The 72,089-nt window shown below is 45.3% G+C and overlaps 1 protein-coding gene across 2 annotated transcripts; it reads left to right on the forward strand.

Annotated features, from left to right (window-relative positions):
* Positions 1–31,180: 31,180 nt before the first annotated feature.
* LOC123102887 (oxysterol-binding protein-related protein 1D) lies at positions 31,181–53,235 on the forward strand. 2 transcript variants are annotated; one of them, XM_044524348.1, is made up of 8 exons: positions 31,181–31,737; positions 32,059–32,415; positions 33,149–33,233; positions 33,581–34,029; positions 48,243–48,266; positions 50,311–50,619; positions 51,879–52,223; positions 52,800–53,235. In XM_044524348.1, exons 1-8 carry the CDS (start codon positions 31,360–31,362, stop codon positions 52,956–52,958), a joined length of 2,106 nt encoding a protein of 701 aa, XP_044380283.1. In that variant the 5' UTR covers positions 31,181–31,359; the 3' UTR covers positions 52,959–53,235. The 2 variants fall into 2 exon arrangements, with proteins under 2 accessions (XP_044380283.1, XP_044380282.1); XM_044524347.1 differs by having other exon boundaries at positions 31,182–31,737; positions 48,200–48,355.
* The last annotated feature ends 18,854 nt before the right edge of the window (positions 53,236–72,089 follow it).

Genomic DNA, 72,089 nt, shown 5'->3' on the forward strand with positions numbered 1-72,089 from the left:
TTCCTTGAATATCCATGATGCTAATGATATGCAAAGTCACAAGCTTGGGGAAGCTATGTTTGATGAAGATGATATTTTTTGTCCCCCAAGTTTTGATGAGCAAATTTATTATGATGAAAGCATGCCTCCTATTTATGATGATTATATTGATGAAAGTGGATTTGGAGAGGTCATGACTTTATTTTGTGATGAATCCACTATTTCGGAAGAGGTTCCAATTGATTATGAGAACAAAGTTGCTATCTATGATGATTATTGTGATGACTTGTATGCTATAAAGAATAATGATATCCATGAAACTTGTCATAATGATTTTAGTTTTCAATTGGATTATGCTTCACATGGTAATTATTTTGTTGAGTTTGCTCCCACTACTATTCATGAGAAGAAATTTGCTTATGTGGAGAGTAATAAAAATTCTATGCTGGTAGATCATGAAAAGAATGCTTTAGGTGATGGTTATATTGTTGAATTCATTCATGATGCTACTGAAAATTATTATGAGGGAGGAATATATGCTTGTAGGAATTGCAATAATATCAAGTTTCCTCTCTATGTGCTTAAAGTTTTGAAGTTATGCTTGTTTTGCCTTCCTATGCTAGTTGATTATTGTTCCCATAAGTTGTTTGCTCACAAAATCCCTATGCATTATACTTAAATGTGCTAGTCATATTCTTGATGATGCTCTCTTTATGTTTCAATTCTTATCTTTTATGTGAGCATCATTGAAATCATCATGCCTAGCTAGGGGCGTTAAACGATAGCGCTTGTTGGGAGGCAACCCAATTTTATTTTTATTCCATGCTTTTTGCTCCTGTTTATTGATAAATAAATTATCTAGCCTCTTTTTATATGTGGTTTTATGTTTTAATTAGTGTTTGTGCCAAGTAGAACCGTTGGGAAGACTTGGGGAAAGTCTTGTTGATCTTGCTGTAAAAAAACAGAAACTTTAGCGCTCACGAGAATTGCTGCCATTTTTATTTGGAAAGTGCTATTTAGTTAATTATTTTTTCAGATTATTAATATATAAATTCCTCACGTCCAGAAATTTATTTGAGAATTTTATGAGTTCCAGAAATTTGCGTTAGCTACAGATTACTACAGACTGTTCTGTTTTTGACAGATTCTGTTTTTCGTGTGTTGTTTGCTTATTTTGATGAATCTATGGCTAGTAAAATAGTTTATAAACCATATAGAAGTTGGAATACAGTAGGTTTAACACCAATATAAATAAAGAATGAGTTCATTACAGTACCTTGAAGTGGTGTTTTGCTTTCTTTCGCTAACGGAGCTCACGAGTTTTCTGTTAAGTTTTGTGTTGTGAAGTTTTCAAGTTTTGGGTAAAGATTCGATGGCCTATGGAACAAGGAGTAGAAAGAGCCTAAGCTTGGGGATTACCAAGGCACCCCAAGGTAATATTCAAGTACAACCAAGAGCCTAAGCTTGGGGATGCCCCGGAAGGCATCCCCTCTTTCGTCTTTGTTCATCGGTAACTTTACTTGGAGCTATATTTTTATTCACCACACGATATGTGTTTTGCTTGGAGCGTCAATTTATTTTGTTATAATTTGCTTGCTGTTATTTAGAACAATGTTTTTCATCTTTTATTTCAATAAAAGTGGCATTGATATCCTTTACTATACCTATTTTAGAAGTCCACATGTTGCTGTTTGAAAACAGAAAGTTTACCGCTGTTGAAATAATTCCCTAGAAAAGTCAGAATGTGATAAAATGTTGAAACCTTTTGCATATTAAGCTCTGATAAATTTACTACAGTGGGAATTTTCTTTCATAATTTTTGTAGCTAGGGAAGTATGGATGTTGCTGCATTCTTTACAGACTGTCCTGTTTAGGCAGATTGCTGTTATGTTTGCATTGTTTGCATATGTTTGCTTCTTTAATGATTCTATTTGAGGATAGGACTATTAAATATGGAGAGGCATTTAGTATGCAATTTTGAATAATAATTTTAGTGATTTGCTACAGTAGAGTATGATAAGGTTTTTGCAATGGTTTATACTAACTTATCTCACGAGTCCTTGTTGAGTTTTGTGTGGATCAAGCTTTTGAGATTTAGGGAGACCGTGATATGAGAGGAATTAAGGAGACACAGAAGCTCAAGCTTGGGGATGCGCAAGGCACCCCAAGATAATATTTCAAGAAGTCTCAAGCGTCTAAGCTTGGGGATGCCCCGGTTGGCATCTCACCTTTCTTCTTCAACAACTATCGCTTAGTAACGGTTGATCCTAAGTTTTTGCTTCTTCACATGACGTTTGCTATTCTTAGATGTCATTTTATTTTATTTTTCTTGCTGTTTGAATAAAATACCAAGATCTGAAATTATTAAATGTTATAGAGTCTTCACATAGTTGCATAATCATTCGACTACTCATTGATCTTCACTTATATCTTTCGGAGTAGTTTGTCATTTGCTCTAGTGCTTCACTTATATCTTTTTAGAGCACGGTGGTGGTTTTATTTTGAAGAAATAGATGAATTCTCGTGCTTCACTTATGTTATTTTGAGAGTCTTAAATAGCATGGTAATTTGCTTAAATAATCCTAATATGCTAGGCATCCAAGAATAGTAAAAACTTTCATATAGAGTATTGAATACTAAGAGAAGTTTGATGCTTGATGATTGTTTTGAGATATGAAGATAATAATATCAAAGTCGTGCTAGTTGAGTAGTTGTGAATTTGAGAAATGCTTGTGTTGAAGTATGCAAGTCCCGTAGCATGCACGTATGGTAAAAGTTGTGTAACAAATTTGAAACATGAGGTGTTATTTGATTGTCCTCCTTATGAGTGGCGGTCGGGGAGGAGCGATGGTCTTTTCCTACAAATCTATCCCCCTAGGAGCATGCGCGTAGTGCCGAGGTTTTTGATGACTTGTAGATTTTTGCAATAAGTATGTGAGTTCTTTATGACTAATGTTGAGTCCATGTATTATACGCACTCTCACCCTTCCATCATTGCTAGACTCATCGGTACCATGCATTGCCCTTTCTCACATTGAGAGTTGGTGCAAACTTCGCCGGTGCATCCAAACTCCGTGATATGATACGCTCTTTCACACATAAACCTCCTTATATCTACCTATTATGGCATTTCCATAGCCATTCCGAGATATACTGCCATGCAACTTTCCACCATTTTGTTTATCATGACACATTCATCATTCTCATATTGCTTAGCATGATCATGCAGTTGACATAGTATTTGTGGCAAAGCCACCGTTCATAATTCTTTCATACATGTCACTCTTGGTTCATTGCATATCCCGGTACACCGCTGGAGGCATTCATATAGAGTCATCTTTTGTTCTAGCATCGAGTTGTAATCATTGAGTTGTAAATAAATAGAAGTGTGATGATTATCATTTTCTAGAGCATTGTCCCAAGTGAGGAAAAAAAGAGAAAGGCCATAAAAAAGTGAAGGCCCAAAAAAATAAGGGAGATAAAGGCCATAAAAAAGAGAAGGCCCAAAAAAATGAGAGAAAAAGAGAGAAGGGACAATGCTACTATCCTTTGCCACACTTGTGCTTCAAAGTAGCACCATAATCCTCATGATAGAAAGTCTCTTGTTTTGTCACTTTCATATACTAGTGGGAATTTTTCATTATAGAACTTGGCTTGTATATTCCAACAATGGGCCTCCTCAAGTGCCCTGGGTCTTCGTGAGCAAGCAAGTTGGATGCACACCCACTTAGTTTCTTTTGTTGAGCTTTCATACATTTATAGCTCTAGTGCATCCGTTGCATGGCAATCCCTACTCCTTGCATTAACATCAATCGGTGGGCATCTCCATAGCCCATTGATTATCCTCGTTGATGTGAGACTTTCTCCCTTTTTGTCTTCTCCACATAACCCCCATCATCATATTCTATTACACCCATAGTGCTATGTCCATGGCTCGTGCTCATATATTGCGTGAAATTTATAGGTTTGAGATTACTAAAGTATGAAACAATTGCTTGGCTTGTCATCGGGGTTGTGCATGATGAGAGCATTCTTGTGTGACGAAAATGGAGCATGACTAAACTATATGATTTTGTAGGGATGAACTTTCTTTGGCCATGTCATTTTGAGAAGACATAATTGCTTTGTTAGTATGCTTGAAGTATTATTATTTTTATGTCAATATGAACTTTTATCTTGAATCTTTTAGATCTGAATATTCATACTACAATTAAGAAGAATTACATTGAAATTATGCCAAGTAGCACTCCGCATCAAAAATTCTATTTTTATCATTTACCTACTCGAGGACGAGCAGGAATTAAGCTTGGGGATGCTTGATACGTCTCCAACGTATCTATAATTTTTGAGTGCTCCATGCTATATTATCTTCTGTTTTGGATGTTTATGGGCTTTATTATACAATTTTATATTATTTTTGGGACTAACCTATTAACCCAGAGCCTAGTGCCAGTTTCTGTTTTTTCCTTGTTTTAGAGTATCGCAGAAAAGGAAAATCAAACGGAGTCTAATTGACCCGAAACTTCACGGAACTTATTTTTGGAAGGAAAGTAGCTCGGGAGAATTGGAGTCCACGTAAGGGAAGCAACGAGGAAGCCACGAGGCAGGGGGCGCTCCCACCCCCCTTGGGCGTGCCCTCCACCCTCGTGGGCCCCTCGTGGCTCCCCTGGCGTACCTCTTCCGCCTTTATATCTCCATATACCCTAAAACGATTGGGGAGCACAATAGATCGAGAGTTCCGCCGCCAGAAGCCTCTGTAGCCACCGAAAGGCAATCTAGACCCGTTTCGGCGCCCTGCCGGAGGGGGAAATCCCTCTCCGGTGGCCATCTTCATCATCCTGGTGCTCTCCATGACGAGGAGGGAGTAGTTCTCCCTCGAGGCTGAGGGTATGTACCAGTAGCTATGTGTTTGATCTCTCTCCCTCTCTCTTTCGTGTTCTTGAGGTGATACGATCTTGATGTATCGCGAGCTTTGCTATTATAGTTGGATATTATGATGTTTTCTCCCCCCTCTACTCTCTTATAATGGATTGAGTTTTCCCTTTGGAGTTATCTTATCGGATTGAGTCTTTAAGGATTTGAGAACACTTGATGTATGTCTTGCGTGGGATACCTATGGTGACAATGGGGTATTCTATTGATCCACTTGATGTATGTTTTGGTGATCAACTTGTGGGTTCCGCCCATGAACCTATGCATAGGGGCTGGCACATGTTTTCGTCGTGATTCTCCGGTAGGAACTTTGGGGCACTCTTTGAGGTTCTATGTGTTAGTTGAATAGATGAATCTGAGATTTTGTGATGCATATCATATAATCATACCCACGGATACTTGAGGTGACATTGGAGTATCTAGGTGACATTAGGGTTTTGGTTGATTTGTGTCTTAAGGTGTTATTCTAGTACGAACTCTAGGGTTGTTTGTGACACTTATAGGAATAGCCCAACGGATTGATTGGAAAGAATAACTTTGAGGTGGTTTCGTACCCTACCATAATCTCTTCGTTTGTTCTCTGCTATTAGTGAATTTGGAGTGACTCTTTGTTTCATGTTGTGGGATAGTTATGTGATCCAATTATGTTATTATTGTTGAGAGGACTTGCACTAGTGAAAGTATGAACCCTAGGCCTTGTTTCCTAGCATTGCAATACCGTTTACGCTCACTTTTATCATTAGTTACCTTGCTGTTTTTATAATTTCAGATTACAAAAACCTTGATCTACCATCCATATACCACTCATATCACCATCTCTTCGCCAAACTAGTGCACCTATACAATTTACCATTGTATTGGGTGTGTTGGGGACACAAGAGACTCTTTGTTATTTGGTTGCAGGGTTGCTTGAGAGAGACCATCTTCATCCTATGCCTCCTACGGATTGATAAACCTTAGGTCATCCACTTGAGGGAAATTTGCTACTGTCCTACAAACCTATACATTTGGAGGCCCAACAACGTCTACAAGAAGAAGGTTGTGTAGTAGACATCATGCTCCAAGGACTCACATTTGCCTATGGCATCTCGGAGCTCTTGCTGGACTTCCTGCACCCGTGATTCATGCTTTTGGCAGGCGGCTCATTCCCCCTCCGCCTCCTTCTTGGCCTCGGCCAGCGCGTTCATGAGGGTCTAGACCTCAGAAGCATCAACTGTAAGCATAATTACAAAACTCAGCAAGATAATAACCAGCAATTCATATCATTTCATATATGAATAAGTATCACATACCTTGCTTCTCCTCCAGTTGTTTGTTGGTGAGGATGAGCTCTTCATTGGCCCACTCCAGCCTCCGCTTTAGTTCGGATACTTTGGCGATATGAGCGGTTGCCGCTAACTTTGAAGCCTGTTTGTTCAAATAGACATGTATGGTCATCTCCTGCGAAATATTCGATCCTCTGTTTGGCTACTCCTCACGAATGCCGAACAGAGTCTCAGGGGCTACTAACTATACACATGCATCCTTCTATATAGATAAAAAGTACTACATCCCATACCTCAAAGCCTGTTAAAAAGGCTGGTACAGGCTTCATTCAATCTGCTTTTAGCAGACCGAACCTTTTCAACCACCGTACCCATAAGGGTACGATGTTCCTCAACAATGGAGGCGCTTTGAAGCGCTTCCACCAGAGTGTCCCGCGCCTCCTGATTGACAGAGGTCGCCGGCGGAGTCGGCACACCCCCTTCTTTCGAAGGAGGATGCTTTCCTGATTCCGGAGCCATACGGGTCTCCGGAATGATATTCGGTTGGGGGCCGAATTGGGCATGGCCCCCGTCGCCAGTCTCCATGGGGGTCGGTTCCCCCATGTTTTCGGTAGCAGAGGTATTACCCTCTGGCACCACCTTGATGGCTTCCCGCACCTCTCCATGGCCTGGAGGGGTCCTTCGGGACAACACTTCAGTGTTGTCCATAGCAGTGGGTGGGGACGCCGGCGGAGGAGACCCGCTCTCCATCATGTGTGAGCCCAGCGAATTCCCAGAAGATGATGACTGTCGGGGGAGATCGCGGGCTGGACTACAATACGCGATTCTGTGTGTTAGGATCGCAAGGCATAAAACCGGATACATACATTATCCTTAAATACTTACGATTTGGCCGAAGGCTTTGGCCTGGGGTTCCATTCGAGGACGGCTTCGGCATCTGATTCTGAATCATCTGCAAGGGAGAGTTTCCCCTTCTTGGACGCTTCCGCCTTTAGATCTGCGGAAGCTCCCCTTTTATTCTTCCCCCCTTAAGGGGAGAATTGCTCTCATCCACTTCCTCCTCGTCTTCATCATGGGAGGAGAGAGCCTCGGTAGCTTCGGATGATATGTCTGAAGTACCTTTGCGGCGAAGGCCACTTCGGACCTCCTTGCTCTTCTTCTTGGCCTTCTTTTCCGGCGCCTGGTACGGCTCCGGAACCAACATCTTCGTCAGAAGAGGAATAGTTGGGTATTCGGGCAAGGGAGCCGGACACTTGATCCGCTTTGCCTTCTTTGTCCAGCCCTGGGGGACAAGGGGAAGGTTTAAACTTACTCTTTGGATCCACAAATTGAAGATATGATTAGAAATCTGAAAAACTCACTGGAGTGGCTGGATGAGCGCTGTCGTGGCCGAGGTCTTCGATCATTGGCGGCCACGTCTTTTGGGTCTTAAAAAGCAGCTTCCATATATCTTCGTGCTCCATGCCAAAGAACCACTGCAAGGTCCGGGGACTTGCCGAATCAAACTCCCACTTATGGAGAGTTCAGCGTTGGCAGGGGAGAATCCGGCGAAACAGCATCACATGGATTACGCTGGCAAGGTTGATGTCCTTCTCCACCATGCTCTTAATGCGCTTTTGCAGCGTCATCACCTTGTCGGATGACGCCCAATCTAGGCCCTTCTTGAGCCATGATGTGAGCCGCATTGGCAGACCAGTTTTGAACTCAGGAGTGGCGGCCCATGTGGCATCACGAGGTTCCGTAACGTAGAACCACTCATGTTACCACCCCTTCATAGTCTCTATGAAGGTCCCCTTGGGCCAGGTGACGTTTGGGTGCTTGCTCACCATGGCGCTGCCGCACTCCGCGTGTTGACCCTCGACCACCTTCGGCTTCACATTGAAGACCTTGAGCCATAGGCCAAAGTGGGGGGATGCGGAGGAACGCCTCGCACGCGATGATGAACGCCGAGATGTTGAGGAATGAATTTGGGGCTAGATCAAGTAAATCTAGCCCGTAATAGTACACGAGTCCGCGGACGAAAGGGTGGAGAGGAAACCCTAGCCCGCAAAGGAAGTGGGGGATGAATACTACCCTCTCATTGGGCTCTGGTGTGGGAATGATCTGCTTTTTGGCGGGGAGCCGATGGGCGATTTCCTTGGCTAAATACCCCGCTTGACGGAGTTCTTTGATGTGCTCCTCCGTGACAGAGGAGGCCATCCACTTGCCCTGCACTCCAGATCCGGACATGGTTGGAGCGTTTGCTGGGGATGGAAAGGGTTGAAGCTTGGGCGCTGGATCTCGAGAGCAGATGGGCTAAGGAGGAAGAAGGCGTGGGGGTAAAAAGGTGGATCCTTGTCTCCTTATAAAGGTAGTGAATATCAAGCGCCCCCCCCCCACGAGCCTTAAAACTCGCCTGTTTGACAGGAGTCGTGCGAGTGGCATGGTTAGATTACCCAAATCTGTATTGATGAGAGTCCCGCAATAAGGGGACACGATCTCTGCTTTGACAAGACATGTCAATGAGTACCACGTCTCAAAACATGAAGCGGGAGGCTGGAAAACGGTTCGAAATAATAATAAGGCCGGAACATAATACCTCGCTGGAAAAGTTGTCAGAAGACATAGCCTATTTTTGTTTAAAGTATTTTTCCCTCGTGGTCCAGGGTTGTAACTACTGTACAAAGCTAGATATAGTTCTTTTGATCAACTACTTTGGAGTATTCATAGGAGGAACCCACCTTGCAATGCCGAAGACAATCTGCGCATCGGACACATCGTCATTGAAGCCTGGTTCAGGGGCTACTGAGGGAGTCCTGGATTAGGGGGTCCCGGGCGTCCGGGCTATGTAACATGGGCCGGACTGGTGGGCCGTGAAGATACGAGATAGAAGGCTTCGCCCTGTGTCCGGATGGGACTCTCCTTGGCGTGGAAGGCAAGCTTGGCATTCGGATATGAAGATTCCTTTCTTTGTAAAAACGACCCTATACAACCCTAGCCCCCTCCAGTATCTATATAAACCGGAGGGTTTAGTCTGTAGAGGCAATCATAATCATACAAGCTAGACATCTAGGGTTTAGCCATTACGATCTCGAGGTAGATCAACTCTTGTAACCCCTATACTCATCAAAGTCAATCAAGCAGGACGTAGGGTTTTACCTCCATCAAGAGGGCCCGAACCTGGGTAAACATCATGTCCCCTGCCTCCTGTTACCTTCGATCCTTAGACGCACAGTTCGGGACCCCCTACCCGAGATCTGCCGGTTTTGACACCGACACCCATGGATTCGGACCAGCCGTGGAGTGTGTTTGTTGGTGGAGGGGGAGTAAACCTTTACTTTTATCGCTTGGGAACCGCCACTAATGTGTTTAGCATGGAAGATACCGATAACTAATGGTCGCAAAGTAAAAAAGAAGGGTGCATTTCTCAAAATTTTCATTTACCTCTATTATAAAAACTTGAGCACTGGCACCATTGTAAACCACTGCTTCCCTTTGCAAAGGGACTATCTGTTTACTTTTATGTTATGTCATCACCTTATCAAATAAGCACCAGATCCTGAGAGCACTATTGTCATCCTCATGCATTGTGTGTAGCTAATGTTGGGTGCATCATGACTGGATCTTTTATACCATGAATTACAATGTTTAGTCATTGCTTGAACTTTGGAGGTGCTCCGCATTTATGTTTTGCAGTCTTAGAAAGGGCTAGCGAGATACCACTATTGTCATATTATATCATGGTTGTTTTGATAAAGTGTTGTCATTTGAGATATCTTATTATTGCTCTCTAGCTGATTATGCCATTGATATGAGTTAAATTAATTCTAAGAATTATTGTCATCTTGGTTGAAAACCTGGGTGCTACTTAAGCTTATTTATGTAAACAAGAGCAAAAGAGTTTGTAAAATGTTTTCTTCTCCACTTTCAGTTTATGAACTGAAATGCTTGAGGACAAGCAAAGGTTTAAGATTGGGGGAGTTGATACGTCTCTGTCGTGTCTACTTTTCCTAACGCTTTTCCTCTTGTTTTGGACTCTAATTTGCATGATTTGAATGAAACTAACCTGGACTGACGCTATTTTCAGCAGAACTACCATGGTGTTGTTTTTGTGCATAAATAAAAGTTCTCAGATTGGATCGAAACTTTGCGAGGAATTTTTATACCATAAAAGAGAATTACTGGAGCGAAGAACCACCGGAGGGGGCACCTAGGTGGGCATAACCCACCAGGGCGCGCCCCCCTCCTAGCGCGCCCAGGTGGGTTGTCCCCACCCGGTGGCTCCGCAGACCTCAACCCTGATACTATAAAATCACATTTTCGAAGAAAAAAATCAGGGAGAAAGAATTATCATGTTTCACAAGATGGAGCCGCCACGACCTCTTGTTCTTCATCGGGAGGCCAGATCTCGAGTCCGTTTGGGGCTCTGGAGAGGGGGATCTTCGATCTTCGTCATCACCAACCCTTCTCCATCACCAATTCCATGATGCTCCCCACCGGGAGTGAGTAATTCCTTCGTAGGCTCGTTGGTCGGTGAGGAGTTGGATGAGATTCATCATGTAATCGAGTTAGTTTTGTTAGGGATTGATCCCTAGTATCCATTATGTTTTGAGATTGATGTTGCTATGACTTTACCATGCTTAACGCTTGTCACTTTGGGCCCGGGTGCCATGATTTCTGATCTTAACTGTTCATGTAATCACCATTATATCTATGTTCTAGATCCGATCTTGCAAGTTATAGTCACCTACTACGTGTTATGATTCGACAACCCCGGAGTGACAGAAGTCGGGACACTTCCCGGTGATGACCGTAGTTTGAGGAGTTCATGTATTCACTGTTTGTTAATGCTTTGTTCCAGTTCTCTATTAAAAGGAGGCCTTAATATACCTTAGTTTCCTTATGGACCCCGCTGCCACGGGAGGGTAGGACAAAAGATGCCATGCAAGTTCTTTCCATAAGCACGTATGACTATTTACGGAATACAAGCCTACATTATATTTATGAACTGGAGCTAGTGTCGTATCGCCCTAGGTTATGACTGTTATATGATGAATATCATCCAACGAATTCACCAATCCAATGCCAACGAATTTCTCTCATATTGTTCCTGCTAAGTTACTACTGGTATTGTTACTATTACACTTGCTACAAAACCATTGCTATCACTGTTACTATTACTATTGTTGTTCTACTACTATCAAATCTATCATACTACTTTGTTGTTGATCACTTTGTTGCAGATAAATAATCTCTAGGTGTGGTTGAATTGACAACTCAGCTAGTAATACTTGTAATTATTCTTTGGCTCCCCTTGTGTCGAATCAATAAATTTGGGTTGAATACTCTACCCTCGGGAACTGTTGTGATCCCCTATACTTGTGGGTTATCAATCTTCACGAAGTAGGCGACCTCCTTGCCCTTACAAACTTCTTGGTTCAACTCCACATCATGTCAGAGGCTCCCAAGCGACACCTAACCAATCTAGGGGACACCACTCTCCAAAAGGTAATAGACGGTGTGTTGATGGTGAACTCCTTGCTCTTGTGCTTCAAATGATAGTCTCCCCAACACTCAACTCCCTCGCACAAATTTGGCTATGGTGGAAGAAGGATTTGAGTGGAAAGCAGCTTGGGGAAGGCTAGAAATCAAGGTCCAAATGATGGGAATGGAAACTTTTGATCTCAACACATGAGTAGGTGGTTCTCTTTCAGAAAATGAATGGTGGAAGTGTGGGCACGTTATGATGGCTCTCTTTCCTGAGGAAGAAGGGGTGGAGGGGTATATATATAGCCTCCACACAAATCCAACCGTTACACACTTTTGACCCATATCGGTGGCACCGATCAGAAAACTCGGTGGCACCGATCTATGTAAAAATATGAACGTTAGGAATCTCGGTGGGACCGACAGGAACAACTCGATGAGACCGATGTGCAAGGGCTTAGGGCAAACCTCATCTCGGTGGCGCCAATTGCATCATCTTGGTGGGACCAAAGTGAAGCAACAAGGCAACAGAGAATAAGTCAAGCCATCTCGGTGAGAACGATTGCAAAATCTCGGTGGAACCAAACTAATTGCAACAAGCAACACAGAGATGGAAAGGCCATCTCGGTGGGACCGACATCCATATCAGTGGGACTGAATTGTTAGGGTTTTGGCAGTGGCTAAGTCCAGATGAACTCGGTAGCTCCGGGTAGGAAATATCGGTGTGGCCGAGTTGGAAATTAGGGTTTGGACATATTTGGGTAGAGAAAGTGGCTGAGGGTTTTGGGGCACACTACTGGAATCAGAAGATTTGTCGTCCGCCCCATCTTTGTCGTCAGCTAATGGACGACAAAGAATGGCTTTGCCATCAGCCAGCGGAAAGCAGACGGCTAACAGGCAGCGGACGACAAAGGAAGGCTTTGCCATCAGCCAATATTTTGCCGTCCGCTAGCTGACGGCAAAGCTTCTTTGTCGTCTGCTAGCTGATGGCAAAGAGGGTGTTTGGCCCACTGGATGTTAAGCCCTGACGGGTCCCCTCTTTGTCGTCCGCCGTCCCTTGCCCTCAGCTTGCGGACGGCGAAGGTGACACGGACGACAACGCTTCAAAATAAGTTAACGGCCAGCGCCCCCGCCGTCACCCTATCTCTTTCTCCTCTCCTCTGCTCTCCGCCCGACGAGCACTGTCGTCGCCCCATGGCCCCGCCACCCACCGGCCCACCGCCTCTCCGTCGCCGCCACCCCCCTCCCGCCCGGTCGCCACCCCTCCCTGCCTCCCCACCCCCTCCCGAGCCTCCCCGCCGTAACCGGCGGTGGACCGCCCCCGAGGAGTGTCGCCCATCGCCGCGCCCTCCCCGCCCCGTTGCCGCCCCCTCCCCGACCCGTCGCCGCCGCCCCCTCCCCCACGGTGAGCCCCTGTCATCCCATCTCCCGTTTTTTTGTTTTTTTGTTTAGGTTTAGGCTTAATTTGTTTAGGTTATTTTGTTTAATTAATTTATGTTTAATTTGTTTAGGTTATTTAGTTTAGTTAGTTTAGGTTTAATTAGTTTAGGTTTAGGTTTAATTTGTTTAGGTTATTTAGTTTAATTAGTTTAGGTTGCTTAGTTTAGTTAGTTTAGGTTTAATTGTTTTAGGTTTTCTAGTTTAGTTAGTTTAGGTTTAATTAGTCTATGTTATTTAGTTTAATTAGTTTAGTTAGTTTAGGTTTAATTAGTTTAGATTATTTAGTTTAATTAGATTAGGTAGTTTTTTAGGAATAAACAAGAAAGATGAAAAAAAGAAGTAAAAGAAGAAGAAGAGGAAGAAGAAGAAGAGGTGTCGGGGTGTCGTGTCAGGGTGTCGGGGTGTCATGTCAAGGGTCAAGGGGTCGAAGGTCGCCGAGGGGTCAAGGGGTCAAGGATTTGCCATCCCAACCACGACACCCCGACCCCCTGACCCCACCACTCCGACCCCTCGACCCTCGACACGACACCCTGACTCCTCGACCCTCGACACGACACCACCGACACCCTGACCCCCGAGGGTTGCCGAGAGGCACCCCGATCCCGACACAGCACCCCGACACGACACCACCGACACCCCGACCCCTGGCACCCCGATATCCCGACACGGCACCCCCGACACCGACACCCCGATTTTAATTAGTTAATGTTATTAGGTATTTAATTTCTTATTATGTTCATGATGATGATACACACTAATTTTTTATTATGTTTATGTTGTACTAATTTCGTTTACTCTTTGTCATTGCAGGTGTTGACAGATGGTGGGCTTGGGTCAAGAGCGCTCCGAGCCTCCTACCTCGGCGCGTGGGAGGGGTGTTGTTATTGCACCACAGAACCTTCGGAGAGCGCTGGTAGACAGCATGCATACACCCCAGCACCTTCTGCGGGCGCTTCTTCTTCGACCGGGAGAGGAGGTCGGGGGAAGAAGAGGGGTGTAGGTAGAGGTGGACGGGGCGCTGGGAGAGGTAGGAAGGTTGTTCTGCCTTCCTCGCCGCCACCCCCCGCCGAGTCTCCGGACCACCGAAGTGCTCCGTCTTAGGTGGATCCATCTGACCTGGACCCATGTCGGACTCCGGTTCACGAGCCTCGGGTCGACGAGCCTCGGGTCGCCGAGCCTCGGGTCCCGGTGTCTTCCTCCCAGGAGACTCGGGTCCCACAGTCTTCCTCCCAGGAGACCCGGTCCGAAAGTCTTTGTCACACGTGACTCCAGAGACTAGCGACCATGGTGATGGTGTCAAGGAGACCTTATCTGAGGATAGCTACAGCGAGGGCGAGCTAGTTGAGGAGGGCAAGAAGGTCTACCAGCGTGGTGGTACTAAGCTACCGTCCGTGCCGGTGACCCGTGATAGAGGTGGTTGATTCAGCCTAACGGGGAAGAAGTAAGTGCATTTAGTCTTTTTTAACCTTTTGCCTTCATGTTTGTTCAAATTAATATCTTGGCCTTGTCATGCTGCAGGGGTTGGATACACGCAGATGGTGTCCGCAGGCCCAACCAGGTCCTTGGTACTCTAGTCCGGCACCACTTCCCGGGGTGGGTCACGTTGCCCGGTGAGGGTGAGCTTCCACAACTAGCACTGACCTGGGAGCTGTACGAGGCTGCCCCGGCCCCGCCGGGGGAGATGGTCGACGGTGTCGTGTGCAAGATGGTGGCCGACATTGTGAGACATCGGTTTTGGGTAATTTCTCCTTTACAAAATTAAAAATCAACAGTACCTAGTGATTGTACTAATCAGTGTTGTCTTGTTTGATTGCAGACCTTCTACAAGTGTCTTGAGGAACACGAGGCGGATGCGGCTATGGTTCTCGAAGCTGAGTGCAAGCGCCTACTTCATAACCTACGGCACGAGGCTCGGGTGCAGTCTGTTCGAGACTACTACACCTCGACTAACATCAGGAGGGAGAAGAAGAAGTGTCGCGCCAAGTATCTTAGTAAGGACAAGTACATGAAGGTAATTACCTATTCTTAAGGACTTGTACTAGTTTCCTTGATTGATTCATAGGCGTAGCGCTGAAATTTCTCATTGTCTAACTTAGGCGCCCCCGAGATGGTGTGCGGATAAGATGGACTGTTGGGAGAGGTTGGTGGACGAGTGGTGCTCTCCCCAATGGCTAGCCGTCCACAACAAGAACAGGGACAAGCGTGCCCAGATGCCAGGTGTGCTGCACCATCAAGGGAGCTCCAACCTGTTTGAGTACGGGGATCACTGGGTATGTGGTTCGAGCCCTTAACGATTCATGCAATTTCATTCTTCATGCTTGCTTTAATTACTAATTTACACTGTTCCTCTCTTTCAGGCGCGACACAACAAGAAGGAGGTGCTGCCGCTGTAAGACCTCTATGCCATGGCCCATAGTGCCCCGTACAAGAAGGCCAAGCCATTCTCGGAGGATGACCTCGATCATCTAGAGAGCTTCACCAACATCTCCTCCCACGACAAGCTTGTGAGGTACAGAGACTGGGGGAAGAAGATGAAAGGTGAGGAGTTCAGCCTGAGCCAGAGTCGAGCTCGTGATGCTATCTGGTGATGGGAGTAAACATGGCTTAGTAGCCATTGGGGATGGACTCATATGTTGTCCTAGAAGTCTCTCGGAGATCAAGAAGCACCAGACGAAGTCTCTTCCCGAGATGAGGCCTCGACCACGGCCAATGGAGCTCGCTATCAAGGCTAGGGCGAAGGAGCTTGTGGCAGAGGCAAGCAGGCAGGCGGAGGAGAAGGTGAGGGAGATGGAAGAGAGGATGGCTATTTTGTTGGAGGCGGAGAGGAACCGGAACAACGCGGGTCACCGGGCCCTATACGAGCTCCTCGTGGTAAGTTTCTCCCGCATACTAGCCAAATCATGCACGCAATGTTTGTTTCATTACTAACTAATATGACTGACTCGTGAAAACAAAATGTGCAGTCCGTGTGCGAGAAAACCAGCCAGATCTTTTGTGCAGCATGCCTCCCACAAAGGATCGACCGATCCTTCTCCGTCTCGCGGTGGCGCAACCCCGACCGGTCCTTCACCTCCCGGATTATGGTAAGTTTTCCCAAGTGTTTTGCTTAACAAATGCTTTTTTAGCTAGAAAATGGCATAACCTAGGATAGCTCAATAATGATCTATAACTATCTTAGCTAGTTCATTTATGACATAATTAGCTCACTTAGGTAAAAATGGCACAACAACCCAGGATAGCTCAATAATGATCTATAATTAGCTTAGCTACTTCATTTATGACATAATTAGCGCACTTAGGTAAAAAATGGCATAACAACCTAGGATATCTCAATAATGATCTATAATTAGCTTAGCTACTTCATTTATGACATAATTGGCGCACTTAGGTAAAAATGGCATAATAACCTTGGTTTAGCTCCAAACTATCATATAATTAGTTTATTTTCCTCCAAAATGACAAAATAACCTTACCTACCTCCAAAATGACTGATTTTAACTAGGATAGCTCTAAAATGACCTACACTTACCATTTTGTCCTACAAAATGAATCAATATGCTTAGTTAGCTAAAAAATGGCATAACTACGTAGGTTCGCTCCAAAATGACCTATTTACCTAGCTTGGCTCTAAAATGACCTACACACTTAGCATTTTTTACCTACCTTAGCTATAAAATGGCATTTTTACCTACCTTAGTTAGAAGCATTGTTCAAAAAATCTTCCGATTCAACGATTAATCTTCCGATTTATTGCTAATCGGGGGGTGACCGATAAGATTATGCCTTATCTTCACCGTTTATCTTTTGGACCGATTTATCGCTCTGACAAGCGATTTATGGGGAATCTACTCATAAATCTGACCTATTCATATCACTATGTTTGCAAAAACTATGCTTATTTACGTTTTGTGGAGCTTGTTACGCAATATGTAGTGTTGTCCTATTTTGTTTGTCATTATACGAGGATTCAAAGGATAGGAATCAAGGTAACACTTATGTCAAATATTGTTATGGTGTTGAACATAGCGTATTTTGGTGTTGGAAACCTGAGATTTGCAAAAAAAATATTTGATTAATAGTCGACCAATAAAATTGAATAATTAGCCGATTTCCGATTAATCTCCAATCCCTAGCTGACCGAGACGATTACGATAAGAGATATCGTCAACATTGGTTAGAAGAAGAAGAAGAAGAAGAAGAAGAAGAATTTGCAGATTTGCAAATTTTCTTCTTCTTCTTCTAGCTAGTCTTCTTCTAACTTTCATCTTTCCTAATTTGTAGATTTGCTTGAGATGAGGAAGCAGCTAGCATTGAAGGAAACTTGTTGCAAACTTTTACTTGTGATTCCTTTTTATTTATGGAAACTTGTTGCAAACTTGTTGGAAATGTTGTTGGAAACTTGTATATATATGTTCATGTTGTTGGAAATGTGTATATGTTGTTGGAAACTTATTGTTGGTATGATTGTTGAAATTATGATGAAATATGTGTATATATATGTGTGAAATTCTGTCAAATTGAATGAATTTAGGGAAAAAACAGGAAAAACAGGGGCTATATAGCCACTTTGCCGTCCGCTGGGCCGTCCGCCAACAGACGGCAAAGATTCCACGTGGCAGCTACCTGTACAACCTGGGGTGTAGGGGGCTGGCCTATTTGGCAGATTTGCCGTCCGCCAGCTGACGGCAAAGGCCCTTGCATCGTTGTCGTCTGGCAGACGACAAAGCACGCCGTTAACCACTTAACAGACCTGAACTGCCACGTGTGCCGTCCAGGCTCTTTGTCATCTGTCAGCGGGCGACAATGCCCTTTGCATTTTGCCGTTCGCTAGCGGACGGCAAAGAGGCCTTTGCCGTAACCTATTCGGTCCGACCCGTTGCCGTCTGCTGGCTGACGGCAAAGGTCTTTGCCGTCAGCCATCCATGCCTTTGTCGTGGCTGACGACAAAGTGCCTGATTCCTGTAGTGGCAATATCACGAAGCACTTGAGCAAATAGATCATTTAGAACACCTCATCCCCTTTTAATAGTATTGGCTTTCCTATGGACTCAGTGTGACCTTGGATCATTTAAAAAAATATAGAGTCTTGAGCTTTTGCCGATCCTTATTCTTAGCATTTTGAGGGGTCCACATCTCTAGTCCATGCCATGCCAATCATTGAACATCCTGAAATATTTATCTTAAATGGACATTAGTTCAATGAGATATATGTTGTTATGAACTACCAAAACCACCCGGGGATTAGTTGCACTTTCAGCTGTAAAAATGCCCTGGGAACCACTTTCTGGAGAATCTACCGAGAGATCTTTTTCTCTTCCCCCTCCCTATGCGGAAGGACGAGGGAGGGAGGCCCGGGAGAGGGAAGCCATGATGAAAGTAGTCAAGGTGATCCATGCCAAAGGACAAGACAAGGGACCGAAAGGACATGGTTTGAGTTGGGAGAAGATGTTGGCATCCCTGTGTCAAATGGATCATCTATAGTGTTGGAGGAGGACCCATGTGAGCGTGCTACGGGAGCACCCTGTGGCGCCATGCCTAGGATGGTCAAAAGGGGCGCCCTCTTTTAACCATCAGGATAAGAAAGGACGATCCACTTGGCCCGTTGGATTCTTTCCCCCCCTTGTCTGCTCCCTAGTTATGAGCAGAGTGGGGAGGTTGGCAAGGACGAGGGGAGGAGGGAGAGGCAAGAGTAGTATAAATATGGGCAAGCTAGGACCGGAGAAGGGGTCAGATTCATTCACAACACAAGTTACACATTGTAGCCAGATTCCATATGAAATAAAGAGCAAATGCAGGAGTAGGGTATTACACCAACAAGGTGGCCGGAACCTGTGTGTACTTTATGTGTGTTCTACCTTCTCTTCTTCCTTCCTTGATCGATCATGACCTAGGAAGCTAGATGCGTTCAGTCCCTAGCTAAACTCTCAAAGTGTTGTAGCTAACAACACAATGTCCGGTTCTTAGACACCCACAAATAGATCACCATCCGGAAAATACTTCGTTGTCAAAGTACATGCACACATGGAGTCTGGGTTCTCAGTAAGCCTCCGAGCCTGTTTAGCCAAAAGACCAAGATTGAAACAATGGATATCTCTAAAACTCACACCTCCTTGTTGTTTTAGTACACACATTTTCCACCGTGCAAACCAACGAGTTCTCCTCTAAACATCACCATCTCCCCACCAATAATGCGACATCACATCAATTATACCCTTGCAAGTTTGTTTGGGAATTTTAAAGACTAACATTGCATATGATGGTATATACTGAGAAACTTCTTTAAGGAGCACTTCTTTTCCACCTGTTGAGAGTTGTCTCTCTTTCCAGCCATTAACTCTTTGCCATACGCGATCAATCAAATGCTGAAAAGTATAAGTTTTATCCAAACCCACGTGTGCTGGTAGGCTAAGATACTTATCATTAAGAGCTTCAGTCATGGTATGTAGGATGTTACAAACTTGCACCCTCACCTCAACATCCGTGCATCGGCTGAGAAAAATACAAGATTTGTCAGCACTCATCATGTAACCCAAGGATTCAAAGTTTTGTGCCCATATATTTATCAAAGTATTAACATTATTTGAATTTTCCTTCATGAGAATCAGAGAGTCATCTACGCATAGCAAGTTTGTAATAGTGGGCGCCTCTCTACAAACTCTGACTCCTTCCAACAAACTTGATTCTTCAGCATGATTCAATAGAGCCGTGAGACCTTCAGTGCATAAAAAGAAACAAGCCCGGTGATAGTGGATCACCCTGTCAAAGCCCTCTGTTTGGTTTAAAGCTCCCCGTTACTCCAGAATTTAGGCAGATGCGATATTGCACATAAGTCACACATTGCATGACCATGTCCAGCCAACTGGCATGAAAGCCCAACTTTAACAAAATATTTTCCAAAAATACCCATTCCACACCATCATAGGCTTTATGCATATCCAACTTAACTACACAGAAGCCCTCTTTACCCACACATTTAATTTTCATAGTATGGAAGCTTACATATGCAACTAACACATTATCTGTAATAAGCCACACGGCAAAAAGGCACTCTATGTAGGACTAATTAACATCCGGTAGAATAAGCTTAAGACATGCATCAAGCATTTGAGATTACCTTGTAGACCACATTAATAAGCTAATTGGCCTGAACTATGCAACCTTCTCAGGAGCTTTAACCTTAGAGATCATAACAATAGTGGTGTCATTCCATCCTCCGGGAATCCTTCTCGAGTTAAGAGCAACAAGAATTTCTGCAGTCAAATCATCACCTAACATTGGCCAAAACCGTTTATAGAAGCTAGAGTGTAACCCATGAGTATTTGGTGCCTTGAGGTCCCCAATATCAAAAGTGCCTTCTGGACCTCATCGGCCTAGTAGGGTTTTCATAGAGCTTCAGTCATCTCACAAGTTACACATTTTTGAATGCGAGATAGAACCACTGGATCTAAAACCCTCACATGTGAAAAGATTAGAAAATATAACCAGTCACATGAGATTCAAGCTGATCCGTAACTTTGTGCCAAACACATGTATCATCCAACAATTTCTTTATCTGATTTCTCTTCTTTCTGGTTGTTGTGGCATTGTGAAAATAAGAGGTATTATGGTCTTCGTGTAGTAACGAGTTAGCTCTATCTCTTTGGATCCAATATATTTCTTCTTGGTCCAGTAAGTTGTAACGCCCCGAGACCGTTGCGCCAGTTGTCTTCCAGTTATTTGCTGTTGTTGCCTTGTCATTTGTTTGCGTGTCATGCATTTCATATCATGTCATCATGTGCATCTCATTTGCATACGTGTTCGTCTCATGCATCCGAACATTTTCCCCGTTGTCCGTTTCTCAATCTGACACTCCTATGTCCTTCGGCGTCCCCTTTCGCCTCTTTTCATGTGCGGGTGTTAAACATTCTCGAATTGGACCGAGATTTGCCAAGCGGCCTTGGTATACTACCGGTAGACCGCCTGTCAAGTCTCGTGCCATTTGGAGTTCGTTTGATACTCCAACGGTTAACCGAGGAGCCGTAAAGGCCTCACGTGTGTTGAAGCCCAACACCCCTCCAAAGTGGCCCAAAACCCATCCAAACCCCCTCCATCCTCTCGGTCGTTCGATCACGATCGCGTGGCCGAAAACTGAACCTCATTTGGACTCTCCTAGCTCCCTCTACCTATATATATGTGTGCCTCCCCGAAATTTCACGCAGATGAAACCCTAGATCTTCCTCCTCTGCGCGTCGGACATGTCCACTCCGCCACCAGACATGTCCGCCGGCCACCTCGCTCCGGCCAATACGAAGCCGCCATGTCAGCCGGCCGCCGCCCTTGCCCACCGGGCGTCGCCACGCGTCCCGGCACCCCGCGCCTCTCCACCGCGGGCCCGCGAGCCCGAGTCAGGCCCTCCCCGGCCCGGCTCCCGAGCGCCGCGCGCCGCCCGCTCCTCCATGCCCCGCCGCCCGCGCCCGCCTGCGCCGCGCCTCGCTCCGCCGCTCCGGCCGCCGCCACCTCACCGGAGCTCCGCCACCATCGCCGCGCCGCCGACTCCATCGCCGCCCGCGCGCCCGCGCAGAACATCGCCGCCATGCGCCGCCACGACGTGCGCTGCCCGTCGCCGGCCTCCTCCGCCCGTCCCGCGCCGTCCCCGGCAACTCCGCCAGCCGCGCCAGCCACCCTTCGTCGGAATTCCTTGCCGGAGCCCGTCCCGGCCAGATCCACCCCGGGTGGATGAGATCCACCCGGATCCGAACCAAATGCTCCGTCCCGCGAACCGGATCCAACCCGTCCCGGGATATCCCCATCCCGCGTTGACTTCTTCCAGAGGTTGATTTTTCCTCTAAGTCATTTTTCTGCGATGATTTTATGCCATGTTCATCGCATCATAACTTCCTGTGTGATGCTCCGTTTTGGGCGTGCCATATATCAAAATGTTCATCATGATGCCCTCTTCATTTCATTCCATTGTGCCATGCTTGTTTGAGTCCATCCTGATGCCCTAATGACTGTTGCAAGAGTGCTTCATAATGTTAGGTGCTGATTCTTATTAGATCTTGAGCATTTGTCATTTTTGTCATGATTATTGTGTGCTGCATATAGTAATGAGCTCTACATGTGTTTTGTTATATGCCATGCCATCTTTGCAGGGGTGTATGCCATGTATTTTTGTGATCAATGTGGTGACTAGCACAAGCATGCAAAGTAGCTCTCGTGATGTTGCTGATTTCAGAGACCTAGAATTTCACCATCTTTGTCTGCTGTTATTTTTATGCCATGTATTCATGTTGCTACAGAGTGATCCATGCCTCTTTTGAGCATGTTCAGTAAGGATTATTTTGACATATTGTTATGCTCTATCCATCCATGTATTTGTTTGCAATTATGGAGTGCCCTAGCATGACTCAATCTTACTCTACTTTTGCTATAAAATGTTCCTGGCAGATTGTTTACGTGTTAATCAATTTTGCCAAGGTTGTTGTAGTTGATCCATGCATGCTATGCGATTGTTCTTGCCATTGTTAGCTTCATAATCATGTCTTATTGCTGGGTCTATGCTTAGTTTTTCATGCAATGCCTTGTGTTGTGTGCATCGAGCTCGCAAACATGCCTTCATAATTCTGTTTATGCCATGTCCAGTTTTCTGCTAAGTCTGAATCTGTTAACGAAACTTGCTATGTTTACATGGGTGCCATCATATCTTATGATCCTTTTTGGCTTATGGTCAGTAAGGGGCTCTTGTTATATGCTTTGAGTAGTTTCATGCCATGCCTTGCTTTGCCATGATATGTTCCTGTAGCACGTTGGTAACTTGCTCTAAACATTGCTTCCTGATGTTAATTCCTGACATGTTATTTTCACTAAGTCTGTGATGCTGATATCTTTTGCCCTTTTTCCATGCTTGTTTGAACCTGCTCTTGTGTGAATTAGCCGTAGCTCAGTGTTCATCTTTCGTCAAGCATCTTGAGTAGATCACTGCCATGTGCTTTGTCGCTATGATGGAGTGCAGTAGCTTAGTTTCTTGTTGCATTCTAGATGGCATCGTGCTGTTAAACGCAGAATGGTGCCATTCTTGTTTTGCTTGCCATTTGCAAACCGTGCATCCGATTCCGGTGATCTTTATATCGATTTCGACCGAAATCAACTCATCTTTCCAGCGACACACTTGGTTTGCCAAGTTGAGGCCTGGTTCAATCTTTTCCTTCCGGAGCACGCATATGCATTGCATTTTACATCCCGCATATCATGCCATGTTTTGCATCATGTTGCTTGCGCATTGCATCGTGGTTGATTGTGTTTTCCCTTGCTTGTGTTCTTGCCTTGGGTAGAGCCGAGAGACGAGTTCGTGTCCGAGGAACCCGTTGAGTACGATTACGAGGATCAAGCTTTCGTCAACCTCTGAGAACTTTGCAGGCAAGATGACCATACCCTCGAAATCACTTCTATCTTTGCTTGCTAGTTGCTCGCTCTTTTGCTATGCTGCGATACCTACCACTTGCTATATCATGCCTCCCATATTGTCATGCCAAGCCTCTAACCCACCTTGTCCTAGCAAACCATTGTTTGGCTATATTACCGCTTTGCTCAGCCCCTCTTATAGCGTTGTTAGTTGCAGGTGAAGATGGAGTTTGTTCCATGTTGGAACATGGATATATCACAATATATCTTATTTACTTAATGCATCTATATACTTGGTAAAGGGTGGAAGGCTCGGCCTTATGCCTGGTGTTTTGTTCCACTCTTGCCGCCCTAGTTTCCGTCATACCGGTGTTATGTTCCTTGATTTTGCGTTCCTTACACGGTTGGGTGTTATGGGAACCCCTTGACAGTTCGCCTTGAATAAAACTCCTCCAGCAAGGCCCAACCTTGGTTTTACATTTGCACTAACAACCTAGCCTTTTCCCTTGGGTTTTCGGAGTCCGAGGGTCATCTTTATTTTAACCCCCCCGGGCCAGTGCTTCTCTAAGTGTTGGTCCGACCTGAGTGATGTCCGGCGCCCCCTGGGCAACCAGGTTCTATGCCAACCCGACGTCTTGCTCATTCGATGTGCCCTGAGAACGAGATATGTGCAGCTCCTATCGGGATATGTCGGCACATTCGGGCGGCTTTGCTGGTCTTGTTTTACCATTGTCGAAATGTCTTGTAACCGGGATTCCGAGTCTGGTCGGGTCTTCCTGGGAGAAGGAATATCCTTCGTTGACCATGAGAGCTTGTGATGGGCTAAGTTGGGACACCCCTGCAGGGTTTTGAACTTTCGAAAGCCGTGCCCGCGGTTATGAGCAGATGGGAATTTGTTAATGTCCGGTTGTAGAAAACTTGGCACTTAACTTAATTAAAATGCATCAACCGCGTGTGTAGCCATGATGGTCTCTTCTCGGCGGAGTCCGAGAAGTCAACACGGTTTTGGAGTTATGTTTGTGCGTAAATAGTTTCAGGATCACTTCTAGTTCACGACCGTGCTTTGCTTCTCTTCTCGCTCTCATTTGCGTAAGTTAGCCACCATATATGCTAGTGCTTGCTGCAGCTCCACCTCACTACCTTTTCCTACCCATAAGCTTAAATAGTCTTGATCGCGAGGGTGTGAGATTGCTGAGTCCCCGTGACTCACAAATTACTTCCAAAATCAGTTGCAGGTGCTGATGATACCGTGCAGGTGACGCAACACAACTCAAGGAGGAGCTCGATGAAGCTTGTGTTTGTTGTGTTGTTTCGTTTCCAGTTGATCAGTAGTGGAGCCCAGTTGGGTCGATCGGGAACCTAGCAATAGGGGTGGTCTTTCTTTATTTGGTTCCGTAGTCGGACCTTGATTGTATCCTGGTTGATGTAATGTTATATTTATGTATTGTGTGAAGTGGCGATTGTAAGCCAACTCTTTATCTCTTTCTTATTCAGTACATGGGATGTGTAAAGATTACCCCTCTTGCGACATGCCTACAATGCGGTTATGCCTCTAAGTCGTGCTCCGACACGTGGGAGATATAGCCGCATCGTGGGTGTTACATAAGTTCTCCAATAACAACTAAACCTCTCTGTCTTTCCCGAGCTTCTTCCGAGTTTGGTCCAACCCAAATCCTCTCAAATTATTTCTTCAACTTTTTAATACGCCGGGCTTTTGGGTATATCATGATCCCATTCATGAAGATCTTCATGAACTACCTTGGTCCGATCGGCGAGTGAAGGACCAATCCCCGTCGCTTTTGCTTAATCCCAAGCAGATTTAACCACTTCATTAATAATTTCCTCCTCTAACCAACGTGCCTAGAAGTGGCGAACACCAATTAAGAACAGTATAACCGCACCCAATCCTTGCCCTCACAGCGATTTGCGTTTTCGACTGTTCGTTTTCGGGATCTGGGCGTTTCTGGTCGTTCGATCTGATGTCTACTGCCATCTCTCGCGCATCTGTTAAATAGTGGCCCAGCTGTCCTAATGGGCTGCTGCTCCGGAGGCCGAAACCGCGCCCTCTGGTTAAATGGGCCTGTTTTCTCAGCCCACAGACAGTCCAAAACGACCGCTGAGGGGATCCAGCCGAGGCATCGATCCAATATCCCTGGCCTCTCCGCTTCTCTCCATTCCACCCCGACCTCCGCGACACCGGTTGCGCCGCTCTCGTCTCCGGCCGGCCGCCGCCGACTTCTTTACCCTTAAGATTCCAACAGGGAGGGAATCCACTCTTAGATCGGTTGAGGCTCTACACCACTAGGAACCGAACCAGATTTTTCCTTCGTGTCGCGCCATTACTGGATCCAATCTTGCTTGAGCACCCAGACGCTGGGAATGATGAGCTCCTCCTTGATCCACAACCCAAAACCGAGATTGTTCTTTTGGATCCACTATGCAAGGACCTCCTCTAGGCGGCTCAGAGTCAGAGGGGGGGGGGGTGACATGGACACAAGGAGAAGGATGTGTTGTCGTCCTCTTGTACCGAGACACCGGTGGACGATGACATGGTGACCGCGATGAAGTTCCAATCGTCCATGGTGAGATTTCAGTAATCACTTATGTACCATGATTTTTTCATGGATTCAGTTTTGAGATCTGGTGGACGGTGACATGGTGACCGCGATGAAGTTCTAATCGTCCACGGTGAGATTTCAGTAATCACTTATGTACCACGACTTTTTCATGGATTCAATTTTGAGATTGGATCCAAATTTCACTCTAGAGGATTGAGGGACACACGCATAGAGGACCCGCCGGTCTACAACGATCCAGCCCCGATGCGACGCGGGATTGAGCCAAGGCGAGTCTCGCGCAAGGATCGACCGGAGGCCCGGGATCCGGCTTCAGTCGATGCGCTTGATGGCTTGAGGTGAAATGATTCCTCCGTCTTCGCCCAGTCGCCCCCCTTCTCCAACCTCCCAGCTCGTTCCCGTGTCTTTCTTCAGGCAGGTGAGATCCTGGTTCCCCTTCTGGTCTCCTAGATTTTCTGATGTTGCTGTGATACGTTGGCTAGGTGTACATGATGTTCTTGTGGTCTTCCCTTGATTTCTTCAGCCAAGTGAGCTCCTGTTGTACCTGCCAAACAGTGTTTGTACAGAATGCCTAGGCGTGCTTAGGCGACGATTAAACGTGCTAGGTGTGAGTCAGTGTCAAAACATGCAATTAGGGCCTAGCAGTTTTTTGAAATTTGGCACTTCATAATATGCTACACCTTCTCCTTGTGTTCGAATACTGACAGAACTCCTACTGGAAACATGATGATGGCGAACCCCAATTTTTTGAGAAGAACTATGTAAAGAAAGTGTTGAACATAAATATGCAATCTACTATAGTGGTAGTGTTTCTTTTCTTATAGTGGGTGATATGCCTTCTTTTCCCTTATATGAATCTCAGCATTCGGGAGCATGCACGTACAAATTATATTTGACATGTGTGTTTTCCACAGTTTCAGTGAAAGCTTGATGGTGTTGCACCTTCAAGTGTCGGTTATTGCTATGCATCCACTAAATCAACTAAAATTCCTATTGATTTTGTAGCCCATGTCGTGGTAACTCTTCTCATTGCTTTCATATAATTTTAAATTTGTAATGTACGACCAAGTGCGGCCCTATTAACCTTCTACAATAATTATTATGTTCTAGAATCATGTTCCAGTTTATAAGACGTTATAAAAATCTTGATAGGTGCTTGGGCCAGAGGCCTTGGGACATGTGCCACCTGCACATACTTCGCCTGACTACAGCGGCCAGAAATCTGGGATAACCCGACAAATAATCAAATTTGAGTATGTGAAGTGAAATCTCTGCTCCTAATGGACGAATTGGTTGAATAGTCCCCCCACTTTCAACCGGTTTATTTTCAACCGGTTGTTCTTCGTCCCACCTCCCACCAGCCCCTCCCACCGGTTCTTCTCTTTTCTCGTCTGACCGACAATACCCAACGTATTTATGGTAATCAATCATAATTAATTCACGTATAGTAATAAATCAATCCAGGTATGGTAAGGTCATAACTCAGGAAATTTTGAATATGGTAATTATATGGTAATAAATTTAAATTACCCCAAAGGCTATCAATCCAGGTATGGTAAGGCATAACTCGGGAAATATCGAATATGGTAATAAATTTAAATTACCACCAGGTATGGTAAGGCTATCCACGTATAGTAATAAATCATAATTAATCCACGTATAGTAATAAATCAATCTAGGTATGGTAAGGTCATAACTCAGGAAATTTTGAATATGGTAATTATATGGTAATAAATTTAAATTACCCCAAAGGCTATCAATCCAGGTATGGTAAGGCCATAACTCGGGAAATATCAAATATGGTAATAAATTTAAATTACCACCAAGTATGGTAAGGCTATCGATCCAGGTATGGCACACCCTCACCTAATCACCTATCACAATCTCCAGCCCCACGCACGCACTAAAGAACCCACCCGGCACCAAACGCAGCTCCTCTCGATCCCCTCGAGTAAACGCCGCCGCCGTCGTGCGATCTTCCTGACACAGACGCCGTCGCCGCCTCCTTCCCACCTACGGCGTCCCCCACGTCCATGGTGACGGCGCTCGCGTCCTACACTGACCCTCCGCCTCATATAGGTTGGTCGTTGATGGAGTGGGATGTGCCGCTGTGGTTTGGGGAGGCGCAATCACGATCTGGTTGGGATCTCAGTGTGGAATCGTTCTCTGCGATGAAGGATGGCGCTGCCTCCCTGGCAAATGGGATCGGAGGAAGGGGCTCTACGTCGTGAATGTCGGCGAGGCAGCGGCCGAAGGCGAGCCCGACGGTGAGCACGGGTGTTCGTCCCATGAAATAGGCGGCCACGGAGGGCGGATCTGAGGCCACCCCAATCGCCGGTGGCCCTTCCTCCCATCAATCATCGCCTCCATTCTCTCTCTCCTCTAAATCTTTATCGCCCCTGCCTGATTCTGGCCGACGCCATCCGGCTCTCGCATCGACCACCACCAGCACGGCTGCGGACGAGGCGCAACCGCAGACGCCGCCGCCGCCATCCTCATCCACCTCCTCCACCATCCTTCCCAGCCGTCGTCGGGGGCACCCGCCATCTGCGCTCTAGCCCACCCGCTCCCTCCTATCCCCTCCCCCTGCCTGCCAGCCCCGTGATCCATCACACAGATGGCAGGTACTACAGCGATCTCCTCCCCAGCAGATCCGGCCTCCTCTAATGGAGATCCATCCTGGGCACCGCCTTATTCTCATGCGTGCACGTCTATATCAACGTCTCATTCCACCTCACCTGAGCCTTTACCTTCCCACCTCTGCTTCAGATCCACATCACTTTGCAAGGTATGTGCTTGATTGTTTCGAACTGGATCGATGGATTGTGCAAGGTACTTTGGGTGTCGTCATTGACGGCAATTGTCACGCCATGCTACCATCGGAGGGGTCCCTCATCGATGATTAGGGTCTTCCGAACTGCACAAGCTCCATTGAGAAGGATGTTTTTAATTCTGGTTTTGCCTACATGCTTTCTTTGCCTGTATCTACTTAGCTAATGTCTTCTTATAGATAGTAGCTGCTGAAGTGGTGATCAAAGTTGTTCACTATAAGGAAACAACCATGATAACAAAAGTGTATATTCCCTGACCTTTGACCTGAAGTACTTTTTCATTAGAAACTTGCAACAGCCAGGCATTGAAGTTAGCAACAACTTCGTACGTACTGAACTAATTTGCAGCAACACGTACTGAACTAAGTTAGGTTATGCTCATCGTTCCAACATGCTTAGTGATGACCACCTAGCAAGCTGATCAAACATGAAAAAATTGAAGTGCTACTGCTAATCGTACTATTCTGAATGTGAAAATCTATTTAATTGGTTCTTCTTTAATTGTACACTTGCATAAATCTCAGATCTTGCAAATTACAGTATAACCATAAAAGTCATGCTTTGACTCCTATAGGGCCTTTTGCACTTTAATATGACTAATAATTTGCCTTAATATCACAGATTGTATTACTACCTTTCTAAGTGAATGACATTTAAGAAGGTCATTAAATAAAACCAAGAAATCCTTCTGGTATTGGAGTGTAGGAAAGTTGAGACTATAAAACCAAAAGGTTATATTTACGTTTATTAGAGAAGGTTCTTTACTTTTTATAGGAAAACACAAAATGTTGCGATGTAGAGTCTAGGTGGTGGACCTCCTTGATCCACTTGGTGGATGAGGGCGACTCCGGTCCTGGCACCCATAGTGCCAGTGATCCAAAAATCATAGGGCCTGGATATAACTCTAGCAGACGTATGCGGCTTGCGCATCGAGCTTGGTCGTCTCGAGCATGGAGATAAGCGAGTTGTAGACCAAGAGCTGGTACAGAGATAGGCGAGTTGTAGACAAGAGCTGGTGGGCAGCAAGAAACGCATGCACACCAAAAAACAAATCTGAGTCACATGCCTACTTCTATTGGTTTCTACAAAGAGCGGCTAGCTTAGATCTTAGACCAGTCGGTCACTGTCGAGGTCGCCAAGGTGATCTTACAGCACCGCCGTGGAGATTTCTCATGATTTTATGTAGGCAAGCCGCAAGCGGTGGTGGTGATTGGCTAGGTGGTGTCGCTGCCTTGGGAAGAGACGAAGTGATGGTAAAAGTAAGCAGGATCCGATGATTCTTCCGTGGGGATAGCCAAAGTCAAGATGTCGACTACAGACTCGTCGCAGACTTGCAGTGAACCTGGATGCGGCGAGCCTGATTTGTGGATCGATGGCGGGTCTTGACTTTGTTAGGCCCCATAATCACCCAATATGAGCCATTATTCGTTGTTGTTCGTTCGGTGAAATTTCCTAATATTTGATTGTTGTGTTTCTAATTAGAGCACCCCATAATCACCCAATATGAGGGGATGATAAATGAAAGATACTGATTATAAATTTTGAAGAGCCCGTGGCAACGCACGGGCGTTATACTAGTGGAAGTAGTGTTCCACTTATAATAGAAATGTTCATTTATGCTTATGTAAATATATTTTTATTATTCTACCGAATTTCACCAAAAGACATCCCATTTATGGTATTTAGTATATCAGTTACTTGATTTCCTAACTAACTAAAATCCTTGTTAGCACTCTTCTCTGTGAGTGTGATGCACTCCTTATAAAAAATGTCTAGGTGTATCAGGCCTGCCTAATTCTTCTTCGGTGCGGAACATGGCGGCATTTGTAGAGAGGCATGTGAACATTTTATTAATGCATCATGTATGCAATCTATAAAGATAATTTATGCCTACTGTTGCATGTTTATTTTTGCTGCGCCTTATTATCAGTCTCGGCAATTTGAATTGGTCTTATTTGCTGAATACATTGATGTGTATGTTCTCATACCAAGCCAATTTATATATGTGAACCTTTCTTTTTAATCTAAGTATATATATGAGATTTTTATTGATTATTAACTAATATAAGGTTATGTTTGTACAATTATATTATATTTTAGGTGTCCATATATTTAAAAAAATCTTACAATTAATTGTAAAAATAGACGGGCACGGCAACGCGCGCCATCAATAATCTAGTAGTACTGGTAAAGCGCACTCCTTCATCATACTCCGTGTCCAAACTTGAAACAAAATCACATTGTTTATTTATACTGATCCGTGTCCAAACTTTTTTCCTACGCATTATATTACCGCGGTCACTTCGCCATCGAAACAGCACTTCACATCGTTACTACAGTCCACCACCACCGCTGGCTACTGGCTAGTACCACTCCCACTCTCGCGGGAATGCAACTACGGTTTCCATGGCCTCGCAAACCCTAGCCGCCGGCAGAAGATCCTCCTGAGCGACCGATCCACCACATCGCGGCGGCTGGGTCTGGCTACCCCATGAATCCGCTTTGCTGCATCGCGCCCGTATCGGTCGACTACGCCGCGGACCACCACCACCAACCTCGCAGTGTCGCAGCCGCGACACTATCTGCAACGCCAGAGGCGGCTCCGCCTCAGCCCACGCCCCCTGTCGTTTCGGGGGTGCTGCACAAGTGGGTGAACTACGGGAAGGGGTGGCGGTCGAGGTGGTTCGTGCTCGAGGACGGGGTCCTCTCCTACTACAAGCTCCGCGACGGCGGAGGGGAAAGCGGTGAATCGTCGGCGTCGACAGCGGCGGCAAGGGTGATCGGGGAGGGTGACGCCCTACGGCGGGCGCGGGAGGACGCTGCAGCTGCTGGGAAGCAGTGGAAGCCCTTCGGGGATATACACCTCAAGGTACGTTACACTTGTGTTTGGCAGCGCTAGATTGGGTTTGTTCAAACCTGGGGTTGCGCCATTAGGAAGTTAGATTGTTGAAGTACCAGTTAGATTGTTGAAGTACCATTGCTCGGGTAATGATTGGCCGAAGGAATATTGTATTCTTATTACTGGGCTAGATGTGTTTACGGCTATCAATGATTTTGTTTGCAAAGAATTTAGTTTAGTGCTGAAATTTACCATTTTTATGGGGTTATGCGAATGTTTTGACAGAATGCTAGAGGGAAGAACAAGACCAGCATTGCTTAACAGTAATTTTTTTCCTGCTCTGGTGTTCAGGTTTCATCTATCCGTGCAAGCAGGTCGGATGATAAGAGGTTGTATATATTCAGTGGAACTAAGACATTACACTTGAGGTGTGAAACTGAGGAGGACAGGAATGCATGGCTAGAGGCTTTGTTGGTGGCGAAGGATCGGTTTCCGAGGTCGCTAATGACCAATGATTTTGCTCCTGTGGCTGATATTATGCTGTCCACTGAGAAGCTGAGGATGCGTCTGCTACACGAGGGACTGAATGAAACAGTGGTCAATGAATGCGAGTCTATTATGATGACTGAGCTGCTGGAACTGCACAGTCAGATAAAGTCTCAGCAGCAGCAGCACTCTGTTTTAGTAGACCGGCTCCGTCAGCTTGAGGTAACTTTCTATTTCTAGTTTTGTTTACTTGACAATGTTCTGTACTTTTTATTGCGTTTACCATACTTACATAATGCACTTTCCAGAATCCTGGTAATATTAAAGGTATTTTATTATTTTAGCACACAGTAGCATTTGGTTCTTCACATCACATATTAGTGATGAACTGAATACTAGCAGGGATTTTCATTTCCTTTTTGTCTCAATTGCTTCTTGTATACCATCACCACCACTAGTTTCGTTCTGATTGTTGCATAATTGTAACCTTGCAGACGAGCATTTCTACTTTTCTTGAGACAGGATAATACTCTGTATGCATGGACATTTTGTGCATGTATTGTTTGTGTGTAAGTCTGAGACATTTTGGTGAACATTGGGATATAAACTGTCGATGGTTATAAAATCCTGTGATAAGTGTGAGATTCATTTAATTTTTTTCATTCATTTGAGAACCAGTCGTGGTTAATTGATTTTTATTCATATATTTGGACAAAGGTTGACAATTGACAGCATATGACATCATTTATGGCCGAAACTAAAATAACTGCCCGTGTTATGGAAGTATGGATTAGTGGTAGATGCATAGAGCACACTTCAATTATATAAGCTGTACATTGTTGCTAGCTGCCATAAAATTCTTCTGTTCTGTAACTTGCGTTTTCTTTTTCAGTCTGAAATGACAACTTTTTTAAACATAATCTGAAGGACTAAGATGGTTCAGTTCTTTTGGTAGACAGAGAAAGTTGAGCTGGAGAGAACGGTTGTGCATGAAACTAAAGAGAGGGAAGCACATGGCTATGTTAATGGCAGATACAGTGGTCAGTAGTTTCATCTTCATATTACCATATCTTGCTTGTGATCCCACTTTTTCTTTGTCTTTCTAACCTGGCATTCTATCCTTTCAGTCCTAACAAGTTGAGTCATCCTACCACCCACCTGCACTGCATATTATAGCTAGTACACCTTATGCATTCATACTGCTTTAGAGATATAATCTTCTTACACTTTTAGCAGCTTGTTCATATTACTAGTGTTCACGTTAGTATTGAAACATGATATTCTCTGTTGGCAAGCGACACATTCTAATCTTCTTCGAGTGCTAAATTTATGTAGTGCCGTCCCCTACGCTTTCAGTTAATTCTTTACTGCATTGTTGAATGTGCAGATTTTTATTCAGTTCTATCAGGCGGGAGTGCAAGCGAATCTGATCCGGACACTGCAAGTCAAGTTGCAGATGCTGAATCTGATGAAGACGAAGTGACATACTTTGATACAAGAGATTTTTTGTCTGTAGAATCTTTACGAAGTGCTTCTCGAAGGAGGGAACTTGTGACAAATGGCTGCAATGCATTAGAATCTATTGGAGACTCCAGATCGTATACTGCCAAGTTTACCAAATATCCCATTGTTGAGCGTCGAGATAAGTTACCTGAGCCAAAGGAGAAAGAGAAACCAATAGGATTATGGTCAATAATTAAAGAAAATATAGGGAAAGATCTCTCCGGTGTTTGTCTCCCTGTTTATTTCAATGAGCCTTTGTCTTCTTTGCAAAAATGTTTTGAGGATCTGGAGTACTCTTACTTGGTTGACAATGCACTACAGTGGGGAAAGCAGGTATAGTTGATAATCCACTCCAACTCTCTGTATAGCTCATTGATGCAAAACAGTTCTGTTTTCATCTCAGTATAAGATACCCCCCTATATGCTCAATAAATATTTGCCCGTACATTCCATTTTCGAAGCTTTCAGGTTTATATTCCTTTGTTAAATATTGATAGATAATTTGACTGTAGTTTTATGGTTAGCGCATCATTTCTCGTTGTATTGCAAGACACTTGGGGAATTGTACATAAAAGTCTCTTTGGGACTTGAATGCCGCAAGCTATGGAGTTTATCAGCTCTAAAACATGACTATAGGATTTGCAAGGTTAAAAAAAGAGAGGCATTAAGCCCTCGCTAGGATTTGGGCAGAGACTTGCTTCTCCTCTTTGGCCTAGGCGGCCTTGCTCCTACTATGGAGCTGCTTGGAAGGGGAGGAGATGGTGCTTCCGCGGGTGAGCAGAGTCAAGTGGCGTTAAGGCAAGTGACATTGATGCAGAGAGGCATCGGTGTTTCCGTATTGGTGCTGGTGCAGAAGTGGCAATGCGGGGTTGGCAGCTGATAAGCGGTGTTGCTAGGCTTTCCACATTGGCCTAGGAGGGGTTCCCGCACATGCTTTAACTGAAGACCATGTATCCTTCTATCTCTCGGTCTTCCCTACGAAGACTGCACTTTGTCTGCAATAAAGCCCGAAGAAACGCAAGCGCTTCTGCTCGTTATCTGCCCGGACAACACACTGGAGCTTCTTGTCGCACCAATATTTCCTTCAAGTTCCCCTCCCTAGATATGGGGCAAACCGTGGGGTTGGCCCGATCTTCACGATTGGAGGTGAATTTGAGGAAGATTGTGAAGGAAAAAAAGAGAGAGGAGTCACAAAGGAAACTAGCACAAATCAACACACAAGTTGCAAAACAAGATGCACATGGATAAATCCTTGATCCAAATCATCCACAAGAGAGAGAGAGGATGCACTATAAGGTCCTAAGACAAAGAGTGCTTGAATTCCATGGAGTCTTCTCCACATGTAGAGGTCTTGATACTCCTCCGATGAAAGTCAGGGGGGGGGGGGGGCTCCGGGGTGCCCGGAGCTCCTATGGTTTGAAGGCTCGAATCTCTGGGGTGTCGAGAACTTGCGATAGTCTTCCCTTGGACTTGCTTGTCGATGCTTCCAGAAGCTCCCCTTCGTCTTCATGGTTGCTTCTATGCTTCCAAGTTCCCCTCTTAGATGGTGTAGGCGTTCTTTTGTGCTTGACCTTCTCCATGCCATGTGTGACGTTCGACACAAACCGAAAGGTGCACATGGTAGGAGTGCCAAGTACTATATCATCCGCGAGAGAACCAAGTAGACACCTGTAAAAGAGAAATTCACCTCTGCATATATGAAGTGTATGATGCACATGTCTCTTAACGACGGGGCACTTGCCATGGTTATGTCAGTAGGATGCTCCACATCATCTTCCCCCGCTTGAAAATGATTCGACTAGATTCGACCTCGGATCGAAATCCACATCACCATCTGAAAAAGATGACTCAACATTGTGGTATGGGACACTCACCATGTACTTAAGGCCTACACATGCACAAGACAAATCGAAGAGTGTGTTTGCATGGTAGAAAAATGCATCATCCATCATGATGCAATGCTTGTCTTGCACATCACTGTTAGTACAAAACATGTGCATTGAATGCATTGTGTATGCATGTCACAAGTCGTGGCAATATGTGCATCTTGCATATTGAGCAAAGAAGGACAAGGAACATGCTTTACATGGGATGGATCAAAATCTCCTAATCATGTGAGGAAGCTATGGGGCATTCTCATGTTCAACAATAAAAGCATTGTTGCACTCTACACATAGAAAAGAGCAATTGTTCAACATGGTAGAGGCAACTATGGGGGAATTTTGACAACAATTATGGCATGGCATGTGCAAAGCATGGGCATTGTTGCAATCAAACATATGGAGAGAACAAGGAAACAAGTTTGATGCAACAAAGTAAGCATAATCAAAATGGTCAAAACAAAGCATGGCCAAAGTATCATTGTGTTGGTGAGAAGTCCTATGTAAAGAACATTGTGTCATCATGACTCCCCTACCACAAGAAGCATCATTAATGGTTTGTTGAAAAATGGTACAACAACAATAAAGCCTTTTAGTCCCAAACTAGTTGGGGTAGGCTAGAGTTGAAAGTTGAAACCCATGAGCTCGAAACCAAGTCATGGTTCTGGCACATGGATAGCTAACTTCCGTGCACCCTAGTCCATGGCTAGTTGGTGATATTCCAGTCCTTCGGATCTCTCTTTACGTAGTCCTCCCATGTCAAGTTTGCTCTACCTTGACCTCTCGACATTATCAACACACTTCAACCATGCTTACAAATAAACATACAAGTGGAAGAAGTATGGAGCATGTTTAATGCAAGACATGGGTCACAATGGCATGTCATCGGAATAGAAGTGCTCAAAGCATGCAAAGTGGATATGGTAATATGGGCACAAGGTATGGAATGGACAATACCCAATAACCATGTGAGGGCCGTGCAGACGAACATCGTGAGGACTTGTCGAAATGACGAATGGAGGACAAATACTCCGTGGTTTTGTCAACTCCTGGGCTTGCGACGTTGACACGTAAGCGTGGTGACCTATTGTTGTAGGGTGGAACCCTAAGATGGATCTTTTCACACTTGGAGGGGGAAAAGGGATGAACACCAAGAACACAAAGAGGAATTCACTCCAACAATACCCAATCACACATCCACTAGAATAGCAAACACATAGATCCACAAGATTACAAGCACAATCAAAGGAAACAAGCACTAGGTAGAGTTCTTCCCACTCCTAAGAGATGAGGTCTTGATGATGGCAGTCTTCTCCAAGAGGAGGTCTTGAAATCCACAAGTGGATCCTCTCCTAAGAGGCCTTGATCTCCAATGGAGTGGTAGAAGAAGCAAAGTTCTCAAAATATCTCACATGTCTTTGCTAAGTCTAAAAATAACCCTAGGTACGGAATATATAGGCTTGGGGGCGAGGTGGATGAAGTAAAGGCCCAAACCAGATCTCAGCCACCCATCCTGTAGGGCCCGTGCGCACGGGGTAAGTGGGCACGGGGTCTTGAGGGCCCGTGCGCACGGGGTCGCCTGGGACCTTCTATCCTGCTCCTTTGCGCTGCCCTCTTCTTCCTCAAGGCCTTGGGGTGGTTGTTCTACTCCTTGGTGATGCTCCTTAGCTGCTTGGGAGCGTTCCTCTTCGTACCTAATGATACATAGAGCATTTCGGTGAGGTAGCAACCAAGTTCCACTTGTATCCGTATGAATGTCAAGTAGGAAGGAGTTCACCTCGGTTTCCATTGCGCGTGCTCGAGCTCTTCTCATGGGTCCACGTGGTGATGGAAGGATGCTCGTCATCATCCCCCCCCCCCCCCCCCCCCCCGATCATGATCTTCATCACCATGGTACTTGGCCAAGTCCTTGACACTGAAGATGTCGCTTGCGTTGTACTTGTCGCGTGGGATGTCGATCTGGTAGGCGTTGTCATTGTAGCGTGCTAGCACCTTGAAGGGTCCGCCGGCTCGTGGTAGTAGCTTTGACTTGCGCTCGTTGGGGAAGCAGTCCTTGCAAAGATGAAGCCATACGAGATCTCCTGGTTGGAACACCATGGGTGACTTGTTGATGTTGAGCTTGTTGGCGATGCGATGTACTTGACGCTCGATCGTAACCCTGGTATCTTCATGCATCTTCTTGAGAAAGCTTGCCCTTGCATTTGCATCCATGTTTGCGCTTTTTTGGAGCGCAAGAGGTAGAATGTCCAATGGGGACAATGGATTGAAGCCGTTGACAACCTCGAAGGGGGACTTGCCGGTAGTAGAGTGGCGAGCTCATTGTAGGCGTGCTCGGCGATTGGTAAGCACTCCTCCCACTCCTTGATGTTCTTCTTTATCAACACGCGTAGGAGAGTAGATAGCATCCGGTTGGTGACTTCCGTTTGGCCATCGGTTTGGGGATGATAGGCCGTGGAGAATAGTACCTCGATGCCGAGCTTGGCGCATATGGTCTTCCAAAAGTGACTTAGGAACTTGACATCACGGTCCGACACAATGGTCCTTGGCACTCCATGCAACCTCAATATTTCCCTACAGAAGAGATTTGCAACATGTGAAGCATCGTCTATCTTATTGCATGGGATGAAATGTGCCATTTTTGAGAATACGAAATCCATACTAATATCTTCCCATGGTTGATATGGAATTGGAAGTGGCATATGTAAACCATGAGATTGAGATTGTGACTTAGCTTTGCAGCATGTAGAGCATTTGTTGGTGAAGCGTGCCATGTCGCGGAACATCTTTGGCCAAAAGTACTTGAAGGAGAGTGTGGCAAAGGTCTTGTCGCGCCCAAAATGTCCCATAAGTCCTCCGCCGTGAGCCTCTTGCAAAAGTAACAAACGAAGCGTAGACTCGGGTATACAAAGTTTGTTAGCGCGCATAAGGTAGCCATTCTTGAGATAATAGTTCTCCCAACAAGGGTTAGCAAGACATTTGGCATAAGGAATCGCACACGTAGGATCATGTGCATAAAGATCTTTAACATGCTCCAACTCAAGTTGAGTAACTAACATGCATATGCGGGAAAGAGCATCTGCCACAACATTTTCTTTACCCTTAATGTACTTGATCACATAAGGAAAAGATTTAATAAATTCACTCCATTTAGCATGCCGTTTATTCAACTTGGTTTGACCTTTAAGGTACTTTAGTGTCTCATGATCGGTATGTATGACAAATTCATGTGGGCGAAGATAATGCTCCCAAACATGCAATACTCGCACTAAAGCATACAATTCTTTGTCATATATGGGGTAGTTGAGTTGAGCACCGGAAAGTTTTTCACTAAAGTATGCAATGAGTCGCTTTTCTTGCATTAAAACTCCAATTCCATGACCACTAGCATCACAATGAACCTCAAAAATTTTGTTGAAATTGGGTAATGCAAGAATTGGGGCATGCGTAAGCAAAGATTTGAGCTCATCAAATGCGGTAGATTGAGATGGACCCCAAACAAAGGGTGCATTCTTCTTACTCAAAGCATGCAACGGTGCGGCAATAGTGCTAAAGTCTTTCACAAAGCGACGATAAAAACCCGCAAGACGAAGGAAACTACGCACTTGTTGCAGATTAGTGGGTTGTGGCCAAGTTTTAATTGCTTCAATTTTAGACTCGTCAACGTGAGCACCCTTTGAAGACACAACAAAGCCGAAGAGAACAATCTTGTCAACACCAAAAGTGCATTTTTCCATATTGGCATAAAGAAGTTCTTTTCTAAGAGTTTGCAAAATGGCCCTAAGATGATTCACATGCTCTTTGAGGGATTTGCTAAACACAAGAATGTCGTCAAAGTAGACCACAACAAACACACCAATGTAAGGACGAAGCACATAATGCATAACATGCATGGAACTACCGGGTGCTTCTTATAAACCCATAGGCATAACTAACCACTCATACAAACCAAATTTTGTTTTGGAAGCGGTTTTCCATTCATCACCTTGTATGCGGATTTGATAATAACCACTTTTAAGATCAATTTTTGAGAAAATAGTGGCGCCGCTAAGCTCATCTAGCATATCATCATGGCATGGGATGGGATGCCTATAGCGAACGGTGATAGCATTGATGGGTCTACAATTGGAACACATGCGAAAACTACCGTCTCTTTTTGGCACAAGTATGACCGGTACGGCACAAGGACTCAAACTTTCAAGCACATGTCCTTGGTCTATGAGATGTTGGACTTGCCTTTGTATTTCTTTTGTTTCTTCGGGGTTGACGCGGTACGGTGCTTTGTTAGGAAGAGGTGCACCAGGGATGAGGTCGAGCCGATGTTCGATGCCACGTAGAGGAGGAAGATCGGGAGGTAGCTCATCGGGAAAGACATCCGCGAATTCCTGCAACAAATTAGACAACACTAGAGGAAGAGGATTAGAAGTGGTATTCTTTGCCACCTCATCTTTGCACACTAGGACATAGTGGATGACACTCGATGGGTTCTCACACACTTCTTTCATCTCTCTTTTTGTGGTTAGGAGGACCGAGTTTTTCTCCCTTGGCGAAGAGTCACTCAATTTGGGCTTGTGGCGCTCGCTCTTTGTGGTGGTTCACTCTCACACTAGTCTCTCCACGATGGGTGGATGCTTGCTTGTCGGCAATCACTTGGTTTGGTGACATAGGTCGTAGCACGTACTCCGTTCCCTTCATCTTGAAGCTATAGTGGTTTGTTCTCCCGTTGTGGATGACGCCGCGGTCGAATTGCCAAGGTCTTCCCAAGAGAAGATGGCACACAGACATAGGAACCACATCACACTCCAAGGTGTCCTCATAGGCGCCGATCTTGAACGAAACTTGCATGCTATGCTCCACTTGTATGGTGCCGGAGTCGCTAAGCCATTGGACCTTGTAAGGGCGAGGATGCTTCTTCTTGACCAATTGCAGCTTGGAACATAGCTCATCACTTGCCAAGTTGTGGCAGCTTCCTCCGTCGATGATGACCTTCACGGAACGTCCGTTGATGCCGGCCTTGGTGTGGAAGACGTGATACCTTTGGTCTTCATCTTGTTGGTGTTGAAGTTCGCCTTGTTGGTGTTGAAATGTCAAGACCATGGAGACCACGAGAGCGGGACTTGAATCATTGTCACAATAGACTTGAGCATCTTCTTCGTTCACTTGACGGTGCATGGCGACGTGCTCGAGAGCTTCCATCTCGTCTTCACTCATGGAGTCATATGTGCCATCATCATTGGCGATCATGGTTCGCTTGTTGATGCATTGGAAAGACTTGTGTCCACGGCCACCACATGTGAAGCACTTGATAGAACTTGCCTTGACGGGATTGTCCGGTGGTGTCGATGAAGAAGTCTTGTTCTTGTAGTTGCTTGTCGGAGGACGAGTCGAGGAGGGCGTCGCTTGCTTGGAACTTGACTTGTCACCGGTACTTGGTGATGCTCTAGTCGAGGTAGGAGGTGCCGAAGTCGTAGTAGGGGTAGCTTGAGTGTATGAGCCGTAGGTCTTGGATGAGTACTTGGCGTATTTGAAGACTTCGTGTACTTGTCGCTCCGCCTTGGTCGCTTGATGAACTAGCTTGAGAAGGTTGGAGTAGGGTTGGAAATCGGTGATCTTCCTTATTGGGTGGTTGAGGCCGTTCAAGAAGCGTGCAATTGTTTGCTCATCATCTTCTTTGACATTAGCTCGTATCATGGCGATCTCCATTTCTTGATAGTATTCTTTCACTGTCTTCGTGCCTTGATTGAAAAGTTGTAACTTCTTGAAGAGATTTCGTGTGTAGTATGTGGGCACGAAGTGAGCTCGCATGGCGTCCTTCATTTGTGTCCAAGTTGTGATGGGTGGCTCGTCCTTCTCGCGGCGTCGCTCGATCACTTGCTCCCACCAAATGAGGACGTAGTCTTGAAAATCGAGGGATGCCATGGCGATCTTCTTTTCCTCGTCATAGTTGTGAAGATGGAATATCTTGTCGACTTTCAATGCCCATGAGAGGTACTCCTCAGGATCGTTGCTTTCGAAGAACTTGGGCATGGTTAACTTGAGCTTGCCGTATCGTAGTTCTTCATCATAGTGACGATGTTGATGCCGCTCTTGGCGTGGAGGGTCTTCAAGCACTCGATCCACGTGGTGTCGCTCTTGACGTGGAGGAGGATCTTCGTCGTGGTTGCGCTCTTGGCGTAGAGGAGGTCGAGGCATATGTGCTCGGTTTCGCCTTTCTTGTTGTTCTTCACGTCGGGCGGCTTCTTCTTTTCGTGCTTGACGAAGTGCTTCCTCTTGCTCACGGACTTGACGGCTGCGTTGGGCAACGGCTCGAGTGGACTCTCGGAGTGCGTCTTGAGCCGCTTGAGCTTGAGCTTCCCGGCTTTGTTGCTCTTGCCGGATTGCATCGCCATCTTGAGATGCTTGTCGTGGACGATGTGGCGGTAGTTGTTCTTGATCCATGGCTTCTCGTTCTTGGCGTCGCGCTTGCTCACGTGCTCGAACTCGGTCTTGTAGGCCATTGCCATGGAATGGATTCTCTTGCGCTTGGTGGTTTTGAGTGTCATCGCGTCGAGGAGGACTCGCGTCGGAAGAAGAATATCACGACGAGTGGCGACTTGAGTGGCGCCGTCTTGGAGAAGAGGTTGAGGAAGACGCGCGGCTCACGATCATGTTGCGGAATTCATCCATTTGTTTGGAGAGCTTGGCGGCCAAATAGTCCCGTGGACGTGCTTCCGATTGTCGTAGGTCGGTGGCGAGTTGCTTGATGCGATCACCCAAAGCTTCACTCTCTTGATGTAGAGCTTGTTGTGCGATAAAGTGGTTCTTGGTAACGTAGTCGCGTTCTCCATCTTGATCCTCGAAGAGCGGGTTCGCCGAAGAAGTAGGCCTATCCATCATGTGGAAGTGGTGGTGAGTAGGAAAATGAGAGAACAAAACCAAAGTTACCTTTTCCGAAGATTGTGGATGCAACAAGTACGATCCCACGTGATGCTATAATAGCAGAATTGGTGTCGGGTATTGTTTCTCACACCTACAAGTAAAAGGCTTATGGAGGATCGCGGTTAGGAAGTGGCACAAGTAATTCAAGCAAATGTTAGTAAGATGTTGAAAAAGTTGAAAAGATGCACAAATTGCAAGTAAGACAAATAGATCAAACCCAAGGATATCACTAGGAACACACACACGGAAGATAGATGGGATCCGCACAACCAAGGAGTGAGCTCTAAGAGGTATAACCACGGGAATGCTCTTGTTGTACGGATACTAGAGAGACGCTAGCTCGATTGCTCTAATGGGCTAGATACGCTAGTGCACCAACCTAATAGAGAAACGGGTCGTCTACTATCCCAAGTATGCTTATGTACGTATGAACCAAGATGCTGAACTAGGCAAAGTGGCTCAATGCTATTGCTTACAAGCTCTTGCTTCTCTTCTCTTTTGCTTAAAAGCTTTCTTTTTTGACTATGCCACAATGCTTGATATGCGAGCCACAATGCGAGGTAACAAGTAGTATATGCACGGGAGAGACGTAACACTAAAGGTGCACTATAAGCGTGGCCCGGCAATTCTCAACTTGCTAGTCTCGATGGGTAAGCTACGCAAAAAGGCTCGAGGCTATCAAGGTAAAGGCAAGGGTAATACAATGGTGTCGTCGAGGTTACCATCCTTGCTTACGGTTGGTATGAAGACGAAGTGGTCGATGTCGAAGTGTAGTCCAAGTGTAGTCCAAGCCGATGATGAGTGGTGGTGATGATGAATACAAATCGCGCCTAAGTAGCCGAAACACCTTAGGACACGTGAGAACCGCAACGATCCGCAACTCCAAAGCTCAAACACTCACGAGAAATATTGCGGAAGGTCAAAAGTGGTGGTGGAAAGGCAAAAAGATGAACAACAGTAGCTGGCCGAAAGTTTCTGGAAGGGTAAGCGAGGCCCGTGTGCACGGGTCCCGATGGCCCGTGACATGGGGTGTTCTGGGAGCGCAAGAACACCTTGGATCCATGGGGTTTTCTCAAATTTCCAGCCAAAATCGATGGATGGAAGGGTGGGTAATGGTGGTAAGGGGTAGATCCACTTGTCAAACACCAAATGCGTGGATCAAATCAACCAAATCTCACAAGATCCAACAAATTGCAAGAAAAATTTTGGGGCTATTTTTGGTGGGGATTTTTGAATTAGGACGAAAAACAACAAAATCAAGCTAGCAAATGGGGGGTAGGGACTCCAAGATGTGAATCAACCTTGCTCATGATACCAAGATGTTGTAGGGTGGAACCCTAAGATGGATCTTTTCACACTTGAGAAGGGATGAACACCAAGAACACAGGGAGGAATTCACTCCAACAATACCCAATCACACATCCACTAGAATATCAAACACATAGATCCACAAGATTACAAGCACAATCAAAGGAAACAAGCACTAGGTAGAGTTCTTCCCACTCCTAGGAGATGAGGTCTTGATGATGGTAGTCTTCTCCAAGAGGAGGTCTTGAAATCCACAAGTGGATCCTCTCCTAAGAGGCCTTGATCTCCAATGGAGTGGTAGAAGGAGCAAAGCTCTCAAAATATCTCACATGTCTTTGCTAAGTCTAAACATAACCCTAGGTACAGAATATATAGGCTTGGGGGCGAGGTGGATGAAGTGGAGGCCCAAACCAGATCTCAGCCGCCCATCCTGTAGGGCCCGTGTACACGGTACACGCCCGTGCGCACGGGGTGCTATAGCCGTAGCTCCCTGTGTAGCCCATGGGCGCGGGGTCGCCTGGGACCTTCTGTCCCGCTCCTTTGTGCTGCCCTCTTCTTCCTCAAGGCCTTGGGGTGGTTCTTCTACTCCTTGGTGATGCTCCTTAGCTGCTTGGGAGCGTTCCTCTTCGTACCTAATGATACATAGAGCATTCCGGTGAGGTAGCAACCAAATTCCACCTGTATCCGTATGCATGTCAAGTAGGAAGGAGTTCACCTCGGTTTCCATTGCGCGTGCTCGAGCTCTTGTCATGGGTCCACGTGGTGCTTGATGTGTTGGTGTAGAGTCCATGGGGATGATGGAAGGATGCTCCGCATCACCTACACAACACCGAGACACAAGAAACAATGTGTGTGATAGATGTACACATCATCCATAATGATGTGTGCCTGTATGTGCATGTGGGCGTTAATTAGCACAAGATATGTAATGCACAAAGAAATTTGATGCATGATACAAGAATACATCATCCATCATTATAGGATTGTTGTTATGCATAACACAAGGGGACGAGTGTAACAAGTGTATGGTGCATCATTAACATGTGCATTCATGTAAAGCATATGGTGCACACACATACAACACATAAATGAGTCCAAACCATCTATCATGTATGAGAAAGCTATGGGGGCTTCCTCATGAGCGATAGTATTAACAATTTTTTGCAAGCAAGACAATGAGAAGACAAATATTTCATCATGCTCGAAGCAACAAAAGGAGTGTTTGGGTAACGTTCTAAGCAATGCATGTCCAAAGCATCAATGCAATTGCAACCAAAGTGATGGAAAGAGAAATTGTTCTTCATGCTCGGTGCATCACACAAAGCATTGTCATCAAAGCATATGGAGAAGGGACATTGCAAGAACAATGTATAATACCACCATGCCTACAAGAAACACAACAAGTAGAACAAATATACGACATGTTGGATGCAAGACATGGGATATTCTCCACATTTTTCATAATGAAGTGGTCATGGCATGGCATATGGAAATTGTCACACAAAGGATGGAAGCATGCCAATATGTTCACAAGTGATGCAAATGCCATTGACCAAGAACTTGTCATCTATGCCATATTCACAAATCAAGTTGAACTCAATGGGGATGGCATAGTCACTAAGAGATCCAATATTCAAAAAAGCGGTAAGCGTAAGCAGAGCGGAAGGCCACAGCTTAGAGTAATGGCCGCTTAAGCGTAGCTTAACTGCGATTAAGCGTTTTTCTAAGGCTAGAATTTGGCTTTTTTGAGTAACATGCACATGAAAAATAGGAAACATAGCACATATCTTTTGAGTTTCTCTTAGTGCTAGTGCTCTCCCGTGTGCTGATGCAGCAGCATTAGTAGCATCATCTCCTGCCTCCATTCTTATGCTATTCCAGTATTCTTAGACAAATTACGAGTGAAGAGAGCGCAGAGCAGCATTGGATCTGGATCTAGAGCAGAGTTATAGAAGAGGAAGAGGAGTAGAGGAACAGAGGAGGAAGAAGAAGAGCTGAAAAGCAGAACAGAGGAGGAAGATCTGCATAAAGGAGAGGAGAGGAGTGAATCAATCCTCACCTGAACTGAATGGAGTGGACGTTAAGGAGGAGAGGAGGAACAGGGAGCCGTGCCTCCAGGTCTGCTGACTGCCGAGGAGGAAGACCAGGGAGCTGTGCCTCCTGTGCCGCCACAAAAGCCTCTCCTTACTCGTCAATTCTTACCCTAGCCGCCAGGGAAATTTGTGTTGTGGCCTAATACCCCCCTTTCCCCTCCCACCTACACTTTCCCTGTTCCCGCCCTAGTGTTTCCAGCGCTTTTCCATCACTTAAGTGCGCGCAACGCACGCTCAGCCAACGCCTAGCGCTAAAGCGCCCGCTTAATCGCGCAAAAAAGGTAAATGCTTAAATCTGCGCTCAGGGCAGAAGTGAAGTGTTTAGGCAGCGCTTAGCGCTTAAGGGTGATTAATCACCGCTTAAAAACGCTTGCTTGAACACTGTGGAAATCTAATCCACAACATATGACAAAGAATGAGGATTATCAAACATGACATGACATATGGAATTTTCACAAGATGTCCTATGAAGCATAACATCACAACTAATATACTCCATATGATACTCCATATGATCATCATCATACTCATCATAAATGGGCAATAAAGCATCATATGGGGAAGTCAAACTAGCATGTGACATAACAATAGGAAGATCATCAATATCAACAAGTAATCCAATTCATTCACGTCCACTAGTGGGACAAGAACATCACCTATATTGTTACATTTGTAGTTCTACTCACGTGGTGTAGGTGTGGTGGAATGGACCATCTTGTGGCCATCTTCTTCATCTTTATGGAACCATTTGGGGGTAACAATGGTTCGCCAAGATCGATTTCGCCACTTATGACGGCACGGAGGACCCCCTCAACTGGCTCAACCAGTGCGACCAGTTCTTTCGCGGGCGGCGCACCCTCGCATCGGAGCGTACCTGGCTCGCCTCGTACCACCTCCGCGGCGCGGCACAGACCTGGTATTACGCCCTCGAGTAGGACGAGGGCGCCATGCCGCCTTGGGAGCGCTTCCGCGAGCTCTGCCTCCTTCGCTTTGGGCCTCCGGTTCGCGGGAGCCGCCTGGCGGAGGTCGGCCGCCTTCCCTTCACCTCCACGGTGCAGGACTACGCCGACCGTTTCCAGGCCCTGGCATGCCATGCGTCGGGTGTGACGGCGCAGCAGCGGGCCGACCTCTTTGTCGATGGACTTCTGGATCACATCCGCGTGGACGTGGAGCTTCGGGGACCCCAGGATCTCCAGTCGGCCATGTACTACGCCCGCGCGTTCGAGCGCCGCGCGGTGGCCATCCAGCAGGAATCACCGTCCCGGACAGCTGGGTCGCTACCCGGGCCGGATTCCGCGCAGAGTTGGCCTGCGCAGGCTTCTGCGGCACCCCTCACCGCGACCGCGGCGCGCCCGTTCCGTCGGCTCACCTCAGCCGAGCTACTCAAGCGTCGTCGTCAAGGGTTGTGCTTCAACTGCGACGAACCCTACACGCCCGGCCATGCCTGCCCGCGACTCTTCTACCTGGAGGTTGCAGACTACATTCCGGAGGATGCCGTCGCTGCCAACCTGGCCGCCCCAGCTGTCGAGAAGGTGTTTGACGCTGGTTGATCGCCTCGAGGAGTTCCGCAAGCGCTTCCTCACCTTACAGCTCGAGGACGAGCTGTTTGTGCAGGCGGGGAGAAGTGTTATGGCCGGTTTAGCTAGGCCCACTGGGCAATCTTAGCCCACAAGTTATCTTAGGTTAATTCTTATGCAAGTTATCTTAGGTTAATTCTTATGCAAGTTATTTAGGTTATAGATATAGGCTGTAAGACTCTTTTTGGAATCAAGCAATAAGAATATTATTATCCCTATTGCCTGGCTCCCAGAGGAACCGGAACCCTAGCCGCCTCTAACCCTAGCCGCCGCCGCCATCCTCCTCCCACGCGACGGCGCCCAGCCGCCGGCGCGCCCGCTCATCGCCGCGCCCTCCACCATCCTTCCCCTACAACCTACGGAGCAGGTCCGGTAGGATCCCTGGTTCTACCAGGTTCATTCTAAATTCTGGAGTATTTGCTTAAGTTGGGGCTTTCCTGTCAATCCTTTCCTTTTGTCCTTGGAAAATATGTGGTTTCCATATGTCATCTATAACTGACCGAGGTTTTCTAGTAAATATTTAATTTTAGTACTTCTTGATAATATTTTACTATTTTACTTGTATACTGTATTTTATTTTAATATTTCCGATTACTGAAGGAAGACACTATTCAATCTTGTTTACAATGCCTTTTTTAACAGTTTAACCTTTTGCACTAAGGTTACTTTGCACTGGAGACTCATCATTTGTATTTTGCAATGAATAAATTCTTGGTGAAATACAATACAGGGTGACAGCTTGATGAGGACACTTCTTGTTGCGGCTTTTGCAGTATCAAGCTATGCTTCAACTGAAGGTCGGCAATGCAAACCCTTCAATCCTCTACTTGGTGAAACATATGAAGCTGATTATCCAGATAAAGGACTTCGCTTTTTCTCTGAGAAGGTTGTGTAGTTGTTTCTTAGATAATTGAAGTTATTATTACCCCTGGTCTCATCGATGCATCCAACCAGACTTCTTACATTGTTTGTTACATAATCATGAAACAACAATCTCAACAGAAAAAGGAAGATACCAAAACAACAAGATCAACCAACACCAGACGATAGTAATATGGCATCCAAGACTACTCTATAAACTAAGAAGCCTAGCACTGGCACACCATCCAAACCGCGATATAGACTCCCTGTTAATCCGTTCGAGCCACTTGGCGCCAAGCTTCATGGATTCCTTGTATTGCTTCTTTTGTAACAATGCCCATGATCACAACCAACTGGTACACCAGAGTAGCACCTGCATACATGAGTGAAATTTCTTTTTGTCAACATCATTCCTGCATAGCCAAATTGGAAGGAGTCCGTAAAGAGAGATCTGAAGGATTGGAATATCACCAAAGAACTAGCCATGGACAGGGGTACAATAAAAAAAGATTTTGGATAGTTTCCTGTTCACAGCAAAAGCTACACCATGTGTCCCCCCTGCCACTTACACTTATTCGATTGTCCTTTTGTAAGGACTACCCTCGTGCATTAAAACCACAGGAATTCTGACCTTTAGAAGCAGTTTCAGACGCCATAACTGTTTTGATCTAAATCTGACCCACTTAACATTAAAGCCTATACATGGAGTGTAGAAAAAAAACTCATGTGGTATGAAGATCCCACTTAAACAGATCTTGCCACTGAGTTAGTTGAACCTCTGCTACTTTGAGGACAATCTCATTCCAGTCATTTAAATGCTATCCAATGAGGGTCAGTGGAAATCAACCAGTGGATTCGCCACTGTCAGGACCCAGCCAACACTTCTCTGAAGAATTTGACAGCCATGTTCTTGGTCAGTTAAGTTTGAATCGTCTATCGAGCGCGTGAAGTCAAGCAAGCTGTCCATCTACCATCCTACGCCCCTCCTTCCTCGGTACCGCTTCGCGTGTAATGATGAAGCAGTCAATGTTGATCCGGCATCGGACGGCTACAAGACTCTGAGGCGTCGCTGTTACTTTACCGCAAAGGCTACAGTAGGCAACTACTCTGTTTTACTTTTTCTTCGTTCTTATCTCATTTGTAAGTAAAGCCAAGTATCTGGAGACATCGGGATCATTCTCCCTGTATTGGGGTAAACCCTAGCCGCCAGTGTTCCTGGCTGGCCCTTAGGTGTATCTTAACTTGACCTATATTCCCGCAATTAAGCTCCAAATTTGCTAAGTTTTGTGATTTGAGTGAGAGTTGTCTGAATCTTGTTCTTCAGACCTTGGTCGGTCTGACAGCCACCCGGAGAGCAGCGGCTACCATGGCATCCTTATGTCAGACAATGTTGAATAATCTCGGGTACATAACTGAAAAGGGCATATGCCGATCCGTTTATCCTCCCAAAACCTAGGCGATTCCCCATTTTTCATACTGAGTGAACCAACTTGTAAAAAAGCGTCCTCCAACCTGCCCTTCCAAAACTGCGAGTCTGTTGGCTTGTCTTTAACCGAACTGAGTGGTTTTTGCCCCAAATATTTATTTTGCGACAATGGTTGTCAATCTCCACCCTCTATTCACAGCTTGAATATCCAATAACCTCCAAATCTTGAATACCGAGGCCACCCTGGTCCTCAGGAGTACACATAATCTCACAACGTGCTAAACAATATTTTCTTTTATGCTGATCAGATTGCCAAAAGAAGCGAGAAGCCAAGAACAATTATAGTCTAGTCTCTTCAACACTCTCTTAGGGATCTCCAAAAAGTCATTATTTGAAGAGATTATGAGTTATTTCTGAACAGAGCAATTCCTAGTTCATGACATTATTTTTCTTATTACCACGCAACTTTATGTAAGTACGATCTTTTTGTGTCTTGTGAAGTGCTCACTCGGCTGATTAAAAATATGTTCTTATTTTAAATTTGATTATTTCAGGTCAGTCACCACCCCGTGGTTGTTGCATGTCACTGTGATGGTCGAGGTTGGAAATTCTGGGGTGATTCGAATCTGAGAGGCAAGTTCTGGGGTCGATCCATTCAGCTTGATCCAATAGGCGTTCTAACCCTTCAATTTGATGATGGGGAGAAATTCCAGTGGAGTAAAGTTACTACTTCCATATACAATATCATTATAGGGAAAATTTATTGTGACCACTATGGCACAATGCACATCAAGGGAAGTAGTCGCTACTCTTGCAAGCTTAAATTCAAAGAACTGTCAATTATTGATCGGAATGCACACCAGGTAAATCTGTAATTTCAGTACAAAATGAACTCTGTTTTATTTGGACCACAATAGGGGGGGGGGGGGGGGGGCGTCAGCTCAGGAGGGATCCGGAGCGAATGATCGTCCCCCCCGAGAGGTTCGATCGAGTGAACTGCCCTAGTTTCTTTGGGTGTTCGCTCCAAGCGCTTGTTCGCGTGACCTGTGACCCAGAAATAAAGCAAAGCGCGTGGGACAAAACTGGCTAGCCCAATTGACTGCTTTTTGCAAAAAAATGCCGTCAACAAAAAATCGAAAAATTATGATACAGGAATTGCCAAAAAAATGTATAATTTAGACATGAGAGAAAAAAAATGCATGGATGTATATATAAAAACAGAGATAGAATTACCATGACAGTAGGAAAATGCCACCTCTTTGTAACATGAAAATGTCACCTATATGTAACATGAAAAATGCCTTAACACAATGAAAAATTCAGCTTATATGTAACATGAAATTGACATGCTACATACAAAAAGAAATTTGCCATGGTACAATACATAAAAAAAATATTATCTACAATTTGCCATGGGGACATTTCAAAACGTACCTACAAATTGACAGGGGTTCGTGGAAGTTTAGCTATCCATGTTCCAGAACCATGAGTTGGTTTTGAGATCTTATGGGTTTCAGCTCTAGCCTACCCCAACTTGTTTGAGACTAAAGGCTTTGTTGTTGTATTGAAATGTAATAAACTTCTGTTTTTAGCAAATGCCTACTAGGCTAAACAATAATTTACATTAAAAGTAGTAATTGATTAAAATTAGCGTCTTACATTATGGGACGGAGGTAGTAATTCTAAGATAATGCATCTTTTAAAACATCAATATAGGCACTATGATTTTGTTCCTTCTCTTGGAGTAGTCTAACTAGCTAGGATTGTCGAAAACCCCCCTTGTCGTGTTCGGATGCATTCTGTTGTTGTATAGGACAGTAGGAGTGGTCTAACTAGCTAGGATTGTCGAAAAAATACGAGCTCAAGATTCTTGGAGAATCTGGGGGGAGGTCTGATTCTCAAGATTCTGAGAGAATCGGCCAAAAGAACTGGCCTCCGTAGAGAATTGTGGCTGACGTCCTTAAAGGGCGACATGGTCACTTCAATGTACCCCCTCCGTCCCAAAATAAGTGTCAACTTTAGCTATGCATTTGCTATTGATCGTCAGTAATTTATTTGCAGTCTAAATATATTTGGGCCCACATAGGGTCAACATCTTAAATAATTTGGATCAATCACGCAGGTGCAAGGATTTGTACAAGATAATAGGACTGGAGAGAAAGTCGCTATGTTAATTGGAAAATGGGATGAAGCTATGTATTATGTGCTTGGGGATCCAAGCGCTAAACCCAAGTGGTACGACCCAATGTCAGAAGCAGTTCTTTTGTGGGAGAGAGACAAGTCTTTGAATCAAACCCGATATAACCTTTCTCCATTTGCAATTTCTTTAAATGAATTGCCACTTCACATGTTGACGCTGTTGCCTCCTACTGATTCTCGCCTGAGGCCTGATCAGAGACATCTGGAAAATGGTGAATACGAAAAGGCAAATTTGGAGAAACTCAGACTTGAACAACTTCAGCGGCAGGTATTCCAGTATTATGTTTGATTTAATCTTTTATCAATGTGTTTTCTTGTTTCTTTTTATCATAGCATCATTTATAGGAGTTGAGATTGTCACATTGGCCGACCAAGTACCGTGGCTAATATTGTAAGTCAGAAACCATGGGTTTGGAATCTCATCTGTCGTGTGTAATTTGCACTCATTAGTCTCATGAATGAAGAAGTATCTTCTAATTGTTCCGCGGATCTGATGCTCACACTGTTTGTAAAGCTCAATATCTGAATTAGTGAAATATGATTGTAATTTCCGAAGCGTTCTTCCTTACACATTGGAAAAGAAACTTCCCAGGAGTTCTTTCAATTGGTTGTAGCAACTAGCAATTGAGACCCAGTTTATTAAATTTTATTCTAGTTTGATTTGCAAAGATGACAAGATTCTGACAGCTTGAGAATTTTAAACATTCATATTCATAATGAGGAAGAAATCATAACTTTGGTGCTTATGCTATTTGGCAGCATATTACTTGTGTTTATCACCAGGCTCATTTTTTGGCTGGGCTTCACTCCTGCTGGTGCCACATGTAATGGCTTATATTTACAGGCTCGAAGGTTACAAGAGAAAGGCTGGCAACCAAGGTGGTTCAGGAAGGACGAGGACGACAGCTACTGCTATCTTGGGGGATACTGGGAAGCGAGGGAAAAAGGAAACTGGGACGGGATCCCCCATATATTCGGCCAGAGCAGTGCATCGACCGGGTAGTCGCAGCTATAACCCTGCGCCTCTTTCTTTTATGGTAGTGGTGTCCACATTTCCTTTACACGGAACATTGATTGGCACAAAATGAAAATGTGAATATATGCCAATTTACTGGAGGTTTCACGTAGCCAGAATGTACTGGCAAATACTTGATGAGATTGTGTTACTACCTCTCTCTCAGTTTACAGGGCATGCGCGTGCCCCTAGGTTGTTAATTTGATCAACTTAATACAAGTCATATATTACAAAAAATATACCAATATAAACTTCAGATGCTCTATTTTCAAACTGTATAATTTTTGTGTTATATAGTTTATATTAAGGTGATAAAATTGACAACCTAAGTATACGCGTAGGACTTATAAACTGAAATGGAGGTAGTAGTAGGAATGCGGTTAAGTAGGTAGGTTTAATGCATGCAAAATTCAATTATGGGCTCGGCTGAAATATACTTATTTTGGAACAATTTGATCCCTTTTTTCACTCTGGATGTTTGTCTAGCAGTTTTGTGAATTCTGTAATCATACTTTTTTTGCGGGAAACTGCAATCATCTCTATTACTATTAAAAGAGCAAACTTAGACCCTATTCGAAGACCCGCCACTTCACCATTCCGCTCTCGGAGCTGGAGTTAAAAAGCACGGAGCTGGGAAATAGATGCTCGGCAGCTCCTCGTATTCTTAGGAGCTGGAGTGATTCCAAACAGGGCCTCAAGTTCCCCTAAAACCACCTCACAAAGTGTACACAGGTTAATCAGGATCCATCGATCTGATCCAAGTAACAAAATTTAAGAGTTAATATTACTTTGTGGTCCGCCTCCCCCATCAAACGGTGCACAGGAAATGTTCTGCCACCGTCTACCAATTGCGCAATGGGTCCGTGATATCCCTTCCCACGATCCCTCCTCTCGGTCGCCCCCTTGCCAGTGCTCTCCTCTTCCGGCCTCTGCCCACGCACGCCGCTGCCGGTGCTCCATGTCTGTCGCAGGAGCCGGCTCATCTGACAAGGAGATTGGACGCCCCCGCTGCCGGCGCGCCATGTCTCCGCCGCAGGAGCCGCCTCATCTAACGAGGAGATTGAACGCCCCCGCCGCGAGCGCTCCATGTCTGCCGCAGGAGCCGCCTCATCTGACAAGGAGATTGGACGCCCCGCTGCCACTTTAGAAATCGATGAATTGCCGCCGCTGTTACTCCACATACGAGGATCGTGAGTACAATATTCAGCTACCACACATCGGGGGCGCAAGAATCAACACAAGAATGTGATGCGGAGCATTCTACGGACATCACCATGTCAAGAGTCCGTTTGGCAAGTGACATGCGTGACATCCACTTCACATACATAAAGGTGAATCATCTCCTTTACACGTGCTCACTTGACTCCTTCGAGGATGGTATACTACTTGACATTCCTCTCGTGTGCATGCATAGGTATTGTCGGAGCTTCATGGATGACGAGGAGGAGTGCAAGCGCCAAGGAACACCTACACCATCCGCGAGGGAAGCATGAAAACGAAGATGGAAGAAGACGGAGCTGTAGAGTCTATAGTGGCCGGACGACCGGAAACCACCGGACGTCCGACACTACAGGGCCCGGACGGCCGAGCGCACCCGGATGTCTGACACGTCCACACCCAACCGACCAGAAGGACGGATGCTGCCAACTACAGCACCCGGACGACCGCCAACCTCCGGACGTCCGACAAGTCCCAGTCATCGAACGACCGACGTCTGATACGTCTCCAACATACCTATAATTTATGAAGTATTCATGCTGTTATATTATCATTCTAGGATGTTTTACAATCATTTTATAGCAACTTTATATCATTTTTTGGGACTAACCTATTGACATAGTGCCCAATGTCAGTTGTTGCTTTTTGCTTTTTTTTTTTACATCACAGAAAATCAATACCAAACGAAGTCCAAACGCAGCGAAACTTTTTGAATAATGTTTATGGACCAAAAGACACAACTTGGGCCAAAGAAGTACAAGAGGGGTGCCCCGAGGGGGGGCACAACCCACCTGGGCACGCCTGGGGGCCTAGGCGCGCCCTGGTGGGTTGTGCCCACCTCGGTGGCCTCTCGCACCGCCTCTTCTGTTGGGGAACGTAGTAATTTAAAAAAAATTCCTACGCACACGCATGATTATGGTGATGCATAGCAACGAGAGGGGAGAGTATGTCTACGTACCCTCGTAGACCGAAAGCGGAAGTGTTTATCAACGTGGTTGATGTAGTTGTACACCTTCACGATCCGTCCCGATCAAGTACCGAACGTACGGCACCTCCGCGTTTAGCACACGTTCAGCTCGATGACGTCCTCGCCTTCTCGATCCAGCAAGAGGGGCAAAGTAGTAGATGAGTTCCGGCAGCACGACGACGTGGTGGCGGTGTTTGTGAAGAACAATCTTCGCAGGGCTTCGCCCAAGCGCTACGAAAACTATGAAGGAGGATATCTAGAGGGGACGGGGTTGCCGGCACACGACTTGGTGTTTTTTGATGTGTCTTGGGTGCTAGCCCTATCCCTCTATTTATATGTTGAGCCTTGGGGTCGAAACTTGGAGTAAAAGCCTCCACAAAGTCAGTTTCACCCAAAAGGCAAGAGTCCTTCTCGGACTCCAGGACCAGACGCCAGGGTTCCTGGCGTCTGGACCCAGACGCCAGGGATCCTGGCGTCTGGCCCCTGGACTCCGCAAAACTTCCTTTTGCGCTTTCCAAAAACCTTATGGCTTTCCCCTTTGGCCAAAATAAAGTGTTCTCGTACCCAAACATTTCGGGAAACATCCGGAACCCCTTCCGGTGAATTTCGGAACCCTTCCGGAGACCAAACATTATTATCCCATATATCAAACTTTATCTTCGGACCATTCCGGAGTTCCTCGTCATATCCGTGATCTTATTCGGAACTCCGAACAACATTTGGTTACCAACATACATAACTCATAAATACTATATCGTCAACGAACATTAAGCGTGCGGACCCTACGGGTTCGAGAACCATGTAGACATGACCGAGACACTTCTCTGGTCAATAACCAATAGCGGAACCTGGATGCCCATATTGGCTACTACATATTCTACGAAGATCTTTATCGGTCGAGCCGCATAACTACATATGTTTTTCCCTTTGTCATCGGTATGTTACTTGCCCGAGATTCGATCGTCGGTATCTCAATACCTAGTTCAATCTCGTTACCGGCAAGTCTCTTTACTCGTTCCGTAATACATCATCCCACAACTAACTCATTAGTTACAATGCTTGCAAGGCTTATAGTGATGTGCATTACCGAGTGGGCCTAGAGATACCTCTCTGACGATCGGAGTGACAAATCCTAATCTCGAAATACGCCAACTCAACAAGTACCTTCAGAGACACCTGTAGAACACCTTTATAATCACCCAGTTATATTGTGACGTTTGGTAGCACACAAAGTGTTTCTCCGATAAACGGGAGTTGCATAATCTCATAGTCATAGGAACATGTATAAGTCATGAAGAAAGCAATAGCAACATACTAAATGATCAAGTGCTAAGCTAACGGAATGGGTCAAGTCAATCATATCATTCTCCTAATGATGTGGTCCCGTTAATCAAATGACAACTCATGTCTATGGTTAGGAAACTTAACCATCTTTGATTAACGAGCTAGTCAAGTAGAGGCATACTAGTGACACTATGTTTGTCTATGTATTCACACATGTATTATGTTTTCGGTTAATACAATTCTAGCATGAATAATAAACATTTATCATGAAATAAGGAAATAAATAATAACTTTATTATTGCCTCTAGGGCATATTTCCTTTAGTCTCCCACTTGCACTAGAGTCAATAATCTAGTTCACATCGCCATGTGATTTAACACCAATAGTTCACATCACCATGTGATTAACACCCATAGTTCACATCGTCATGTGACCAATTCCCAAAGGGTTTACTAGAGTCAATAATCTAGCTCACATTGCTGTGTGATTAACACCCCAAAAGTACTAAGGTGTGATCATGTTTTGCTTGTGAGAGAAGTTTAGTCTACGGGTCTGCCACATTCAGATCTGTATGTATTTTGCAAGTTTCTATGTCAACAATGCTCTACACGGAGCTACTCTAGCTAATTGCTCCCACTTTTAAAATGTATCCAGATTGAGACTTAGAGTCATCTGGATCAATGTCAAAATTTGCATCGACGTAACCCTTTACGACGAACCTTTTGTCACCTCCATAATCGAGAAACATATCCTTATTCCACTAAGGATAATTTTGACCGCTATCCAGTGATCTACTCCTAGATCACTATTGTACTCCCTTGCTAAACTCAGTGTAGGGTATACAATAGATCTGGTACACAGCATGGCATACTTTATAGAAACTATGGCTGAGACATATGGAATGACTTCCATTCTCTTTCTATCTTCTGTCGTGGTCGGGCTTTGAGTCTTACTCAATTTCACACCTTGTAACACAGGTAAGAACTCTTTCTTTGACTATGCTATTTTGAACTACTTCAAAATCTTGTCAAGGTATGTACTCATTGAAAAAACTTATCAAGCTTTTTGATCTATCTCTATCGATCTTGATGCTCAATATGTAAGTAGCTTCACCAAGGTCTTTATTTGAAAAACTCCTTTCAAATACTCCTTTATGCTTTCCAGAAAATTCTACATTATTTTCGATCAACAATATGTCATTCACATATATTTATCAGAAATGATGTCGTGCTCCCACTCACTTTCTTGTAAATACAGGCTTCACCACAAGTCTGTATAAAACTATATGCTTTGATCAATTTATCAAAGCGTATATTTCAACTCTGAGATGCTTGCACCAGTCCATAGATGGATCGCTAGAGCTTGCACATTTTGTTAGCACCTTTAGGATTGACAAAACCTTCTAGTTGCATCATATACAACTCTTCTTTAAGAAATCCATTAAGGAATGTAGTTTTTGACATCCATTTGCCAGATTTCATAAAATGTGGCAATCTGCTAACATGATTCGGACAGACTTAAGCATCGCTACGAGTGAGAAAATCTCATCGTAGTCAACACCTTGAACTTTGTCAAAACCTTTTTCGACAAGTCTAGCTTTGTAGATAGTAACACTACTATCAGCGTCCGTCTTCCTCTTGAAGATCCATTTATTTTCTATGGCTTGCCGATCATCGGGCAAGTCAACCAAAGTCCACACTTTGTTCTCATACATGGATCCCATCTCAGATTTCATGGCCTCAAGCCATTTTGCGGAATCTGGGCTCATCATCGCTTCCTCATAGTTCGTAGGTTCGTCATGGTCAATTAACATGACCTCCAGAACAGGATTACCGTACCACTCTGGTGCGGATCTCACTCTGGTTGACCTATGAGGTTCGGTAGTAACTTGATCTGAAGTTACATGATCATCATCATTAGCTTCCTCACTAATTGGTGTAGAAGTCACAGAAATAGATTTCTGTGATGAACTACTTTCCAATAAGGGAGCAAGTACAGTTACCTCATCAAGTTCTACTTTCCTCCCACTCACTTCTTTCGAGAGAAACTCCTTCTCTAGAAAGGATCCATTCTCAAAAACAAATATCTTGCCTTCGGATTTGTGATAGAAGGTGTACCCAACAGTTACTTTTGGGTATCCTATGAAGACACACTTCTCCGACTTGGGTTTGAGCTTATCAAGATGAAACTTTTTCACATAAGCATCGCAACCCCAAACTTTAAGAAATGACAACTCAGGTTTCTTGCTAAACCACAGTTCATACGGTGTCGTCTCAACGGATTTAGATGGTGCCCTTTTTAATGTGAATGCAGTTATCTCTAATGCATAACCCCAAAACGATAGTGGTAAATCGGTAAGAGACATCATAGGTTGCACTATATCAAATAAAGTACGGTTATGATGTTCGGACACACCATTACGCTGTGGTGTTCCAGGTGGCATGAGTTTGTGAAACTATTCCACATTGTTTTAATTGAAGACCAAACTCGTAACTCAAATATTCGCCTCTGCGATCAGATCGTAGAAACTTTATTTTCTTGTTACGATGATTTTCCACTTCACTCTGAAATTGTTTGAACTTTTAAAATGTTTCAGACTTATGTTTCTTCAAGTTGATATACCCATACTGCTCAAATCATCTGTGAAGGTCAGAAAATAACGATACCCACCGCGAGCCTCAACACTCATCAGACTGCATACATCAGTATGTATTATTTCCAACAAGTTTGTTGCTCGCTCCATTGTTTCGGAGAACGGAGTCTTAGTCATCTTGCCCATGAGGCATGGTTCGCAAGCATCAACTGATTCATAATCAAGTGATTCCAAAAGCCCATCAGCATGGAGTTTCTTCATGCGCTTTACACCAATATGACCCAAACGGCAGTGCCACAAATAAGTTGCACTATCATTATTAACTTTGCATCTTTTGGCTTCAATATTATGAATATGTGTATCACTACGATCGAGATCCAACAAACCAATTTCATTGGGTGTATAGCCATAGAAGGTTTTATTCATGTAAACAGAACAACAATTATTCTCTAACTTAAATGAATAATAATATTACAATAAACATGATCAAATCATATTCATGCTCAACACAAACACCAAATAACATTTATTTAGGTTCAAATCTAATCCCGAGAGTATAGGGAGTGTGCGATGATGATCATATCATTCTTGGAACTACTTCCAACACACATCGTATAACGCCCTCGATGCGACTATATCTCCCACGTGTCGAGGCACGACTTAGAGGCATAATCACATTGAAGGCATATGTCGCAAGTGAGGTAATCTTCACACAACCCATGTAATATAAAAAGGGAAGAGATTACATAGTTGGCTTACACTCGCCACTTCATGCAATTACATGAATAAAGCATTACATCATCCAAATACCATCAAGGCCCGACTACGGAGCCAGAATAAAAGAAGAACCCCAAATGCGGCAAAAGTCCCCGATCGACCCCAACTGGGCTCCACTACTGATCAACTAGAACGAAACAACACAAATGACAAGATCTTCATCGAGCTCCTCCTGAGCTTGGTTGCGTCATCCGCACGGACTCATCGGCACCTGCAAGCTGGTTTTGGAAGTATCTGTGAGCCATGGGGACTCAGCAATCTCGCACCCTGGCGATCAAGACTATTTAAGCTTATGGGTAAGGTAAAGGTATGAGGTGGAGCTGCAGCAAGCGTCTAGCATATATGGTGGCTAACATACGCAAATGAGAGCGAGAAGAGAAGGCAAAGCACGGTCGATAAAAGTATGATCAAGAAGTGATCCTAAAACAACCTACGTCAAGCATAACTCCAACAACCGTGTTCACTTCCCGGACCCCGCCGGAAAGAGACCATCACGGTTACACACGCGGTTTATTCATTTTAATTAAGGTCTACTTTAGGTTTTCTACAACCGAACGTTAACAAATTCCCATCTGCCCATAACCGCGGGCATGGCTTTCGAAAGTTCAAATCCCTGCAGGGGTGTCCCAACTTAGCCCATCACAAGCTCTCACGGTCAACGAAGGAATAGACCTCCTCCCGAGACGTTCCGATCAGACTCGATATCCCGGTACAACAAGACATTTCGACAGGGTAAAACTAAACCAGCAACACCGCCTAATGTGCCGACAAATCCCGATAGGAGCTGCACATATCTCTTTCTCAGGGCACACTCAGATGAGCGCTCCGTACAACTAAAACCAAACCTCGTGTTTCCCCGAGGGGGCGCTGCACAGGACTCTAGTTCGGACCAACACTCAGAGGAGCATTGGCCCGGGGGGGTTAGAATAAAGATGACCCTCGGGCTCGCGAAAACCCAAGGGAAGGTGGTAGGTTGTTAGTGCAAATGGTAAAACCAAGGTTGAGCATTGCTGGAGGAGATTTACTTAAGGTGAACTGTCAAGGGGTTCCCACTATAGCCCAACCGCGTAAGGAACGCAAAATCCGGGAACATAACACCGATATGACGGAATCTAGGGCGGCAAGAGTGGAACAAAACACCAGGCATAAGGCCGAGCCTTCCACCCTTTACCAAGTATATAGATGCATTAATTAAATAAGATATATAGTGATATCCCAACAAGTAAAACAGGTTCCAAACAAGGAACAACATCTCCATGTTCCAACAAGGAACAACTTCAATCTTCACCTGCAGCTAACAACGCTATAAGAGGGGCTGAGCAAAGCGGTAACATAGCCAATCAACGGTTTGCTAGGACAAGGTGGGTTAGAGGCTTGGTTCAACAATATAGGAGGCATGATAAGCAAGTGGTAGGTATCGCAGCATAGGCATAGCAAAAGAGCGAGCATCTAGCAAGCATAGATAGAAGTGATTTCGAGGGTATGATCATCTTTCCTGAAGTCCCGCAAGGAAGAAGAACGAGTCCATGAAGAAGACAAACGCACGTAGACGAGCGGGTCCTCACAAATGCGACATTATTGGAACCAACCCGAAGAAGCAAACACCGGAAAAGAAGCACACGACATAGTAAACAACCAACACATGAACATGATATGACATGCGAGATGCGGGATGCGATGCATGTGCAAGAATTGACAAGGAAAGCATGAACCTGGACTCAAATTGGAAATCCAAGTGTTCCACTGGAAAGATGAGATGAAATCGCTTGAAAACGATATAAAGAACGCCGGAATCGGAGTTACGGTTTGGAAATGGCAAGCGATTCAAAAATGACACCGGTCTGCGATTTACAGCAAGTAGGCATCTAAATGCAACGAAATGAACATGCTACAGCACCCAAACATGACAACAAAATACATGGCAGGGATGCACACAATATGCTTAACAAAAGTCTATCACTGAGCTACGGCCAATTCACCCATTAACAGGTTCAAACAAGCATGGCAAAAATGCATATGACAAACAGATCTCGGACTTAGTGAAATTAACACTTGTCTGGAATTTCAGATCAGGTAGCCCTCTTCGGAGCAACAAAACTACATGCTACAGGACCTGAACATGGCAAAGTAAAGCATGGCATGGAGCTACTCAAAGAGCTTAACAAAAGTCCCTTAGTGACCTTGAGCCAAAAGGGATCATAAAATACAATTGCAAGCATGTGAACATAGCAAAAAACAGAATCAGATCACAGACTTAGTGAAAACTGGCACATGCTGAAACATAACTCAAGTAGGCATGTTTACGAGCTCGATGCACTCAATACGGTGCAAGTCATGGCAAGACAAGCATACACCCATCAAGAAGGCACAAAATGCACTCTAGACATGGCAAGAACAATAGCATAGCATGCACGGATTAACTACAACATCACCGGCAAAATTGCAAACAAGTTGACAATCTGCCCAGATTTACAAAGTAGCAAAAGTAGAGCTCGATTGACTCAAGCTAGGGTGCTCCATAATTGCAAAAAAATACATGGATGGAAAGAGAACTACAAAATTAACAAAACATCCTTACTGATCATCCTCAAAAGAGGCACGGATCACTAGGAAACAACATGAACATATGGCAACATGAGGTAAACAGCTGCAGGACTTAGTGAAATTACTAAGTCCCTGAAAACAGAATTAGCAAGTGCACCACTTTGCAAGCTTGCACAAGTCACCACGCACATCACAAAAATACATGGGTTGCACCTCTGTGAAGATGACAAAACCCTTAACAAAACACATGTAGAACTCATGGGCATAGCATGCACACATTAATCATGACAAAAATGACAAAAACCTAAACGGAGTAGCAGATCTGACAATTAACTCAAGTAGCCCTCTTCTAACAGCATTTCGGGCATTAAGATGAACTCAAATGAAAATGATGCAATGGAATGAAATGATGTACTCTCTGAGGTGAACATTTTGATATGCTATATGCAAGAATCGGAACTACGGATGCAAAGTTACGAGGCCACGAACAGGAGCACATGGATCTGGGAATTCCGAGGACTTAGTAGAAATTTATACCCTGTGTAAAAAGTCAACGGGACGAGGATATCCCGGTACGGAGGGATCCGAGCGGCGCGAGGTTGTTTGGTTGGTGGGCTTGGTGGATCTGGTCCACCCCGAGTGGATCCGGCTGGGACGGGCTCTGGCGAGACGAGGCGCGAACTCCGGCGATGGCCGGTGGAGCTCCGTCGACCTGGTGGCGAGGAGGAGGCGAGGCCGAAGCGATGTGGGGGCGCGGCCGGGAGGCGGAGATGGCGGCGAAGCACGGCGAGGTGGCGGCGCACGGCGGCACGTCGGCGCGGCGGCCGGCGAGCGCGGTCGGGCGGCGAGGCGGCGTTGCCTGGCGGCGGCGAAGGCGGGCGGCGTGGGCGGCGGGGAGCAGCGGGCGCGGGCCTCGCGCTGGCAGCGGTGGAGAAGATCGGGCCCGGTGGGCCTGCCTCGGCCCCGGAGGGCCGCGGCGGCGCGGGGAAAGAGAGAGGAGGCGGGGCGCGTGATGTGGCGGCGCGGGATAGGTGGAGGGAGGCGGCGGTGCTGAGGTGGCACGCTGCCATTGGTGGGAGTGAGGTGGCCGGCGAGATGGACATGTCCGGCACGGCGTGGACGCGTCCGGCGACGCGAGGGGAAGGTTTTTTAGGGTTTGCACCGCGAATTTCAGAGTGGAACACATATATATATATAGGTGGAGGGAGCTAGGAGAGTCCAAATGAGGTGCGGTTTGCGGCCACGTGATCGTGATCGAACGACCGAGATGATGGAAGAGGTTTAGGTGGGTTTTGGGCTAAATTGGAAGGGTGTTGGGCTGCAACACACACGAGGCCTTTTCGGTCCCTCGGTTAACCGTTGGAGTATCAAACGAAGTCCAAATGATAAGAAACTTGACAGGCGGTCTACCGGTAGTAAACCAAGGCCGCTTGGCAAGTCTCGGTCCAATCTGGAAATGTTTAATCCCCACACATGAAAGAAAGGTAGAAATGACCACCGGAGGAGAACGGAGCGCCGGATTGCAAAACGGACAACGGGAAAAATGCTCGGATGCATGAGACGAACATGTATGCAAATGAAATGCACATGATGACATGATATGCAATGCATGACACACAAGCAATGACATGGCAACAACAGCGAATAACTGCACGACACCTGGCACATCGGTCACGGGGTGTTACAACACTCCACCACTACCAGAGGATCTCGTCCCGAGATCTAGAATGTCACCGGAGGGAAAAACGGAAGAGGAAGAGGAGAGGTAAAACTAAGTTGCTTCTTTGACAAACGAGTGAAACCACGAACCTTGAAAAGGTTAAGCCATTTCGAGAAAAGAATACAACGGCGATGAACAAAGTTGAAAACACTCCGTTAGAAAAGAGGGACAAGGAAGAACAACTTCGAGCAGCACTCTGGTTGAGAAGTTATGCAAGACTTGATACGATGAAAAGAACTTGAGCAGAGGACATGACACTCCGGTTAAACAAGATAGAGAAGGGATAAGACTGATATAATTTGGACAGCACTTCGACTGTAAATGGAAGAAATTGAACATGATCTTGACAAAACGAGATGACGGGTGAAAAGAACAACATCGCAATGCCTCCGGAAGAAAAGAATAGAAGATAGATAATTGAAATAAAAGAAAGGAGAAGAAAATGTCATCTTATGCCACAAAAGAGCTTGAGAAGGCATCTTTAGGAGAAGGGTCGAACGGAGTTGTTGGAAAAAAAACACCAACGAAAAGAATAAGGTTGATATGGTCTTATGGAATACATCTCAAATTATGAGGTGACAACCTGCCACTCACGGGAAAGAATTGTATTGATATGAACAAGGAGACGAGAAACTTATTTCACCGGGAGGATAAATGAAGAACTTGGGTCATTTATAAGCACCATTAACGCAACAATCCTTAGGGAAGGCTTTAGGTGAAATATAACCCAAGATAACTCCCATGACGAGATTGATGGATTTACGATATCTCAATCTTGACAACATGTGAATCATGAACCACATAGGGAAATCATCAAGAATGACATAATACCACCTCAAATGATACGGTAGAAAGAATAGCACTCCGGATTGCAAGATGAAGAAAACTTGAGCTCATCTGAAAAGAATCTTGATGAATGCTTCGAGAAGGAATTAAATCCTTTATGGACCATCATGTAGAAACTTCATGAGAACTCCGGTAATAAAAGAAATGATCAATCGAAATGGAGGATGAAAAGAATAAGGTTGACTCCTTGCAATTATTTAGATGAATCTCCGTGGTGATGTAATTTCGAGAGCTAGGAACTTCGGGAAAAGAAAGATGAGCTATTAAACCCAAAAAATTTGATGAACCTCCGGAATAAGGAATTAAATCACTTGGACAAAACAAGAGTAAGAATTACATTATGCTTATCCTTCACCAATTTAAATTGATGACAATCAACGGATTTGGCATATTACTTATTCTCGTAGAAAAGGATTTGATATGATAATGAAGGAATAGAAATCTTGAACGAACCACCGTAAGAATTAAAAAGAATGATTAAAACATGAAGACACACCGGGAAGAATTAGCAATTAAACGAAGATGCTTGAGAGAATTTAGATACATGAGAACGAAGAGATCACTTGAACGAAACACCGGTAAGATTTAGAGAACCATAGCTGAAAGCTGAGAATGAATAAATTCTGAGATGATGGACTCCGGAGAAACAATCTGAAAAGAATCTTGAATTGCTCCGGATGGGTGAAAAGAATTCTCACGATCAAAACAATTACAAGAGGATGGTAAACAAACTAGAATCACGAATCTTGAAGAGAATGGAGCAAGATTAAAGAGAAACTCTTCTTCAGACTTCAAAAGATGAGAATGACAACGAGAAACACCACCAAGAATCATTTAGGTACTCTGGAAGAATCAAAACGAAGAGGTTGAACCAACGATGAAAAGAATTTGGAAGATCTTGGAGAAGACATTTGACTGATGATAACTCATTCCTACATCAAACTTTGGAACGAATTTAGGATAGCTCCGAGAAAAATAAGAAGAGTCAGGTAAGATCCTGGAAAAAGACCTGTGGGTTAGGGCCCACTCAAAAGAAACACCGTTGAAATGATTTAAAAGAGAGGTTGCACCGGTTGAATTAAATAGCTAGAATGAGATAACAACCTTGAAAGAGCTTGAACGAATGCAGAGTGGAAACACGAATCTTCGAGATATCTTGTGCACTCCGGAACAATTAAATGGCGAGAAGTGAATGAATATGAGGTGCACCGGCATGAGAAGATATTTGAAACAAGGAAAAAATATATGATCAACACCGAAAGCTTGAATTGGTTCCACCGGAGAAGAAAATGAGTGACGAGAGACGAACTTGAAGCTTCGTTAGCATCTTCCTGAGAATCACCGGGTAAGAACATGAAGGAAAAGAATGGAGAGACTTCACATCAATGAAGGATACTTGAATAAAAATCCGAGTCCTTGAAGAAAAACAAGGGTGGGAGGGAGGGAAAACAAAGGCAACTTGGAGACGGATGAAACAAACTCCATTCAGAAGAAACTAATATTTGATCTTGCGGATGTTGAAATGATCAGATCCACTTGAAGAGAAACACGTCGTTTGAAAATGATTGACATGACAATCTCGATTATTATGAGGATTGGTATTCACATCGGAGTATGAGAACACCATTTGGGGAAGGTATGGAATCAACTCTTGACTTCGAAGCAACTCGAATACCACAACTCAAAAACAAAACAAAGGATTGGCTTGCAGAATAAGCCAGAACAAACATATGATAGAGATTTCATCTGAATTTTTCGTGGTGGGGCCTACACGGGCTCGATCGTACAGCACCATCATGTATAAGGCAGTGCACATGACATACGAAGCGTCCCCGAGTCGGCATAGCCAAGGACTCTTTAAGACACAACGAGACCACTGTAAAATCAACCGTGAATAGGCGGACCACTAGACGTCGAACCCCAATTTCATATTATACATCTGTCGGAAAAATATCCTAAGAGCTACTTGAATTCCCACCTATGAAACTCCAGAACCTTTCCGGTTATGCAATCAGGTGTTGGGGATACAGGGGAAGCATAATATCTCACCCAAATCTAGCAAATCCTACATCCAGCTATATCCATCCTTCAACACATAACCAAGAAAACCTTCGGAAATCGTCTACCTCAACCTTCGAAAAACATCCGTTATACAAATTATGGCGATACTCCCGAACTCCCGTCCCAGTACTGGGTGGCGTCGAGGTTATCTCACCAACGAACTGCATAAAAGAGATTTTCGATGTCGGCGTACTAAACTCAGGTATTCCAGAATTGCAACGATAAAATTATGATGGCAACACCTCAGAGCTCAACTCCCCGGGACACTTCCACTAAACCCCTGACAAGAGGCACCAAGACAATGTTCTCATCATAAAACCATCGGAACGATTCTAAGATACCCATGTGATCCTAAATTTTTTTAGTGAAATTGAGAAGAGAAGAGTCAAAACTCTACGTCAGGATGCCTTACCAGAGCAATGAAGGAGACTGGGAAGTAAAAAGAATTCCTAACTCTCCGATATATAATTCCTAAAAGACTCAAAACATTTTTCTAGACACAACTCGGCCGCTAAAAACGATCAAGCAATGGGGCTCCTAAGGTCGGAGAAGGCTCTGATTACCAACTTATAACGCCCTCGATGCGACTATATCTCCCACATGTCGAGGCACGACTTAGAGGCATAATCACATTGAAGGCATATGTCGCAAGTGAGGTAATCTTCACACAACCCATGTAATATAAAAAGGGAAGAGATTACATAGTTGGCTTACACTCGCCACTTCATGCAATTACATGAATAAAGCATTACATCATCCAAATACCATCAAGGCCCGACTACAGAGCCAGAATAAAAGAAGAACCCCAAATGCGGCAAAAGTCCCCGATCGACCCCAACTGGGCTCCACTACTGATCAACTAGAACGAAACAACACAAATGACAAGATCTTCATCGAGCTCCTCCTGAGCTTGGTTGCGTCATCCGCACGGACTCATCGGCACCTGCAAGCTGGTTTTGGAAGTATCTATGAGCCATGGGGACTCAGCAATCTCGCACCCTGGCGATCAAGACTATTTAAGCTTATGGGTAAGGTAAAGGTATGAGGTGGAGCTGCAGCAAGCGTCTAGCATATATGGTGGCTAACATACGCAAATGAGAGCGAGAAGAGAAGGCAAAGCACGGTCGATAAAAGTATGATCAAGAAGTGATCCTAAAACAACCTACGTCAAGCATAACTCCAACAACCGTGTTCACTTCCCGGACCCCGCCGGAAAGAGACCATCACGGTTACACACGCGGTTTATTCATTTTAATTAAGGTCTACTTTAGGTTTTCTACAACCGAACGTTAACAAATTCCCATCTGCCCATAACCGCGGGCATGGCTTTCGAAAGTTCAAATCCCTGCAGGGGTGTCCCAACTTAGCCCATCACAAGCTCTCACGGTCAACGAAGGAATAGACCTCCTCCCGAGACGTTCCGATCAGACTCGATATCCCGGTACAACAAGACATTTCGACAGGGTAAAACTAAACCAGCAACACCGCCTAATGTGCCGACAAATCCCGATAGGAGCTGCACATATCTCTTTCTCAGGGCACACTCAGATGAGCGCTCCGTACAACTAAAACCAAACCTCGTGTTTCCCTGAGGGGGCGCTGCACAGGACTCTAGTTCGGACCAACACTCAGAGGAGCATTGGCCCGGGGGGGGTTAGAATAAAGATGACCCTCGGGCTCGCGAAAACCCAAGGGAAGGTGGTAGGTTGTTAGTGCAAATGGTAAAACCAAGGTTGAGCATTGCTGGAGGAGATTTACTTAAGGTGAACTGTCAAGGGGTTCCCACTATAGCCCAACCGCGTAAGGAACGCAAAATCCGGGAACATAACACCGATATGACGGAATCTAGGGCGGCAAGAGTGGAACAAAACACCAGGCATAAGGCCGAGCCTTCCACCCTTTACCAAGTATATAGATGCATTAATTAAATAAGATATATAGTGATATCCCAACAAGTAAAACAGGTTCCAAACAAGGAACAACATCTCCATGTTCCAACAAGGAACAACTTCAATCTTCACCTGCAACTAACAACGCTATAAGAGGGGCTGAGCAAAGCGGTAACATAGCCAATCAACGGTTTGCTAGGACAAGGTGGGTTAGAGGCTTGGTTCAACAATATAGGAGGCATGATAAGCAAGTGGTAGGTATCGCAGCATAGGCATAGCAAAAGAGCGAGCATCTAGCAAGCATAGATAGAAGTGATTTCGAGGGTATGATCATCTTTCCTGAAGTCCCGCAAGGAAGAAGAACGAGTCCATGAAGAAGACAAACGCACGTAGACGAGCGGGTCCTCACAAATGCGACATTATTGGAACCAACCCGAAGAAGCAAACACCGGAAAAGAAGCACACGACATAGTAAACAACCAACACATGAACATGATATGACATGCGAGATGCGGGATGCGATGCATGTGCAAGAATTGACAAGGAAAGCATGAACCTGGACTCAAATTGGAAATCCAAGTGTGCCACTGGAAAGATGAGATGAAATCGCTTGAAAACGATATAAAGAACGCCGGAATCGGAGTTACGGTTTGGAAATGGCAAGCGATTCAAAAATGACACCGGTCTGCGATTTACAGCAAGTAGGCATCTAAATGCAACGAAATGAACATGCTACAGCACCCAAACATGACAACAAAATACATGGCAGGGATGCACACAATATGCTTAACAAAAGTCTATCACTGAGCTACGGCCAATTCACCCATTAACAGGTTCAAACAAGCATGGCAAAAATGCATATGACAAACAGATCTCGGACTTAGTGAAATTAACACTTGTCTGGAATTTCAGATCAGGTAGCCCTCTTCGGAGCAACAAAACTACATGCTACAGGACCTGAACATGGCAAAGTAAAGCATGGCATGGAGCTACTCAAAGAGCTTAACAAAAGTCCCTTAGTGACCTTGAGCCAAAAGGGATCAGAAAATACAATTGCAAGCATGTGAACATAGCAAAAAAACAGAATCAGATCACAGACTTAGTGAAAACTGGCACATGCTGAAACATAACTCAAGTAGGCATGTTTACGAGCTCGATGCACTCAATACGGTGCAAGTCATGGCAAGACAAGCATACACCCATCAAGAAGGCACAAAATGCACTCTAGACATGGCAAGAACAATAGCATAGCATGCACGGATTAACTACAACATCACCGGCAAAATTGCAAACAAGTTGACAATCTGCCCAGATTTACAAAGTAGCAAAAGTAGAGCTCGATTGACTCAAGCTAGGGTGCTCCATAATTGCAAAAAAATACATGGATGGAAAGAGAACTACAAAATTAACAAAACATCCTTACTGATCATCCTCAAAAGAGGCACGGATCACTAGGAAACAACATGAACATATGGCAACATGAGGTAAACAGCTGCAGGACTTAGTGAAATTACTAAGTCCCTGAAAACAGAATTAGCAAGTGCACCACTTTGCAAGCTTGCACAAGTCACCACGCACATCACAAAAATACATGGGTTGCACCTCTGTGAAGATGACAAAACCCTTAACAAAACACATGTAGAACTCATGGGCATAGCATGCACACATTAATCATGACAAAAATGACAAAAACCTAAACGGAGTAGCAGATCTGACAATTAACTCAAGTAGCCCTCTTCTAACAGCATTTCGGGCATCAAGATGAACTCAAATGAAAATGATGCAATGGAATGAAATGATGTACTCTCTGAGGTGAACATTTTGATATGCTATATGCAAGAATCGGAACTACGGATGCAAAGTTACGAGGCCACGAACAGGAGCACATGGATCTGGGAATTCCGAGGACTTAGTAGAAATTTATACCCTGTGTAAAAAGTCAACGGGACGAGGATATCCCGGTACGGAGGGATCCGAGCGGCGCGAGGTTGTTTGGTTGGTGGGCTTGGTGGATCTGGTCCACCCCGAGTGGATCCGGCTGGGACGGGCTCTGGCGAGACGAGGCGCGAACTCCGGCGATGGCCGGTGGAGCTCCGGCGACCTGGTGGCGAGGAGGAGGCGAGGCCGAGGCGATGTGGGGGTGCTGCCGGGAGGCGGAGATGGCGGCGAAGCGCGGCGAGGTGGCGGCGCACGGCGGCACGGCGGCGCGGCGGCCGGCGAGCGCGGTCGGGCGGCGAGGCGGCGTTGCCTGGCGGCGGCGGAGGCGGGCGGCGTCGGGCAGCCGGGCGGCGTGGGCGGCGGGGAGCAGCGGGCGCGGGCCTCGCGCAGGCGGCGGCGGAGAAGATCGGGCCCGGCGGGCCTGCCTCGGGCCCACAGGGCCGCGGCGGCGCGGGGGAAGAGAGAGGAGGCGGGGTGCGTGACGTGGCGACGCGGGATAGGTGGAGGGAGGCGGCGGCGCTGAGGTGGCACGCTCCCATTGGTGGGAGTGAGGTGGCCGGCGAGATGGACACGTCCGGCGCGGCGTGGACGCGTCCGGCGGCGCGAGGGGAAGGATTTTTAGGGTTTGCACCGCGAATTTCGGAGTGGAACACATATATATAGGTGGAGGGAGCTAGGAGAGTCCAAATGAGGTGCGGTTTGCGGCCATGCGATCGTGATCGAACGACCGAGATGATGGAAGAGGTTTAGGTGGGTTTTGGGCCAAATTGGAAGGGTGTTGGGCTGCAACACACACGAGGCCTTTTTGGTCCCTCGGTTAACCGTTGGAGTATCAAACGAAGTCCAAATGATACGAAACTTGACAGGCGGTCTACCAGTAGTAAACCAAGGCCGCTTGGCAAGTCTCGGTCCAATCCGGAAATGTTTAATCCCCACACATGAAAGAAAGGTAGAAATGATCACCGGAGGAGAACAGAGCACCGGATTGCAAAACGGACAACGGGAAAAATGCTCGGATGCATGAGACGAACATGTATGCAAATGAAATGCACATCATGACATGATATGCAATGCATGACACGCAAGCAATGACAAGGCAACAACAGCGAATAACTGCACGACACCTGGCACATCGGTCAGGGGCGTTACACATCGTCACTTCACCCTTAACTAGTTTATGTTCATTCTGCAACTCCCGTTTCGAGTTACTACTCTTAGCAACTGAACTAGTATCAAATACCGAGGGGTTTGCTATAAACACTAGTAAAGTACACATCAATAA

The sequence above is a fragment of the Triticum aestivum genome, chromosome 5A, assembly GCF_018294505.1.
Source record: "Triticum aestivum cultivar Chinese Spring chromosome 5A, IWGSC CS RefSeq v2.1, whole genome shotgun sequence".
Taxonomy (NCBI): Eukaryota; Viridiplantae; Streptophyta; class Magnoliopsida; order Poales; family Poaceae; genus Triticum; species Triticum aestivum.

Bases quoted from the DNA above. Each gene is read 5' to 3' on its own strand.
- LOC123102887 (XM_044524347.1), top strand. From the start codon at position 31,360: ATGAATCCGCTTTGCTGCATCGCGCCCGTATCGGTCGACTACGCCGCG. The intron at 50,620-51,878 runs GTAAATCTGTAA...TCAATCACGCAG, and splicing joins TTGATCGGAATGCACACCAG to GTGCAAGGATTTGTACAAGA. The intron at 52,224-52,799 runs GTATTCCAGTAT...TTATATTTACAG, and splicing joins TTGAACAACTTCAGCGGCAG to GCTCGAAGGTTACAAGAGAA.